Source organism: Oncorhynchus mykiss, chromosome 13 (assembly GCF_013265735.2).
Source record: "Oncorhynchus mykiss isolate Arlee chromosome 13, USDA_OmykA_1.1, whole genome shotgun sequence".
Classification (NCBI taxonomy): Eukaryota; Metazoa; Chordata; class Actinopteri; order Salmoniformes; family Salmonidae; genus Oncorhynchus; species Oncorhynchus mykiss.
The window spans coordinates 37,619,258-37,691,346 of record NC_048577.1 but is presented as its reverse complement, the minus strand read 5'-3'; the positions used below and the strand labels follow the sequence as shown (position 1 = coordinate 37,691,346).

At 44.7% G+C, this 72,089-nt stretch overlaps 3 protein-coding genes across 4 annotated transcripts; 2 read left to right on the top strand and 1 right to left on the bottom strand.

Moving 5' to 3' along the window:
- The first annotated feature begins 40,196 nt into the window (after positions 1-40,196).
- On the top strand, positions 40,197-44,250 carry LOC110486270 (coiled-coil domain-containing protein 43). 2 transcript variants are annotated; one of them, XM_021557729.2, is made up of 5 exons: positions 40,197-40,425; positions 42,145-42,235; positions 42,373-42,517; positions 42,710-42,756; positions 43,198-44,250. In XM_021557729.2, exons 1-5 carry the CDS (start codon positions 40,252-40,254, stop codon positions 43,383-43,385), a joined length of 645 nt encoding a protein of 214 aa, XP_021413404.1. In that variant the 5' UTR covers positions 40,197-40,251; the 3' UTR covers positions 43,386-44,250. The 2 variants fall into 2 exon arrangements, with proteins under 2 accessions (XP_021413404.1, XP_021413403.1); XM_021557728.2 differs by having other exon boundaries at positions 42,710-42,810.
- A 418-nt stretch (positions 44,251-44,668) lies between these two features.
- Positions 44,669-52,373, bottom strand: LOC110485168 (meiosis-specific coiled-coil domain-containing protein MEIOC). Its single transcript, XM_021556233.2, has 6 exons — positions 52,241-52,373; positions 50,221-50,325; positions 48,217-50,044; positions 47,894-48,028; positions 46,478-46,658; positions 44,669-45,629 (listed from the first exon to the last, which is right to left on the bottom strand). Exons 1-6 carry the CDS (start codon positions 52,315-52,317, stop codon positions 45,457-45,459), a joined length of 2,499 nt encoding a protein of 832 aa, XP_021411908.2. The 5' UTR covers positions 52,318-52,373; the 3' UTR covers positions 44,669-45,456.
- Positions 52,374-59,735: 7,362 nt separating this feature from the next.
- On the top strand, positions 59,736-62,845 carry LOC110485166 (frizzled-2). Its single transcript, XM_036940968.1, has one exon. It carries the CDS (start codon positions 60,001-60,003, stop codon positions 61,648-61,650), a length of 1,650 nt encoding a protein of 549 aa, XP_036796863.1. The 5' UTR covers positions 59,736-60,000; the 3' UTR covers positions 61,651-62,845.
- Positions 62,846-72,089: the final 9,244 nt, after the last annotated feature.

The following is a 72,089-nucleotide window of genomic DNA, read 5'->3' as shown; positions in this document are numbered from 1 at the left end:
ACCCACAGCTCTGTACGTCCTCCCCCAACAGCACGGGTAGCCTCTTTTCATCAGAGAGTTCTTTGGAACCTTGAATAATGGCTTCAAATTTGGGGAAAGGACAGTGTCTATGTTTTTATGGTGGTTATACAGCCTTTCCTCTACAGGGAGCCAGGTTTTCCTGTGTCTACCCTTCTCAATGGCCACCTTTCTCCTCTCTCTCTCTCTCTCTCTCTCTCTCTCTCCCTGCATATTCTCTGGCCTCTCACTACGCTATGCAACAAAGAGCCTTTTCATCACCAATTTCCCTTCCCTTTCTCATTCCTCCATGATTACACTTTAGATTTGGTGGCCTTAAAAACACGTGAGCCCTTTTTGGAATATAGGACATGAAACAACCTCCTACTACAAAAGTAGTAAGACCTAACAAAGACCTATTAAAGTACCACAAAAGGATAGGCCTATTCTTTACATAATTCAACCCTTTCCTAGCCTCCCCCATATTCTAGCCTACATGGGGACACAACGTGCATGAGGAAGAACTAATCTGTTTGTGTATCCTACCATGATAGCATGTCCAGTGACACCATGATACATACTGTTGGCGTGGGATGAAGGCCCATTGTTTTTTTATTAGTCTCTCTGGGGGGGGGGGGGGGGGGGGGGAATTAAATTGTGGCCTTCAGTTAACTTACCCAAGAGCTGCTCTCTGAATACTAAAGCTACTGAGCACAGAACGTTGGCCAACTATTGGTCAGTCAGGCCCTGGCTAATTGGATTACAGCAAGTGCAGAATGTCTAGCAGTTGTGTACAGTACGTATGCTTCAGGATTCAGGTGGCTAGACATTCACAGATACTTTAGTCAAGATATGGTTAGTGAGTTGTGGGTCCATTACTTGATAGACTCCATTCTAACGGGTCAGAGAAAGCTTGAACTGCGGAATTAGAGTTTTATTTGGCTGTTTACTGTGTCAATCTACATCCCCTCTCTCTCACCCTCTCCCTTTCTCTCCCTCCCTTCTTCTCTGGGACATTAGGGATAAGAACAGAATAGGATAGATGGGTCGTTCCACCAATTCGGTGTCTTTTGAGATGCTAACTTGGTCAACAACAACAACAAATGTTTGATTTCACCTCATTTTAACATTCTGTCATAAAGAGCATAGGTTCAACTTCCTCAAATAAAAAATGACTATAGTAAGTGCATGTGGCAAATAAAGTGAAAGAGTTGACCATAACACGGTTGACAATTTCATCTTAAAATCAGCCATAAATCCCCTTGTGACAGTGAGAATGGAAGTGGCAATTGAATGCAAGCTTCGCAAAAAAAAATGATATTGTAAAAAACATTCTAGCTTGTTCAGGTAACAGGGTTGACCTTAAAATAAGGGACAATATATTTTTTTCTCCTTAAAACAAATCACTAATAACATTAAATGAATAATCATATTCAGGGCTTTACAACGATGGTAAAACTTGGAGAAATGTTGAGGTTCAGTGGATTAAAATCTTCCAAGAAGGACATTTCAAAATCTAGAATTTTGGCACTTTAAAGTCTTGATTCATGTTAAAAATCTGATTCCTTAAATCCTCCATGTGGTCTATAAAGGGCACTTCAGTGAATATAACGGGCTTTGAAAAATTAACATTGGTGCACAATTGCTACCTAAAATATCAAAGGGACTCAAAAGCCCCTCATTTTGTGGAACGACCCAGATGAATATTTTTGAATCCTATACAGTTTCTCCCATCTCATGTAATAGAATGCAAAAAACACACAAAAAGGCTGGTTTATTTAAGACTGTCTCAGTGTGAGATATATTTTGGCTTCACGCCTCTATGCAGCAGGCTTCTTCTGTAAATCGGCTTTCTGTGGCCATGACAGTCATTAGCCTTGGCCTTGGCAGTAATCCTCTGGTTTTCTGTCTCTAATAGAAGCAGAGAGGGTTGGCCCGGCACCACTCACTGCACTGTTCCGTAGCCCACCAGGGAGGGGAGGCACAGGCAGGCTGAGCCCGTACAAGGACTGATGCATGTTATTTAGTTCTTTCTTCATTTTTTTTTTCTTATTATTTCTTTTTTTTTATATACATAGTTCTGTTCTTTCTTTTCTTACACACTGCTACTGTCTTGAAACGGTGTCTCTCTAATTCTCCATGGCATTCCATGCATGTTCTGTTTGCATGCCCACCTGTCCGTCTCTCTGTCAGGCAGTCTGCTTGTCTTTTATTTGTTCACTTTCTTTTATCCAGATCACCTCTATTCCCTCATCTCCTGGCTCTCTTTGTACCTCTCCTCTCTCTTGGCGAACTCCCTTAATCGCCTTCAGTTCAGCACCACTGTGAAAAATGTCTGCATCTGTAAATAATTATTTGTCAGACTTTGAATGCCTTCGCCCAGGTTTTGTACAAAAGCTTCCAGTCGGGTACAGGACATAAAGGTGGAGGTGAAGATGAGAGCGAGAGATGCAATCACAAACGAAAGAGCTCTAGCCATAGAGAGAGAAGACAAGAGTTCACCTCTCGCCCTGTGTGCCTCAGACGCCCCACAGTCAAGGCCCATAATTAATCAATCAATTAAAAACCCACATGGAGCCACACTCCCGTAATCAATCAATCCCAGCCTCCACGGAGGCCCTAGTGAAGGCACACCCTCAGATCTATAAGCTTCAACCCCATGTGGACCAGGCAACTCGGAGAGAAAGGGGGCTGAGACTGAGTTGTACCACCACAGAGAGAGAGAGGGAGAGAGGGAGAGAGAGGCAGAGACAGTGAGGCTGACTATCTCACCACAGACTAGAGCAGAGGCCCCACTGGCCTCCATCAGCCCCAGTCAGAGCCTGAATATTCATGTGGAGGATTCGGGTGGCGTGGAGGTACTCAGTTATTCATTATCCCTCTGCAAAAAGAAATACACCGTGATCCCAATGCGATGGAATATTAATAGCTGCCATTAATAAAATATCCCCCCTCCTTGCTTAAAGCCTTGTCGCAAAGTTTTTGGGCAGTCTCATTTTTCCAGGACCGGGTTCTGTGTTAAGGTACAACTGTAGACTAAAGTCCCCAAACCATATGCCACCATCACCATCACCAGATCCATTGGGACTGAGAAGGTACACTCATTGCTCGATTGACCAATGTGTGAAAAGGAGGAGAGGAGAAACAGAAATAGTCCTATACTCAGAGAGGATTAATGTTTAATTCTGAGCTGCCTGAAAGTATTCTGACATTTCATCATTGTTTTAAGAGCTGAATACATGGCACCCTGTCTAGGGTAAAAACTGGCCCTGGATCTATGTTCATTACCCAATAACCCCATCCCTCGCTATTGCAGTAACGAACAATAAAGTCCTTAGCTTAACCATCATATTAACGTGAATCCTTATCAATGCCCTCACTAACACAAGCAACACATTGACTCTAGTTTATCCATAACCAAAGCCATAACCCTAACAGTGACCCCATAGCCTTAACTGTAATCAATATTTTAGTTTCATCCTCATATCATACTGACCTTGACTCCAATCCCAACCCTAAGTTAAACTGTATCTTGAGGCTCTAACCTCCACAGCAATACATGCAGAAGTAGAACAGCGACGGTAGACTGCGCACGGAGGCCTGAGAGACAACAACAAAAAACATGTCCTTCGCATGGCTTCCACCCCATGGAGGGAAAGGTCAGAGAAAACAGAGTGAATAAACAAACAATGAAAAAAGCACTAGCACACCACCATGTCACGGACCAGGAGTCTATTAGATCCCTGACAATACCCAGTGGGTCAGGAGTGGGGAGAGCACTGTGCCTGTGGTGAGTAAGTGAGATGGAGAGGAGCTAAAGAGAAAGGGAGATGGTGAGAGAAATCTTGAGAGAGAGAGAGAGGTCAACTAGCTGTCACCCCTGTCAAACACTTCCTGTCGGAGCCCAGACGCGGCAGGGTGGCGGCAGTAGCGGCGGCTGCTTTCGGGGGCGAGGTGACAGGTGAAGAGTGGCTAGTCTTCCTGGCGTTACAGCCTCTGTCACAACACATCCCAGAGTTCCAGGCAGAGACTACAGGACACCGCTGGGCCAGCTGGGACCTTTGGGACTCTCTGCATCTGCTGCTGTTCAGGGAGAAAAACCACAGCAGTCACAGGCCCAGGAACCACTATTCTGAGGCACAGCCTCAGGGACTACTATTCTGAGGCACAGCCTCAGGGACCTCTATTCTGAGGCACAGCCTCAGGGACCTCTATTCTGAGGCACAGCCTCAGGGACCTCTATTCTGAGGCACAGCCTCAGGGACCTCTATTCTGAGGCACAGCCTCAGGGACCTCTATTCTGAGGCACAGTCTCAGGGACTACAAGGAACACTAGACATGTGGGTGTTTCTTTTTGTGATCCTTTTGGAGCACATTACTTACGTATATATATTCTGCTTGATTACTCATTTTTAAAGATTTTTAAATATAAAACGACAGGTAATTGCACTCCTGTGTATTTGGTGGTGAGTTGAGGTGAGGAGGGTTGTGTGGCTTTAACTTGGTGTCTGTGATGCAGGAGTGAGCAGCATTATTATCAGGAACAGGCCTCACCTGCCTGCAGGCAGCAGCAGTAGCTAGAGTGAGGGGTGCGACCAACTCCATCGCACTGCAGCCAACTCTGGATCAGAGGGAGAGAATGGAGGGAAAAACAGACGCAGATGGGGATTTGAAGTATAGAGAGTTGAGAGAAATGGCTCTGTGTCGGAGGAACATGAAGAAACCGTGGAGGAAAGAGCTCGAGCATGACCGTTGGAGTTCAGGAGGCCAGAGACCGATACAGACCAGCGATCTGTGACGGAGCTGGCTTTCTCAGAGCTGAGGCCGGAGCAGAGCCATGGTAATACACTAAGCAACGCCAACCGACTCATTGAAACAGGATCAGTTTCTCTGGCCCCAAGGGGGGGTCCACTGAAGGAGGAAGCATCGCCACGCCTGCATCCAGTATCCCCACCTCGCTCAGGAGGTAAGAGCATAGAGAGAGATTAGGGATTGAGTCGAGCTTTGGTTGGTTTGTTGTTGTTTAAATGTTTTGCCAACTGAGGTTCCAGGCAGGCAGGGTATAGCTAGCTCTCAGAGGTAGTTCCAGCTCCTCTCATCCTTAACCCCCCCCCCCCCCTGGGGACTGGGAGCGGGGGAAAGCACAAGGATATCTACAAAGAATGGTCTGGAATTCCTGGGCTTATTTCCACTCAGAACATGGGCATGTAGGATATGGCAATGAGGAAGGATGGAAGAGGTTTGAGGGTTGACTTAAGAACTGGTGGTTTGGAAGACAAGAATCTGAATTGGGACCGTTGTACTAAATCAGCACTATAGAAAAAGAATGGTTATCACAACGTGCAGATTCTCTCTCTGACTTTCTGTCTCTCAGTTCCTTCCCATTCCTAGAGGACTTAATGTCCATGGACCATGCTTGCTTGCGACTTCACTTCCATTCTCTAAACTGACTGACAAAGGCTCTGAAAGCCTAAAGATTGAAACTTTTAAAAGGAGAAACCCAATTGAGTAGCACTCTCTCTCTCTGCCTATATCCCTCATTCTGTTTCTACAAAGCGCTTGAGTTGTCACCAGTCTCCCGGGCCTCTTTAATAAAACGCTACAAACTAAAAATGTCTCGCTTTTGTGTCGCCGACTGTGAATGGTTTAAAACCATAGGGATTCTGGTGTAATCCTGTAGACACAAACTTAACCCAATGTTAAGGTATTCTGCCTTATCATCCTGCAGCCAAGTGAGGGAACCTATAGAAGATAAACTAAGTAGCATGAATAAGCAATGGTAACCGAAAGAACCATAGCACATCTTGTCTTTTTCAGCGGGCAAACCTCATACATGTGGGAGTGGGAGACCCATGTTTTTCAGTGAACCCCTATTTATGACACGAATCCTAAAAATAGAGTGAAATTTGGGTTACTTCCACTGAGGAGTCCTCTCAAATATGGATGGATCAGGGGAATTAGTATACTGTCGCATTTTAGGCTTGTTTCAAGTGAACAAGTTGTGCAGGAATTCCAGAGGAAACTCAAGCAACTTCTGACATCAGGGAAGATCTCGGATTCATGTCAACCTTGTCTCCGCAATCTGAACAATTCCAAGAACACATTTTACAGTAATTCCAAATTCTGGCTCCTGACCCCTCACATATTGAGGAATGGTCAAATACCTTTATTGGTTGAACCTCAAAATAAAAACTGAGCAAAATGCCTCTTAGTGGGTCTCAGATATACTGTTTTTTATTTTTATTATTCGTATTTATTTTTTTACTCCCTTTTTCAATCTTGTCTCATCACTGCAACTCGCCAACAGGCTCGGGAGAGGTGAAGGTAGAGTCACGTGTCCTCCGGAAACCTCTAAACCGCGCTCCTTAACACCCGCTCGCTTAACCCGGAAGCCTACTGCACCAATATGTCGGAGGAAACACCGCTCTATTGACGACTGAAGTCAGCCTGCAAATGCCCGGCCCGCCACAAGGAGTCGCTAGAGTGCGATGAGCCAAGTAAAGCCCCCCCCGGCCAATACTCCCCTTACCCGGACAACGCTGAGCCAATTGTGCGCCACCCTATAGGACTCCCGGTCATGGCAAGTTGTGACACAGCTTTGGGTGGAACCTGGGTCTGTAGCCCCCCCCCCCCCCCTCAAGCAGTGTGATGCAGTGCCTTAGACCGCTGCACCACTCGGGAGGCCTCCTCTTGTTGTTTTATTTTAAACGTATCTTTTAGCAGACAGCTGCCTGAGACAAGATGCTTCTTCCACTGGAGACCCTGCTCCTTTCGCTCACTCGCCGGCTTGTTGCCATGGAAAAGTCCATATATGGGGGCAGATTACAGTTCAATGAGGGAGCAGAGACTTTGGAGGGTCTGGAGGGAGGCAGCAGGTTTCCGAGGCTCCTCCTGTCAAACCGTCAATCTCTTTTGATACACGAACACGGAAAAAGAGAGAGGCGCTAGAGAGAAATAAAAAATAAAATGAGAGTAGGGAGTTACGTAAAGTGGGGGAGATGTGGAAAAGAATGACTCCGTCAAGTGATAAACAGATGTACTATCTCGATGAAGAAAAGCTAAATCAAGCTACTTTTTAAGCTCTCTGACTATGCTGGTGATCCTTCTACATTTTGGAAAACATTAAATACACTGAAGTGTACAAATTCCTCTTCTTCCCGGCCTAAGCAAGTACTTTCTGACTCTGGCATCATAACTGGGAAGAGTGTGATAAGTGATGCTTTTAATCATCATTTTATCTCAGCAGGCTTTTTATTTGAGAGAACTTGTAGTTTAATTGACCCCGGTGAGTCAATCGACTGCTTCCCTCAGCCAGCCTCTAGCTGACTCGACGATTAACCCATCAACTTCTAGTGAAACTTTGTTTTCATTTCAACAATCTACTGTCTGTGATGAGCTAGATATCTTGCTTAAGATTGATGTAAAAGAAAAAAATCCACTGGGGGCGATTCAGAAAGCTGATTGAGGACCGTATTACTGATGAACGTGATGTTCTGGAGCCTCTGGGGCGATTCAGAAAGCTGATTGAGGACCGTATTACTGATGAACGTGATGTTCTGGAGCCTCTGGGGCGATTCAGAAAGCTGATTGAGGACCGTATTACTGATGAACGTGATGTTCTGGAGCCTCTGGGGCGATTCAGAAAGCTGATTGAGGACCGTATTACTGATGAAGGTGTTTGGTTTTTATGACTGTGTTTTTCTTTCTGTTTGCATTTTGTATTTATATTTTAGATGTGTGTATTTTCTGTAATTTATGTCATTCAGGGTTCTGTAAAAATAGCGCTAGGTCTCAGTATGACTCCCTGATAAAATAAAGGTTAAACAAAAATGAAAAGTGTCAGCTTGTAGTAAGGGTGGATGGGAGATGGATGTTTATTTTTTTTTTGTAGAGGTGAATGCCCTAAGTTGAATCTTGCACTTGTACATTACATTAAGTTGAGATATCAAACTAAATAAATTGTGCAGAAAAAAAGTTTGATTAATTCAATGTATTATATCATCAAGACTCTCAGCTTTTCAGGGCAGAAATGAATGAATGACTGACATACATCAGCATTTGCCATAATCACGTGTCTTCCTGTGCTGTGCTCCGATACAGTGTATAGCACCAACAACCCTGTGGGGAGGGCTCTGTGATTAACTGTGCTGGACAGTCACTCTGGGCAGATCAGAACTGGGGCTCTTTCATACCAAACAGCCGTCCATCCAACCATCCAACAAATCAAAATGCAATTTAAAAAAGAAACAGGACAGAAAATATGATGCATCCTGTTCCTCTTTTAAGGTCATCAAATTTAGCACTTCAAATTGAGTAGTTCCCATCCCATCCCCTTCTTCCAAGAAATTGGGAAACACAAAAACACAAATTTCCACTATGAAGGTTGCCGGAAAACCAAACATAGGAAAAGTAGGAGAGATGAAAAATGCAAACAAACAGATGTGGATAAATAAGTAAATACTTACGAGCTTGAAGGTTGTCGACAGATCAGCAGGGGAAATTGTGCTGACACCGCCACCTCGTGTGATGTGAGAAGTTGATCCACTCTCTTCCATTCTCGTTTCATTGGGGGGCCTTGATGTGGCACTGTCAGGAGAGAGGCCCCCTCTCTGAGGTGCCTGACTAAAACGCCTGTCTGAAAACCAATCTCTTTTCATTTCTCTGCCTGATGCTGCTGCTGATGAGGGACTTTATTGCCTGTCTGTGACAAACACATCCAGGGCAGTGTTGAGTCAGTGTGAAGCAAACACAATTGAATGGCAGCCATTTTGTCAAATTGGATCCTATTTCCAAAGAAAACAAATAGATGCAAATAAAGGGCCAAATCCTAACTCGAGATACACAAGCTTAACTTTTCACTTGTGTCTTCCATTGACATCAATTCATGAGAAGTCAGAGTTAAGCATGTGCATCTCAAGTTAGGATCCAGCCCAAAGGCTTTAAAGTTAGGACAGAGAGTGGGTGTAAAAGGAAGGATTATTAGATTAGTATTTTTTCAAACCTATATCAGGCATTTACAGTGGCACTGTGACAGCCTAGCCTAGAACCCATCGGGATAGATCACAAGTACAGCATCTGATTTCATCCTTCTCTCATTGTTAAGTAGTAAAAAATGAATTGGTGACTTGCTGTTTCTACCACATAGCAGTCAGAACAGAGGCATTACCCATCAGAGGAAGAGGTCGAAGGGGACAGGCTGTAGAAAAAACATGGCTGACGGATGATGACATCAGAAGAGTGAGGGTGTTTATGAGCAGCATGGAGAGATGAATCCTTTCAGGACGCTGACTGCAGAGAAACAGGCAGGGTTACTGTGGAGACATTTTGGATCCTGCCCTCCCAGCCCCTCTCCCTCTACCAGGACAGCAGTCGCCGTGATTGTCATCATCCCAAGCCCTCTCTGATTACAGCACGTCTGCCTTCCCGCCCATCCGCTATCTGTCTTCTATCAAACCCTGAACAGTAACAGAGCTGTCTGACACATGCCCTCGCCACTCAGAGGAGCCAGACAGAGAAGGATTGTTTTAGGGAGGGGCAGGAGATGTCACCATCAGAGAGGGTGGAGAGAAAGAGGGTGTTAATTCATCAGAGAGGCTGGAGAGATAGAGGGTATAAATTCATCAGAGAGACTGGCGATATAGAGGGTGTTAATTCATCAGAGGCTGGAGAGATAGAGGGTGTTAATTCATCAGAGAGGCTGGATATATAGATGGTGTTAATTCATCAGAGAGGCTGGAGATATAGAGGGTATAAATTCATCAGAGAGACTGGCGATATAGAGGGTGTTAATTCATCAGAGGCTGGAGAGATAGAGGGTGTTAATTCATCAGAGAGGCTGGATATATAGATGGTGTTAATTCATCAGAGGCTGGAGATATAGAGGGTGTTAATTCATCAGAGGAGCTGGAGAGATAGAGGGTGATAATTCATCAGAGGCTGGAGATATAGAGGGTGTTAATTCATCAGAGATGCTTGAGATATAGAGGGTGTTAATTCAGCAGAGAGACTGCAGAGAAAGAGGGTGTTAATTCAGCAGAGAGACGGAAGATATAGAGAGTGTTAATTCATCAGAAGCTGGAGAGATAGATGGTGTTAATTCATCAGAGAGGCTGGAGAGATAGAGGGTGTTCATTCATTAGAGGCTGGAGAGATAGAAGGTGTTAATTCATCAGAGGCTGGAGAGATAGAGGGTGTTAATTCATCAGAGAGGCTGGAGAGATAGATGGTGTTAATTCATCAGAGGCTGGAGATATAGAAGGTGTTAATTCATCAGAGGCTGGAGAGATAGATGGTGTTAATTCATCAGAGGAGCTGGAGAGATAGATGGTGTTAATTCATCAGAGAGGCTGGAGAGATCGATGGTGTTAATTCATCAGAGGCTGGTGAGGTAGAAGGTGTTAATTCATCAGAGGCTGGAGAGATAGATGGTGTTAATTCATCAGAAGCTGGAGAGATAGATGGTGTTAATTCATCAGAGAGGCTGGAGAGATAGAGGGTGTTAATTCATTAGAGGCTGGAGAGATAGAGGGTGTTAATTCATTAGAGGCTGGAGAGATAGATGGTGTTAATTCATCAGAGAGGCTGGAGAGATAGATGGTGTTAATTCATCAGAGAGGCTGGAGAGATAGAGGGTGTTAATTCATTAGAGGCTGGAGAGATAGATGGTGTTAATTCATCAGAGAGGCTGGAGAGATAGATTGTGTTAATTCATCTGAAGGCTGTGCCTTGATTTGTCACCATCACCGACAGTATACCCTGACCTGTCCTCCAAAACTGAGGTACACTGGTATATGTTTTGAAGCAGAATAGCCCATAAATACAACAAAAATCTTCTATATGTCCTCTCACTATCTGCCTGCCCCTCTCTCTCTCTCTCTCTCTCTACTGTCTAGTATAAGTTTGAGAGCTCCCAAGTGGGGACAGGGAGGGTTAGAGGCAAGATGGAGAGAGTGTGTGATGAAAGAGCGAGGAAGAAAAGAGATGATATGAAAAATAAAATATCACATTCAACTTTCAGGGGACTCCGAAGCAGTGGCCAGCAGGCCCAATGTTCTATCTGAGAACATAACGGAGTGCAACACTGGCCTCCACGGAGTAGCAGACTCAGAGGGCAAGTTCAACAGCATGGCTAAATCCCATAAGACACTCCCGCAAAACTCCTCTCTCTTCTCTTCTCCCTGGCCAGTCCAGCCAACAGGCGAGGCTGAGCTATTGACAGAAATAAAGTGTGCATTAGAAACCAGCCACTATCTCTTCCTGGCTTTCACCGTGGTTCTTCATCTTTTTGTGAAGAAAAGGTCAGTCGGTAGCTCCCTCTTCTAAAGACTAAAGGCTGGTAGAGAATGGTATGGTGACTGACGAGAAAGGGTGAGAGAGAAGCCATTTCAGAGATGCACTGCATTCTGTGTCGAATATAACCTTAACTGGCATCGACCAATGGGAAATCAATGGGCTGACTGATGCTGTGAGTGCCATCCAAAATGCACCTATATTGTCTCTCACACAGGCCAACTAACCCGCACAGCCGTACACACAAACAAACAATACAACTGGGTGCGTTTAGTTTTATTGCTAGATTGCCACTGTTTGTTTCTCCAACTAACCCACGGGACCTGTTACTGGGAGTTGAAATGATGCTATCAAGTCTGAAGGTGAAATGTGAATGGGAAGTTCAAGAAGTTACATCTTTTGACTTCAAATGAAATCCCAAGTTCAAGAACATTGGGAAACGGCGGCACTCCGAAAAGTTTTTTAAAAAATACAAAAAGACATCCTTGCTTCATCGGAGCATCAAGAGACGTGCCAAAACCATAGTGGTTTCATATGCAGGTGCCTAGGTGAAAATTACAATTGCCCCCACCTGTGTGAGGGTGGTACATAGTGGTAATAAAACCATTAGTGAACCAACGATTGCTCAAATACATACACAGATCCACAGAATAAACTCAATAAATAACATTTAGGCATCATGAAATGCTGGCTCGCTGCATTACTTCCTATTGCACAGTAAAGCCTACAAAATAGATACCTTGCAAGCACCCTCAATCTTTCATTCATTTAATCAGCCAGTTGACCACATCCTTGATATAGCCATGTCAATGGACGAGAAAGTGGAAGAAAAGAACATGACAATAGGTTAACAGCTCACATGGATATGAATACTGCACCACATTTATAAACAGCTCAACAACGTCCCACTGTGTCACTGTGACGTCAAGGATTGGCTGAGTTTGGGTCAGCCGATAACGTCACAAATGACCTGACAGGGGCTCGTAGAGTGATGTGACTCATGTCCCTCCAACCCCCTTTCTGATGTTAACACAATCCACCCCTACGCCTCTCTAACACCCCTCCATCCCCAGGGCAGACCACACTGTCAACAGGGTCCTCCTCCACACAGGAACCGAGAGAGGGAAAAATAGTCCCTTAAAATATTACCATTATAGATACAGACATGAGGGATAGACTGAAGAGGGGGGGGGGGGGGGGGGGGGGGTTGGAGAGAAGAGGAGGAGCACAACCAGAAAGAGACAGGATGAGAGAGACCCCTTAATAAAGAATCATTTCTCAGATCTCCAACATGCTCTAAATGCCGGACGAATTCCACTGTGAATGAAGTTAGGCCTTAATTTAGACCCAAATTAAACCCAGAAACACTGTATGTTATAGAATTGAGCCCACCGGGGTTATCAGAGAGAGGAGTGGGAGCCCCTGTGGAACACTCTGTAATAACCTGGTGGAAAATAAAAACCTGTGCCTTTTTCCATGCACCAAATTCTCTCCCCCCCCCCCCCCCCCTCCCACTTCAGAGTGCAGGTGGATCAGTGGAAGAACATAGCAATCGGCTATTACACGACGGAGGCAGGCAGGCAGGCAGGCCAGGGAGGCAGGCCAGAGAGTGAGAGGGGAGCAGGGGGTAAATCAAGATGCATCCCTGGGCTGATAGAGGCAGAATGGAACAGATAGAGTACATGGAGGAAGGTCTGCATCCATTATGGCTCAGAGCCACAGAGAGAGAGAGACAACAAGGAGCGCCAGGTCAGCCTGGTGGTTGGTGTTCTGCATCTTCCTCATACACCGTACGGCCGATTGAGGCCATCTGATCTGACAGAAACTAGCACCTATAGTATTTCCTTGAGAGAGGAAACAGGGACACACACTTCAGTCACACTGACATACACGGACTACACACAACAATGCTTTTAAAATAACATGTATATGTACATTTGCATTATACACACACACGCACACACACACACAGACAACAATTCAACAAGGCATCAGGAAAAGCCTGACATCATAGTTAGAGAATGTTCTGACGTGGCAGTGGCACTTCTCTCTTGTTGCTGGGAGGTAGCACTTCTCTGCTCTTGTTTTTAACCAGAGCAAAAACTGATAGCACAGCAACTGTGTGGTAAGGGCCCAGTGCAGCAGTAAAGTCACAGGACCAGTAAAGTCACAGGACCAGTAATGTCACGGGACCAGTAAAGTCACAGGGCCAGTAAAGTCACAGGACCAGTAATGTCACGGGACCAGTAAAGTCACAGGACCAGTAAAGTCCCAGGACCAGTAAAGTCCCAGGACCAGTAAAGTCACAGGACCAGAAAAAGCAACAAAACCAGTAATGTCAGAGGACCAGTAATGTCAAGGGACCAGTAAAGCCAGAGGACCAGTAATGACAGGGGACCAGTAATGTCAGGGGACCAGTAAAGTCACTGGACCAGTACTGTCAGGGGACCAGTAATGTTAGAGGACCAGTAATGTCAGGGGACCAGGAATGTCAGGGGACCACTAATGTTAGAGGACCAGTAAAGTCAGGGACCAGTAATGTCAGGGGACCAGTAATGTCAGGGGACCAGTAATGTCAGAGGACCAGTAATTTCAGAGGACCAGTAAAGTCACAGAACCAGTAAAGTCAGGGGACCAGTAATGTCAGGGGAACAGTAATGTCAGAGGACCAGTAATGTCCGAGGACCAGTAATGTCAGAAGACCAGTAATGTCAGAAGACCAGTATTGTCAGGGGACCAGTAATGTCAGGGGACCAGTAAAGTCACAGGACTAGTAATGTCAGGGGACCAGTAAAGTCAGAGGACCATTAATGTCAGGGGACCAATAAAATCACAGGACCAGTAAAGTCAGTGGACCAGTAAAGTCACCGGACCAGTAAAGTCAGTGGACCAGTAAAGTCACAGGTCCTGTACTGTCAGGGGACCAGTAATGTCAGAGGACCAGTAAAGTCAGAGGACCAGTAATGTAAGGGGACCAGTAAAGTCAGAGGACCAGTCATGTCAGAGGACCAGTAAAGTCAGAGGACCAGTAATGTCAGAGGACCAGTAAAGTCAGAGGACCAGTAATGTCAGAGGATCAGTAAAGTCAGGGGACCAGTAAAGTCAGGGGACCAGTAATGTCACAGGACCAGTAAAGTCAGAGGACCAGTAATGTCAGAGGACCAGTAAAATCACACGACCAGTAAAGTCAGAGGACCAGTAAAGTCACAGGACCAGCAAAGTCAGGGGACCAGTAATGTCAGGGGACCAGGATTGTCAGAGGACCAGTAATGTTAGCGGACCAGGAAAGTCAGGGGACCAGTAATGTCAGGGGACCAGTAATGTCAGGGGACCAGTAATGTCAGAGGACCAGTAATTTCAGAGGACCAGTAATTTCAGAGGACCAGTAAAGTAACAGAACCAGTAAAGTCAGGGGACAAGGAATGTCAGGGGAACAGTAATGTCAGAGGACCAGTAATGTCCGAGGACCAGTAATGTCAGAGGACCAGTAATGTCAGAAGACCAGTATTGTCAGGGGACCAGTAATGTCAGAAGACCAGTAAAGTAAAAGGACCAGTAATGTCAGGGGACCAGTAATGTTAGAGGACCAGTAAAGTCACAGAACCAGTAAAGTCAGGGGACCAGTAAAGTCAGAGGACCAGTAATGTCAGAAGACCAGTGTTGTCAGGGGACCAGTAATGTCAGAAGACCAGTAAAGTCACAGAACCAGTAAAGTCAGGGGACCAGTAAAGTCAGAGGACCAGTAATGTCAGGGGACCAGTAATGTCAGAGGACCAGTAAAGTCACAGGACCAGTAATGTCAGGGGACCAGTAAAGTCAGAAGACCATTAATGTCAGGGGACCAGTAAAATCACAGGACCAGTAAAGTCAGTGGACCAGTAAAGTCACCGGACCAGTAAAGTCAGAGGACCATTAATGTCAGGGGACCAGTAAAGTCACAGGACCAGTAAAGTCACAGGACCAGTAAAGTCACAGGACCAGTAAAGTCAGAGGACCAGTAATGTCAGAGGACCAGTAAAGTCAGAGGACCAGTAATGTAAGGGGACCAGTAAAGTCAGAGGACCAGTCATGTCAGAGGACCAGTAAAGTCAGAGGACCAGTAATGTCAGAGGACCAGTAAAGTCAGAGGACCAGTAATGTCAGAGGATCAGTAAAGTCAGGGGACCAGTAAAGTCAGGGGACCAGTAATGTCACAGGACCAGTAAAGTCAGAGGACCAGTAATGTCAGAGGACCAGTAAAATCACACGACCAGTAAAGTCAGAGGACCAGTAAAGTCACAGGACCAGAAAAAGCAACAGAACCAGTAATGTCAGGAGACCAGTAATGTCAAGGGACCAGTAAAGCCAGAGGACCAGTAATGACAGGGGACCAGTAATGTCAGGGGACCAGTAAAGGCACAGGACCAGTAATGTCAGGGGACCAGTAAAATCACAGGACCAGAAAAGCCAGAGGACCAGTAATGTCAGGGGACCAGTATAGTCAGGGGACAAGTAAAGCCACAGGACCAGCAAAGCCACATGACCAGTAATGTCAGAGGACCAGTAAAGTCACAAGACCAGTAAAGCCACAGGACCAGTAATGTCAGGGGACCAGTAAAGTCACAAGACCAGTAATGTCAGAGGACCAGTAAAGTCACAGGACCAGTAAGGTCAGGGGACCAGTAAAGTCGTAGGACCAGTAATGTCAGAGGACCAGTAATGTTAGAGGACCAGTAAAGTCACAGGACCAGTAAAGTCACAGAACCAGTAAAGTCAGATGACCAGTAAAGTCACCGGACCAGTAAAGTCACTGGACCAGTAATGTCAGAGGACCAGTAATGTCAGGGGACCAGTAATGTTAGAGGAAGAGTAATGTCAGGGGACCAGTAATGTCAGGGGACCAGTAATGTCAGGGGACCAGGAATGTCATAGGACCAGTAATGTTAGAGGACCAGTAAAGTCACTGGACCAGTAATGTCAGGGGACCAGTAATGTTAGAGGACCAGTAATGTCAGGGGACCAGGAATGTCAGAGGACCAGTAATGTTAGAGGACCAGTAAAGTCAGGGGACCAGTGATGTCAGGGGACCAGGAATGTCAGAGGACCAGTAATGTTAGGGGATCAGTAAAGTCACTGGACCAGTACTGTCAGGGGACCAGTAATGTTAGAGGACCAGTAATGTCAGGGGACCAGGAATGTCAGAGGACCACTAATGTTAGAGGACCAGTAAAGTCAGGGGACCAGTAATGTCAGGGGACCAGTAATGTCAGGGGACCAGTAATGTCAGAGGACCAGTAATGTCAGAGGAACAGTATTGTCAGGGGACCAGTAATGTCCGAGGACCAGTAATGTCAGAGGACCAGTAATGTCAGAAGACCAGTATTGTCAGGGGACCAGTAATGTCAGGGGACCAGTAATGTAGAGGACCAGTAAAGTCACAGGACCAGTAATGTCAGGGGACCAGTAAAGTCAGAGGATCAGTAAAGTCAGGGGACCAGTAAAGTCTGAGGACCAGTAATGTCAGAGGACCAGTAAAGTCACAGGACCAGTAATGTCAGGGGACCAGTAAAGTCAGATGACCATTAATGTCAGGGGACCAGTAAAATCACAGGACCAGTAAAGTCAGTGGACCAGTAAAGTCACCGGACCAGTAAAGTCAGTGGACCAGTAAAGTCACAGGTCTAGTACTGTCAGGGGACCAGTAAAGTCAGGGGACCAGTAAAGTCACAGGTCCAGTAATGTCAGGGGACCAGTAAAGTCACAGGTCCAGTAATGTCAGGGGACCAGTAAAGTCACAGGTCCAGTAAAGTCAGGGGACCAGTAAAGTCATTGGACCAGTAAAGTCACAGGTCTAGTACTGTCAGGGGACCAGTAAAGTCAGAGGACCAGTAAAGTCACAGGACCAGCAAAGTCAGTGGACCAGTAATGTCAAGGGACAAGGATTGTCAGAGGACCAGTAATGTTAGCGGACCAGTAAAGTCAGGGGACCAGTTATGTCAGGGGACCAGTAATGTCAGGGGACCAGTAATGTCAGAGGACCAGTAATTTCAGAGGACCAGTAAAGTCACAGGACCAGTAATGTCAGGGGACCAGTAAAGTCAGAGGATCAGTAAAGTCAGGGGACCAAGAATGTCAGGGGAACAGTAATGTCAGAGGACCAGTAATGTCCGAGGACCAGTAATGTCAGAGGACCAGTAATGTCAGTGGACCAGTATTGTCAGGGGACCAGTAATGTCAGAAGACCAGTAAAGTCACAGGACCAGTAATGTCAGGGGACCAGTAATGTTAGAGGACCAGTAAAGTCACAGGACCAGTAATGTCAGGGGACCAGTAAAGTCAGAGGATCAGTAAAGTCAGGGGACCAGTAAAGTCTGAGGACCAGTAATGTCAGAGGACCAGTAAAGTCACAGGACCAGTAATGTCAGGGGACCAGTAAAGTCAGAGGACCATTAATGTCAGGGGACCAGTAAAATCACAGGGCCAGTAAAGTCATTGGACCAGTAAAGTCACCGGACCAGTAAAGTCAGTGGACCAGTAAAGTCACAGGTCTAGTACTGTCAGAGGACCAGTGATGTGAGGGGACCAGTAAAGTCACAGGTCCAGTAATGTCAGGGGACCAGTAAAGTCACAGGACCAGTAAAGTCACAGGACCAGTAAAGTCAGAGGACCAGTAATGTCAGAGGACCAGTAAAGTCAGAGGACCAGTAATGTCAGGGGACCAGTAAAGTCAGAGGACCAGTCATGTCAGAGGACCAGTAAAGTCAGAGGACCAGTAATGTCAGAGGACCAGTAATGTCCGAGGACCAGTAATGTCAGAGGACCAGTAATGTCAGTGGACCAGTATTGTCAGGGGACCAGTAATGTCAGAAGACCAGTAAAGTCACAGGACCAGTAATGTCAGGGGACCAGTAATGTTAGAGGACCAGTAAAGTCACAGGACCAGTAATGTCAGGGGACCAGTAAAGTCAGAGGATCAGTAAAGTCAGGGGACCAGTAAAGTCTGAGGACCAGTAATGTCAGAGGACCAGTAAAGTCACAGGACCAGTAATGTCAGGGGACCAGTAAAGTCAGAGGACCATTAATGTCAGGGGACCAGTAAAATCACAGGGCCAGTAAAGTCAGTGGACCAGTAAAGTCACCGGACCAGTAAAGTCAGTGGACCAGTAAAGTCACAGGTTTAGTACTGTCAGAGGACCAGTGATGTCAGGGGACCAGTAAAGTCACAGGTCCAGTAATGTCAGGGGACCAGTAAAGTCACAGGACCAGTAAAGTCACAGGACCAGTAAAGTCACAGGACCAGTAATGTCAGAGGACCAGTAAAGTCAGAGGACCAGTAATGTCAGGGGACCAGTAAAGTCAGAGGACCAGTAAAGTCAGAGGACCAGTAATGTCAGAGGATCAGTAAAGTCAGGGGACCAGTAAAGTCAGGGGACCAGTAATGTCACAGGACCAGTAATGTCACAGGACCAGTAAAGTCAGAGGACCAGTAATGTCAAAGGACCAGTAAAGTCAGAGGACCAGTAATGTCAGAGGACCAGTAATGTCAGGGGACCAGTAAAGTCAGAGGACCATTAATGTCAGGGGACCAGTAAAATCACAGGACCAGTAAAGTCAGTGGACCAGTAAAGTCACCGGACCAGTAAAGTCAGTGGACCAGTAAAGTCACAGGTCTAGTACTGTCAGAGGACCAGTGATGTCAGGGGACCAGTAAAGTCACAGGTCCAGTAATGTCAGGGGACCTGTAAAGTCACAGGATCAGTAAAGTCACAGGACCAGTAAAGTCACAGGACCAGTAATGTCAGAGGACCAGTAAAGTCAGAGGACCAGTAATGTCAGGGGACCAGTAAAGTCAGAGGACCAGTCATGTCAGAGGACCAGTAAAGTCAGAGTACCAGTAATGTCAGAGGACCAGTAAAGTCAGAGGACCAGTAATGTCAGAGGATCAGTAAAGTCAGGGGACCAGTAAAGTCAGGGGACCAGTAATGTCACAGGACCAGTAAAGTCAGAGGACCAGGAATGTCAGTGGACCAGTAAAATCACACGACCAGTAAAGTCAGAGGACCAGTAAAGTCACAGGACCAGAAAAAGCAACAGAACCAGTAATGTCAGGGGACCAGTAATGTCAAGGGACCAGTAAAGCCAGAGAACCAGTAATGACAGGGGACCAGTAATGTCAGAGGACCAGTAAAGTCAGAGGACCAGTAATGTCAGAGGACCAGTAAAGTCAGGGGACCAGTAAAGTCAGGGGACCAGTAATGTCACAGGACCAGTAATGTCACAGGACCAGTAAAGTCAGAGGACCAGTAATGTCACAGGACCAGTAAAGTCAGAGGACCAGTAATGTCAGAGGACCAGTAATGTCAGGGGACCAGTAAAGTCAGAGGACCATTAATGTCAGGGGACCAGTAAAATAACAGGACCAGTAAAGTCAGTGGACCAGTAAAGTCACCGGACCAGTAAAGTCAGTGGACCAGTAAAGTCACAGGTCTAGTACTGTCAGAGGACCAGTGATGTCAGGGGACCAGTAAAGTCACAGGTCCAGTAATGTCAGGGGACCAGTAAAGTCACAGGACCAGTAAAGTCACAGGATCAGTAAAGTCACAGGACCAGTAATGTCAGAGGACCAGTAAAGTCAGAGGACCAGTAATGTCAGGGGACCAGTAAAGTCAGAGGACCAGTCATGTCAGAGGACCAGTAAAGTCAGAGGACCAGTAATGTCAGAGGACCAGTAAAGTCGGAGGACCAGTAATGTCAGAGGATCAGTAAAGTCAGGGGACCAGTAAAGTCAGGGGACCAGTAATGTCACAGGACCAGTAATGTCACAGGACCAGTAAAGTCAGAGGACCAGTAATGTCACAGGACCAGTAAAGTCAGAGGACCAGTAATGTCACAGGACCAGTAAAGTCAGAGGACCAGTAATGTCACAGGACCAGTAAAGTCAGAGGACCAGTAATGTCACAGGACCAGTAAAGTCAGAGGACCAGTAAAGTCAGAGGACCAGTAAAGTCAAAGGACCAGTAATGTCAGGGGATCAGTAATGTCAGGGCCAGTAAAGTGAGAGGACCAGTAAAGTCAGAGGACCAGTGAAGTCAGAGGACCAGTAAAGTCAGAGGACCAGTAAAATCACAGGACCAGTAAAGTCAGAGGACCAGTAAAGTCAGAGGACCAGTAAAGTCAGAGGACCAGTAAATTCACAGGACCAGTAAAGTCACAGGACCAGTAAAGTCACAGGACCAGTAAAGTCAGAGGACCAGTAAAGTCACAAGACCAGTAAAGTCACAGGACCAGTAAAGTCACAGGACCAATAAAGTCAGAGGACCAGTAATGTCAGAGGACCAGTAAAGTCACAGGACCAGTAAAGTCACAGGACCAGTAAAGTCAGGGGACCAGTAAAGTCACAGGACCAGAAAAGTCACAGGACCAGTAATGTCACAGGACCAGTAAAGTCACAGGACCAGTAATGTCAGGGGACCAGTAAAGTCACAGGACCAGAAAAGTCACAGGACCAGTAATGTCAGGGGACCAGTAAAGTCAGAGGACCAGTAATGTTAGAGGACCAGTAAAGTCAGGGGACCAGTAAAGTCAGGGGACCAGTAATGTCACAGGACCAGTAAAGTCACAGGGCCAGTAAAGTCAGAGGACCAGTAAAGTCACAGGACCAGAAAAGTCACAGGACCAGTAATGTCAGGGGACCAGTAAAGTCAGAGGACCAGTAATGTTAGAGGACCAGTAAAGTCAGGGGACCAGTAATGTCAGGGGACCAGTAATGTCAGGGGACCAGTAATGTCAGAGGACCAGTAATGTTAGAGGACCAGTAAAGTCAGGGGACCAGTAATGTCAGGGGACCAGTAATGTTAGAGGACCAGTAAAGTCAGGGGACCAGTAATGTCAGGGGACCAGTAAAGTCAGGGGACCAGTAAAGTCACAGGACCAGTAAAGTCACAGGACCAGTAAAGTCACAGGACCAGTAAAGTCACAGGACCATTAAAGTCAGAGGACCAGTAAAGTCAGAGGACCAGTAAAGTCAGAGGACCAGTAAATTCACAGGACCAGTAAAGTCACAGGACCAGTAAAGTCACAGGACCAGTAAAGTCAGAGGACCAGTAAAGTCACAAGACCAGTAAAGTCACAGGACCAGTAAAGTCACAGGACCAATAAAGTCAGAGGACCAGTAATGTCAGAGGACCAGTAAAGTCACAGGACCAGTAAAGTCACAGGACCAGTAAAGTCAGGGGACCAGTAAAGTCACAGGACCAGAAAAGTCACAGGACCAGTAATGTCACAGGACCAGTAAAGTCACAGGACCAGTAATGTCAGGGGACCAGTAAAGTCACAGGACCAGAAAAGTCACAGGACCAGTAATGTCACAGGACCAGTAAAGTCACAGGACCAGTAAAGTCAGGGGACCAGTAAAGTCACAGGACCAGAAAAGTCACAGGACCAGTAATGTCACAGGACCAGTAAAGTCACAGGACCAGTAAAGTCACAGGATCAATAAAGTCAGAGGACCAGTAATGTCAGTGGACCAGTAAAGTCACAGGACCAGTAAAGTCACAGGACCAATAAAGTCAGAGGACCTGTAATGTCAGAGGACCAGTAAAGTCACAGGGCCAGTAAAGTCAGAGGACCAGTAAAGTCACAGGACCAGAAAAGTCACAGGACCAGTAATGTCAGGGGACCAGTAAAGTCAGAGGACCAGTAATGTTAGAGGACCAGTAAAGTCAGGGGACCAGTAATGTCAGGGGACCAGTAATGTCAGGGGACCAGTAATGTCAGAGGACCAGTAATGTTAGAGGACCAGTAAAGTCAGGGGACCAGTAATGTCAGGGGACCAGTAATGTTAGAGGACCAGTAAAGTCAGGGGACCAGTAATGTCAGGGGACCAGTAAAGTCAGGGGACCAGTAAAGTCACAGGACCAGTAAAGTCACAGGACCAGTAAAGTCACAGGACCAGTAAAGTCACAGGACCATTAAAGTCAGAGGACCACTCCAATCCACAACTGCAACATTCTTAAATGGAGTGTGCCATTCCCTGAGCAATGGCGACGGCAATGTCGCACTGTCATCTGAGCAGGACCAATTATCACACAGGCATTCTTAATAGCGCTATAGATTCACCTGCAGAGGATCAAGACGCCAACAGATTAAAAAGACAACGATAGGCAGTGGAAGATAAATGGCTTCCGAACGCCAGGCAATCATGCATAAATTACTAGGATGTGCTTACGTACAATAACCAGCCTCTTTTCATTTCTAAATGATCACTCACTCTGGGTGCTGTCGTGTAGGAAGGAGGGTGGAGGGGAGGAAGTGATGTGGGCAAAGAGAGGAGATGAGGAGAGGGTCGCTGCTGTCTACTCAATCACATCAGCGTCAAGGGTATTGCCCTGACGGTGTCCCACCCCGGCCCACTCCCAATTCCCCCAGCAGCCACACAAATCTCCTGACACCAGAGGACCCTGCCTACACAGCACCACCCACTGTAGCCCTCTGGGGACATCTCTCTCTCTCGATCTCTTGCCCTGGTCTGTTTGCGTTGGTGAGTCATGAAAACAAATGATTATTCAGGAATTAGCCGGTCTGTGACGGTAAAAGCCAGCGTTAAGACTTGAAGACATCACAGGTCAAAAGGAACACATGACCTATAAGCATACAGTAAACATAGAGCAGCTTTCAGTTGGTGCTAAAGACCAGAGAGCGATTACAGATCAAATACCTCAAATACATGATACATGATTCTCTTCATTGTAATAAAGACTATTGTTTTAACAATTTGATTCTCTTCATTGTGATGAGGACTATTGTTTTAACAATTTGATTCTCTTCGTTGTAATAAAGACTATTGTTTTAACAATTTGATTCACTTCATTGTAATAAAGACTATTGTTTTAACAATTTGATTCTCTTCATTGTGATAAGGACTATTGTTTTAACAATTTGATTCTCTTCATTGTGATAAGGACTATTGTTTTAACAATTTCTCCGACACAAATTATGATTATGAACACTAAATCCAAACCCTAACCATTCATTACCTAAGTACCCTTAACACCTACATTCTCTGTGCCCTCTGCAGTGACCCCAGGGTGAGTGTGTGTGGTGGTGGTGTGCCTGTGATGTTCAACCTTGTTCCCTCACTGTGCTGGTCAGTAATTATTCTGACTAGTTATTCTGGAGGGGCCATGCTGTTTGTCCACACGGCTCAGTTCTCAGGGTCATAGGTGCCATAGTGTGAAACATGCAGAGTTTAGCTTACTTCCTCTTCTGCTACTACAGGGTTATGAATGGATATTGTATTGAATTGGCAACCCTGTCTCTACTCTGCTGTAAGAATTGACAAGACCTGTAAAAGTCTGAGTGAACCTTTCTTTGACCTCGGGGACTGGTATCCCCATTCAAATAATAATAACAATTTGCTCTCAACACACCCAATCTTCCACCATCTTCCTCCTCCTGGAACAGACACACATCCTCTGAAAACATCCATTTGTTATTACGTAAGATAAATGAGTGGATCTCTATGCTTCTCCCCCCGTCTATACCCTTCTGCACCCTCACCCCATCTTCCTCCTATGACCTCTGCCCTCTGACCTGTGCTACTCTCAGTGCTACTCTCAGTGCTACTCTCTGCCATCTGACCTGTGCTACTCTCAGTGCTACTCTCTGCCATCTGTGACAGCCCGATTGGGCAGTAGACCTGGCAGGGGCTCATCAGCCCACCCATGACCTGTACCATTGGGCCTCCCAAGGGGGCCATTTATGGCGGCTGGCTGGCATGACATGCCAAGCTGTTGAAGAATGCCAAGGCTTGGGCCAAGTATGAAAATTAGTCTCTCCCCACAGCTCCTGCTCTCCGCTTCATCAGCATCCAATATGTTCCTCACAGGCTACTGCGATGTCTCGTTCCCCTGATACCCCTCAAAGAAACGCATGCGGGGCTAGTGTTATAGTAGTGCTATGCTATAGCCGCATCAGGGGTTTAGGACACAACATAAAACAGACATGCCTCAGTTCCCCCTCTCACCCAATGGTACATTCACTACGGCGTCACAAACAATTAGAATCAGAAACACACACTCCCATACTCAAATAGGTACACACACACAGACACACACGTACGGAGCACACACACACGCAACACACACACACACCTCACTGCTGAATTAATCTGAACTTAAGGAACTCCTAGGACACTCCTCTGAGACTCATTAGAGAGCAGAGAATCAGGAGAAATACAGGTGAATGGGCACAAAAAAAACACACTGGTTAATATTTACCATGGCACTTCGTCACCATCATTCACGGTGGGGCGAGGATTAAAATGATACTCTTTTCTTAAGTGCTGAGAGAGGAGAAAGAGAGAGAGAGAGAGAGAGAGAGAGAGAGAGAGATGGGGAGGGGGAAGGGGAGGAGGCGATAAAGTGGTCCAATAGTGAAATGCATCCTTTAAAAGCTGCTGTGATCTCCTCCCCTTTATCCAGAAGGTACATAAACGTCCTCTCACTGTCAACTACATTTATTTTCAGCAAACTTAACATGTGTAAATATTTGTATGAACATAAGATTCAACAACTGAGACATAAACTGAACAAGTTCCACAGACGTGACTAACAGAAATGGAATAATGTGTCCCTGAACAAAGGGGGGGCAAAATCAAAAGTAACAGTCAGTATCTGGTGTGGCCACTAGCTGCATTAAGTACTGCAGTGCATCTCCTCCTCATGGACTGCACCATATTTGACAGTTATTGCTGTGAGATGATACCCCACTCTTCCACCTAGGCACCTGCAAGTTCCCGGACATTTCTGGGGGGAATGGTCCTAGCTCTCACCCTCCGATCCAACAGGTCCAAGACGTGCTCAATGGGATTGGGATCCGGGCTCTTCGCTGGCCATGGCAGAACACTGACATTCCTGTCTTGCAGGAAATCACACACAGAACGAGCAGTATGGCTGGTGGCATTGTCATGCTAGAGGGTCATGTCGGGATGAGCCTGCAGGAAGGGTACCACATGAGGGAGGATGATGTCTTCCTTCTAACGGACAGCGCTGAGATTGCCTGCAATGACAACAAGCTCAGTCCGATGATTTTGTGACACACTGCTCCAGACCATGACAGACCCTCCACCTCCAAATCGATCCCTCTCCAGAGCACAGGCCTCGGTGTAACGCTCATTCCTTCGATGATAAACGTGAATCCGAATATCACCCCTGGTGAGACAAAACCGTGACTCATCAGTGAAGAGCACTTTTGCCAGTCCTGTCTGATCCAGCGACGGTGGGTTTATGCCCATAGGCAACGTTGTTGTCGGTGATGTCTGGTGAGGACCTGCCTTACAACAGGCCTACAAGCCCTCAGTCCAACCTCTCTCAGCCTATTGAGGACAGTCTGAGCACTGATGGAGTGATTGTGCATTCCTGGTGTAACTCGGGAAGTTGTTATTGCCATCCTGTACCTGTCCCGCAGGTGTGATGTTCGGATGTACCGATCCTGTGCAGGTGTTGTTACACGTGATTCGCCACTGTGAGGACGATCAGCTGTCCATCCTGTCTCCCTGTAGCGCTGTCTTAGGTGTCTCACAGTATGGACATTGCAATTTATTGCCCTGGCCACATCTGCAGTCCTCATGCCTCCTTGCAGCATGCCTAAGGCACTTTCACGCAGATGAGCAGGGACCCTGTGCATCTTTCTTTTGGTGTTTTTCAGAGTGAGTAGAAAGGCCTCTTTAGTGTCCTAAGTTTTCATAACTGTGACTTTAATTGCCTACCTACCAACCTACTTTAATAAGCTGTTAGTGTCTTAATGACCGTTCCACAGGTGCATGTTCATTAATTGTTTATGGTTCATTGAACAAGCATGGGAAACAGTGTTAAAACCCTTTACAATGAAGATCTGTAAAGTTATTTTAATTTTTATGAGTTATCTTTGAAAGACAGGGTCCTGAAAAAGGGACTTTTCTTTTTTTCCTGAGTTTACACTTGTGGTTGTTTGTGTGCTATAACTGAAGACAAGGTCAAGAGAGATTGAGACGCTATGGAACAGTGTGTATGTTTGAGAGAGAAGGAGACATGACAACGTGGCTGGCATGACAACAGACTGGCACTGTCTCAGTCTCATCTTTGCCAGAGAGGCCCAGAGTCGGCCCAGAGTCGGCCCATGCCGCTCTCCACATGTCCACATAGCACACACACACACACACACACACACACACACACACACACACACACAAACACACACACACACACACACACACACACACACACACACACACACACACACACACACACACACATTTAAGCTCTCTCTCTCTCTCTCTCTCAATCACCAGTCTCCCTCCACCCATATTTTGAGTGCAGGGAAACAGAGTATGGAGAGATAGTTGGTTGTGCAGATGGGGTTTGTCTAGTGCATGCTGCGTAGGGCCCATGTCTTGGGGGTTGGAAAGGGCAGGCCTCGTCACTAAATAGCAGGTGGCACAGAGAGAGAGAGAAAGAGAGGAGGACAGTCACTATGCCAGAACAGCCTCAGCCTTAGGGACAGGGCAGAAAGAGCAGGGAGCTCACACACAAAAACACTCCTCTTCCTCTCAACTCAAAATACACACTTACATAGAGAGAGAGAGAGAGAGAGAGAGAGAGAGAGAGAGAGAGAGGCAGAGGGAGGGAGAGAGGAGACGGAGAGAGGGAGAGAGAGAGAGAGAGAGAGAGAGAGAGAGAGGAGACGGAGAGACGGAGAGAGAGAGAGAGAGAGAGAGAGAGAGAGAGAGAGAGAGAGAGAGAGAGAGAGAGGGGGGGAGAGAGAGAGAGAGAGGCAGAGGAAGGGAGAGAGGAGACGGAGAGAGGGAGAGAGAGAGGGAGAGAGATCATCTGGTCCTGCCACAGTCAACAAGCCTGAGCGAAAAGGAGAGCCCAAGGTCTGTCTTACTGTAGTTTAGCAGCATACGAAGGCCCAGCCAAGTCCAAGCAATAGTTAATTCATCAGGTCTGCATTCCAACTGTATCATACACAACCTCCTTCTGATGCACTGTATGGCAATGGATGACCTTGGTCCAGTCTCCAACTACACCCAGCATGGCCAAAATACCTTGCCTAAAGTCCAAGCTTGGCATAGTGTTATCAGCGGCATGGCTAACGCAAGCTAGCCTAAAGCTCGCCACAGCATGGCTAATCCAGCAGACCTGCACACCAAGCGTCTCATGGAGAAGCGGCTAAAGCCTAACCTGAGAGTCTTAAGCCTGTCCCCAGGGTAGACAATGCACCATGCTCTCCACGCACACCACCACACAGGCCTAGAATGTGCTATGCAGATGAAAGTAAAGGAAGTCAAAGGGATCTAGGGACCCATGCAGAGGACACACTGCAGTACTGTAGGCTATTTGGGAAAAAAAGAGCAATCAATTTGCACTCCTACTGTATGGATATAAATGCTCTTTTCACTCCCATCATTTTTCTTTTTCATTTTTGTCTAAGATCTCTTGGCTGGCCACACAATGCGGACACAGAGTGGAGCTCGATGTGGTAGAGGGGGATGGTGTGTGAAGGGTGGAGAGGGAATAGGAGGGGTAGAAAGAGGAGGCCCTGGTACCCTTGTTGAGAGAATGTCCAGAGGAGCTGAATCGATAGATGTGTATGGAGAACGTACGGCCTTGTTTCACACAGACAAATGACAAGGAAGTGAGAGGAGAGAAGGGGGCAACAATTCACTTTTTTATTTTTTTATTTAACCTTTATTTAACTAGGCAAGTCAGTTAATTCGTAATTCGTATTTACAATGACGGCCAAACCCGGACGATACTGGGCCAATTGTACGCTACCCTATGGGACACCCAATCACGGCCAGATATGATGCAGTCTGGATTGCAGTGACGCCTCTTGCACTGAAATGCAGTGGCTTTAGACCGCTGCGCCATTCGGGAGCCCTTGTTCCACACTCTGTCCACGCCCCCCCCCCCCCCCCCCTCTCAGTCAGCCGCGCTGCAGGCACTAAAGGGCAGGGGGGATTCCGCTTCGAAAGGGTGAGCTTGTTAATACAACATCGGAGGAGGCAGCGTCGAAAGGGACTGGTCAGTTTAGCCTTGCTTTTCACACACGCACAAAACAAAGGCCTACACACACACACACACACCCACACACACACACACACACACACACACACACACACACACACACACACACAACTCTCACACACACACACTCACACACACACACACACACACACACACACACACACACACACACACACACACACACACACACACACACACACACCTCACAAAGACACACACACACAAACACACACACACACACACCTCTCATACATACACCATCACTCTCTCCGTTAACCCCAGGTCTCCACTTGGTTTCAGCAACGTCGATACAACTCTAGAAGTTAACGTCGTAGGCAACGTCACTTACTCTCCTGCCGTTGTCCTTCTCCCCCCGCCCTCCCTCCTACCCTCCACCCCACCCTCCCTCCTGCCCTCCACCCCTCCATCCCATACAAAGAGCCTTTCACTGCTACTAGCTTGCGAGATGGCGAGATGGAGTGGGCTGGAGGATGTTGGGAGGACTTGGGAAGGGGAGAAGAAAAGAAAACAAAAGCGATTGATATAAACGATCTGCCGGCCGCGAGAGCCCCCTGGGCAGGGGCAGAAGGAGGTCCGCTCGATACCAATTGATCGTGGGAGGCCCAGGCATTCGTCTTAATTCTGACTAATTAGGACGCAGCTGACTGAGTGGGGGGGGGGGGGGGGGGGGGGGTAGAGGGGAGAGGTGTTAACGCTGGTGGGTGGTGTGTGTTAGTGGGTGGTGGGTGGAAGGGGTTGGAGGGACCTCCCAGATAACAAAAACATGCCCCCGTCTTTACAGAGTGTGGAACAAGTGGCGGATTAAGGAAATCAGTTTAGGAAGCAACAACCGTCGACTCATTAGTGTCGCTGCCAAGATAATTCCCCTGCATGCTTTTGCTGCTGCTACTCGCAGTGCTCCCCGACAGGCAGGAGGATAGGAGGGAGTAAATCTCTCTTTCTCTTTCGCTCTCGCATCCTTTTCTATTTTCTCTTTCCGTTCCATTGGTGTGAGAGCTGCTGATTATCTCCCACCAATAGAAGAGACCCAGGCCTTGAGGAGACAAACCGGGAGGCGGAGCGGAGGAACGTAGAGACGCTGCTTATTTCCTAGTCTCCCCTATTTCCACAGATATATATCATGGGATTTAATTGGCTGGGAAGAAAGGTTTGAACACTGGAACGATTGGAAAAAGCATGATTAATACGAGCGCTGTGGGGTAATGCCATGTGAAAAATTAACGGATGGAAGACTCCAATGTAGGGATGAGAGGAACAAAGCTGTGGACACTTGAGGCAAATTGCCTCCATGTGCAATAGCAGCCAAGAAAGGAGAGAGAGAGAAAGAAAGAGTGCGAGAGAGAGAGAGAAGGGCGGGGGGAGAGAGAGAGAGAGAGAGAGAGAGAGAGAGAGAGAGAGAAAGAAAGAGAGCTAGAGAGAGAGAGAGAGAGAGAAGGGCGGGGGGGAGAGAGAGAGAGAGAGAGAAAGAAAGAGAGCTAGAGAGAGAGAGAGAGAGAGAGAGAGAGAGAGAGAATGGCGGGGAGCAAGAGAGAAGGGCGGGGAGAGAAAGACAGAGAAAGAGAGAGAGAATGGGGGAGAGAGGAGAGCGAGGGAGAGAGAGAGAGGTAGAGGAGGAGAGAGAAGAGACAGAGTGAAAGAGAGAGAGTGAGAAAGAGAGAGGGGGGAGAGATAAAGGTGGGAGTGGGGTTTAGTGCTAAAGCCCTTTTAAAGGACCGCTCTATTATGGAGCAGACAGCGGGGTAGCAGGCTGCAGAGAGGCCGGATCAGATCTCTATCTCTCTCTGTGGGTGATACAGCGCGTGTCAGGGGTAGTGTTATGGAGACAGAGGGGCATCAGAGGGACTAGCCTAGCCGTCAGCAGATCATTATCTCAACACACACACAGGCATGCACTCTAAAGCAAATTCACAGGCCACATACAGACTTACACACCTATGCCCAAGCGAGTGCACAGGCGATGGAAACACTACGGTATATTAGCCATTTAAACAAAAGAAGGGAAATATCAGTGCTAAAGTGACAGACAGGAAGCGTATCTATATCTGACAAGACAGAGCTATTGTGAAGGGAACAAAAAAGCCAGACAGACTGTAGTGGCCTGTGACTCTGTCACTCACTCATGAGGCCAGGAGGTGAGAGATACACAGGCATATCAGCCACACACCCGCACACTGTGACTCTCCTCCACCACCAGCCTCACAAGGCTGTGTTCCATTAGAAATGCATGTATTAAGAACCAAACCTGTTCTGTCTGGAGAACTTACTCACCCCAGCCAGCCTAGCCGACTATAAATAAATACATCATCGTCTCCTGCCGCCCTCCCGCCATGTCGATGGGCTCCACTCAAATCAAATTAACCAATCGAAGTGGACATGTCCCCTGAACTTTGTGTTCCTCAACTCGAGTGTGAAGTTCTAATAACTGCTGGGCCTGGGCTGTCTGCCATCGATAGATACCAGTCCATATGACAGTACGTCCTGAGGGGGTAATTAACCACAAGGAGGTGGGAGGAGAGAAAACACAAGATGTTTTGCCTGATAACATTTGTCACCAGTTGGTATCGGAACTAATAAGCAGTAATTGAGACAACCGTGACCTCCGTCGTTAATGCCAAACGTTTGAAGTTAGACGACAAAACTAGGCTGTAAAACTACAAATGTAAAGGCAACAGCGGTCTAGGAGAAAGGTCTGGTAGGCAGACACACATTCACTAACCCACAGAGAGTACATAAAGCAAGGCGATCTTCAAGTAAATATCAGGCCTTGCACAAAGCAAGTATTGGCTTTAAAAACGGAACACTGTAGGGGCTAAAAAAGGTTTTCACACGGTGAGGTCAGGGTTGATGAATGTAATCGTCTTTGATAAATGCTCCACTATTAAAACTCAGAGAGAGAGATTAACTTCCCCTCACCGGAGAGCAAACCCTCCTCTCAACGGCTAAGTGCAGAGGTTGACGAGGAAGTAGTGAGACTGTACAGACAGGTCAGCTCAGATGAAACGTCACAGACAGCACAGGTGGTGTGAGACTGCGCAGCGCTGTGTGTGTGTGACGGCCACCAGTAGTGCAGGGTTGACTGAGCCCGGGAGCAGACGTGACCGACGGGCCAGACTCAGACAGACAATGCACTGCAGCATGCACTAACACTCACCCAGTGGAACTGTAGACAGAAGCTACATCAATCCCACCTGCTTCTCTTCCAACTCCCTCTTTAACCTTGGGCTCTCCTGTTCTGTCTAGCTGGGAGAGGTTAGAGGGTGAAGGTCGAAGGGTCGTCTGGTCCCTGTATAGCCCTGGATGAAGATAGCAGCTTGTTACGAATGAAAATGGAACCATCATAGCGCATATCTTCTGTATTTGTCTAGCTTCTTCGGGAGGCGTTTCCTACTCGACCGTCTTCTCATCCACGAGGAAACATATTCAGACTCCGATTATGGAAATCTTAAGACCTTAAGGCAGATGTAGGGCCCCCCGTGGCAGAGCACAGCCGTGATGTGCAACACATCAGGGTAAACATTTGCACGTGTGTGCAAGCAACTGCGGAGCCGGTGAGATGTCACCGTGACCCTGTTGCCTCTGAGTCTGTTAGCTGCTGTCTTCTTGAGAAGAAAGCACGACGTAAGCAAAATGCATTTAGCAATCCACTGTGCAAAGACAATCACCGTTGTAATGAGTCGGCTTGTGTGTGTTCACGGACAAACGTGTTCGTGGTAAATCAGAGAGACATTACAGAATGTCAACAGTTTTTGTTGCGTCCGTAGACTGAACTGATGAGTGTGGCGATGTGTAGTTTTCTCCAGTCATACTCAGATGAGGGACTTGTCTGTCTATCCCTATAGGTGTTTTGTGTCCAGTGGACGACTGACGTTTTGGTCAACCTGACATTTTGTCTCTTTTGTCATTTTTGTGCAATGTGGAACTTTGGATGCATTCATCAAAGCTTCTTATACCTAAATATTGGCACTATCAGGGGCTGCACTGTAAATAAAACCGTACATGTTGCACCATATTTTGATCTCTGGCTACTGCGGGTGCTCAAACCCTCCTAACCATTAAAGTATAACAATGAGTGTGGAAAATGGTCACCATTCACCCTTTCTGGACCACACAATGTGGGTGACATTTGCAGAAATCACTTCACCAAAACCCCCTAACCATTATATAAGCACAACCTTTCCCTTCCCACTCTCCTAGCCTGCCCTTTCAACCTACCCTCTGCCCCATTCCAAGCCAGGTCTTCAATTTAATTCCACATCTGTGGCCCGCTTGAAATATTACCCCCAGAAATGAGATCCGTGACTCTGAATACAGAGTGAGGAGCACCAGGGGAGAGACAGGGGGTACATGGCCTGATCCAGTGGCAGGGCTAAATATTTGCCCTCTTCCTCTTGGTCATCTAGGTCTAGAAATGTCCACCCAGCTTCCTCCCCCTCGACCCCCAATAGGGGTGCGGTAGGCAGGAGTTCACTTGGCACGGCCAGCGAGGCAGGCTGCCAAAGCCACGATGGACAAAAAGTTTCCTCTAACTCTGGGAGGTCATGAAAGTTCACCAACCCGTTCGGGGAGCGCCACATGCACAAAACGGGAGGGAAACGCTGTCAACTGGTCTTTGTGCGTCCCAATGACATGGAGAAAGTAGACCTCAGAACTCTAAGAGAGGTCGCCCCGGACGGCGTTCAGTTAGTGTTGCATATTCATGATCACTCTCTCTGCTCTCTCTCATGTGGTGGGTTTTTAATTGCTATAATTCAGAGTAAAGAGCTAGCTGGAGGGAACCATAGACAGACAAACAGAGAGACAGACAGACACACGTGTCCCTCCAGGGGTGATGGGGGAGGACTGCCAACAACATCAGACTCAACCTCACAACAACTATTAACAACTGCCCTCATCATCACATATTGTCCTACAGCTAAACGTTCCTGTGAACGTATCTGCTCTAGGCTACCATTTGATCTACCAAAGAGCTACTGAGCCACGGAGCAACAGGACAGGAGTGACTCAGCATCCAGCACTGCCTTTCTGTGGCCAATCCAATCAAACCTGCACAATGGCACACCTGTCCTGCAGATAAATGACGCTATTCCGCCAAAATCCTGTCTATACCATATCAAAGCACATTTTAGGATCATCACAATAACACGACTAATGTATATCATCTCAAACCAAATCCACAGGCCTATGCCACAAAGAAAGGAGTAACTTAGCCCATTGGTATGTTATTTACTAATGTTGTAAATTGGCTGTTGTTTTTACAGATTTTTTTATTGCTTTGGTGAAATTTTCACAAGTATATGGTTCATTTCCATAACTTTTATCACAAAACTCAAAACAGGCAGTTTTTTTTTTCATCAAAAAGGCAGTTGTTTCAAACTCAAGGCACAAGTACAACACACAAAATCCTACAGTCACTTTTTCACCAATCTTAATTGGTGTTTCATCTAGAAATACAGTTGAAGTCGAAAGTTTACATACACTTAGGTTGGAGACGTTAAAACTCGTTTTTCAACCACTCCACAAATTTCTTGTTAACAAACTATAGTTTTGGCAAGTCACTTAGGACATCTACTTTGTGCATTTCACAACTCCAGTGGGTCAGAAGTTTACAAACACTAAGTTGACTGTGCCTTTAAACAGCTTGGAAAATTCATGGCTTTAGAAGCTTCTGATAGGCTAATTGACGTAATTTGAGTCAATTGGAGGTGTACCTGTGGATGTATTTCAAGGCCTAAGTTCAAACTCAGTGCCTCTTTGCTTGACATCATGGGAAAATCAAAAGAAAATAGCCAAGACCTCAGAAATAAAATCGTAGACCTCCACAAGTCTGGTTCATCATTGGGAGCTATTTCCAAACGCCTGAAGGTACCACGTTCATCTGTACAAACAATAGTATGCAAGTATAAACACTATGGGACCACACAGCCATCATACCGCTCAGGAAGGAGACGTGTTCTGTCTCCTAGAGATGAATGTACAGTACTTTGGTGTGAAAAGTGCAAATCAATCCCAGAACAACAGCAAATGACCTTGTGAAGATGTTAGAGGAAACAGGTACAAAAGTATCTATATCCACAGTAAAACGAGTCCTATATCAACATAACCTGAAAGGCCGCTCAGCAAGGAAGAAGCCACTGCTCCAAAACCGCCATAAAAAAGCCAGACAGACTACTGTTTGCAAATGCACATGGGGACAAAGATCGTACTTTTTTGAGAAATGTCTTCTGGTCTGATGAAACAAAAATAGAACTGTTTGGCCATAATGACCATCGTTATGTTTGGAGGAAAAAGGGGGATGCTTGCAAGCCGAAGAACACCATCCCAACCGTGAAGCACTGGGGTAGCAGCATAATGTTGTGGGGTACTTTGCTGCAGGAAGGACTGGTGCACTTCACAAAATAGATGGCATCATGAGGTAGGAAAATGATGGGAATATATTGAAGCAACATATCAAGACATCAGTCAGGAAGTTAAAGCTTGGTTCGCAAATTGGTCTTCCAGATGGACAATGACCCAAGTATTGGCATAATGGTATAAGGACAACAAAGTCAAGGTATTGGAGTGGCCATCACAAAGTCCTGACCTCAATCCTATTTAAAATTTGTGGGCAGAACTGAAAAAGCGTTTGCGAGCAAGGAGGCCTACAAACCTGACTCAGTTACACCAGCTCTGTCAGGAGGAATGGGCCAACATTCACCCAACTTATTGTGGGAAGCTTGTGGAATGCTACCTGAAACATTTGACCCAAGTTAAACAATTTCAAGGCAGTGCTACCAAATACTAATTGAGTGTATGTAAACTTCTGACCCACTGGGAATGTGATGAAAGAAATAAAAGCTGAAATAAATAATTATCTCTACCATTATTCTGACATTTCACATTCTTAAAATAAAGTGGTGATCCTAACTGACCTGAGACAGGGAATTTTTACTAGGATTAAATGTCAGGAATTGTGAAAAACAATTGGCTAAGGTGTATGTAAACTTCCGACTTCAACTGTACATGTTTCACAATGCTATACATGTTCATATAAAGTAAGTACCTTTCACAATGCAACGCCTTCCATTACTTTTGATATGATTATCTTCTTTTTTGTTAAAATACGTTTGCTACTATGTGGCTCTTCATACTTTACCTGGATCCAGGTTCAAAATAGCCGATTTGGACACTGATAAGCGCCTAAATTGGAAAGCAGTGACTGTACAGTAACATGCTATATGTGACGTCAGAGCTCTGGCTCTGCGCTTCATAGTGCTATTTTTCCCTTCTGTTTTTAAAGGAACTCAACTTACTCCTGAACGTTGTAATGGTAGAATGTACAAGGTGCAATTTCGAAATTGGGTCGCGCATCATCCGTTTTCCTCTTGTCATGTCAGTCATTGCATAGCTTAAAGAGCTATCTTTAACTTGTCATAAATGTCCATATTAACTAGTCCATGTCCACTAATGATTTTTAGCTATGTTTTAGAGCCCATAGATTTTGTTGTAATGTTCGGGTCAATGCAAAATATTAGACATGGCAAAATGTATAGAATTGCAAGAAAAATTGCTTTAAAACTGTAAAATGTTATCTGCACCCCATGACAAAATTATTTGAATTGCAGGAAATAAGGGGGGGGGGGGGACTGCTCTTAATTGATGATCACTTAAATGTTTGGTAAACCTATAGATTTGACATGAGTACTGGTTTGTCTGCTACAGATTTAGAGAACAACAACAGATAATGAAAATGTATGTCTCTAAAGTAGAAACATAAATAGTATAATATATACTCGAATGTACTACCATGATGATGACTAATGATTTTACATCACAGTAAATTTGGAAAAAAATCTGAATTGATTTATTCAATCAAAGTGAATTGGTCGCGTACACATTTTAGCATGTTACACCAGGTGCAGCAAAATGCTTGTGTTTCTAGCTCACACTTAACCCTAATTGCTCCAGAGGTGATGTACAATGGTGACCCTGGCTGTGACCCCACTCCCTGCGGGTATCTCAGGGGGAGTTGGGATATGCAAAAAACACATTTCCATTAGAGACTATGTGTAACAGGACAAATATAAGCTCCCCTCAAATTATTATTATATAGCAAATGCTTTAATCCAAAGTGGCAACAGTCAATGTATTTTGGTATGTGACCCCAGCGGGAATTGAACCCACAACTCTAGTGTCACTAATGCCATGCTCTTATGAACTGAGCCACATACAGGACCACCACAATACAGAAGTACAACACAATACAGTAATATACAATACACGATTACAATACAGGTGGAAGATGTACGATTGCTATCCTCATAAACGTGCCACCCTCCTTCAGGGCATCGGTGAGGCGTGCAATAACATCAATCCAGACCTATGTCAGGCTTGGATTCGCCATACCAAAATGTTTTTCCCCAGGTGCATAAACAATGAGGATAATTACTGCAATTTCGATGAGAACCTATGGCCAAGTGCTCAAGACAGTCTTCATGCAAACTAGTGCCTGCTAAACACGATGTTTCTGTCATTTATTGAATTTGTTATATTGTGAAATATGTCTTTAATGATCACACCTTTGATCACACGTGGGATAGAAACGATGGAAATTTGATGTTCAGTCAATTTTAAGTGCAAGTGCATTGCCTAATGTGAAAACAGCGTAATGTACTGTAATTTACAGTACTGTGGCATACCTCATTCAAATAACAATTTTCAAAAATTCCTATTGGATTAACTGGTTGTTAAGATAACTAAATTGTGTTTTGATGAAGTACTCATTATATTTCACAGTAAACTTCTATTTTGGATCAAATGGCTGTGTGGTGAAAGAAGTCTCCAAACAAAATGAACGCGCAATGAAAGGTTTTGAATGTAAGACTGGTTGCGTATCAAGTGTTACCAGATTGGTGTATTGTTCTAATAGTTTATACAATTCAACACATACTTAAGAAAATAGTACCAAAATGATAAATACTGTAGTAGGGGCTGGATTGTGCTGTCACATTGACACTGGAGCAGAGAAGATGTTGACAGGGAGGACATTGCAAATAGTGACAATAGGGCTTTTTTAGGCCGGTGGCATTGGGGGGTGGGGGAGGGGGTGAGGATAGGAGAGTGTGTGCTCGCATGAGTGCGTATGTGTGCGTGTGCTTGCCTCCGTGTGCATGCATGTCGGTGTTCGTGCGTGAGTGGGGTCTCTGTGGAGGGAGGTTGCCTGTGGAGCCAAGCATGTGGATGCCCACCCACTCAGCCGCTCGCGGCCCTCGTCACTTCGCATCAATCCACAACCCCTCGATAAAAATAGGACAGCCGTCCTTAAGCTACGTGGAACTGTGGAGAGCGGCATGGGCTGACTCTGGGCCTCTCTGGCTCAGATGAGACTGAGACAGTGCCAGTCTGTTGTCATGCCAGCCACGTTGTCATGTCTCCTTCTCTCTCAAACATACACACGGTTCCATAGCGTCTCAATCTCTCTTGACCTTGTCTTCAGTTATAGCACACAAACAACCACAAGTGTAAACTCAGCAAAAAAAGAAACGTCCCTTTTTCAGGACCCTGTCAAAGATAATTCCTAAAAATCCAAATAACTTGACAGATCTTCATTGTAAAGGGTTTAAACACTGTTTCCCATGCTTGTTCAATGAACCATAAACAATTAATGAACACGCACCTGTGGAACGGTCGTTTTTAGACGGTAGGCAATTAAGGTCACAGTTATGAAAACTTAGGACACTAAAGAGGCCTTTCTACTCACTCTGAAAAACACCACAGAAAGATGCCCAGGGTCCCTGCTCATCTGCGTGAACATGCCTTAGGCATGCTGCAAGGAGGCATGAGGACTGCAGATGTGGACAGGGCAATAAATTGCAATGTCCGTACTGTGAGACACCTAAGACAGAGCTACAGGGAGACAAGACGGACAGCTGATCGTCCTCGCAGTGGCAGACCACGTGTAACAACACCTGCACAGGATCGGTACATCTGAACATCACACCTGCGGGACAGGTACAGGATGGCAACAACAACTGCCCGGGTTACACCAGGAACGCACAATCCCTCCATCAGTGCTCAGACTGTCCGCAATAGGCTGAGAGAGGCTGGACTGAGGGCTTGTAGGCCTGTTGTAAGGCAGGTCCTCACCAGACATTACCAACGTTGCCTATGGGCACAAACCCACCGTCGCTGGACCAGACCGGACTGGCAAAAAGGGCTCTTCACTGACGAGTCGTGGTTTTGTGGATTCACGTTTATCGTCGAAGAAATGAGCATTACACCGAGGCCTGTACTCTGGAGAGGGATCGATATGGAGGTGGAGGGTCCATCATGGTCTGGGGCGGTGTGTCACAGCATCATTGGACTGAGCTTGTTGTCATTGCAGGCAATCTCAACGCTATGCGTTATAAGGAAGACATCATCCTCCCTCATGTGGTACTCTTCCTGCAGGCTCATCCTGACATGACCCTCCAGCATGACAATGCCACCAGCCATACTGCTGGTTCTGTATGTGATTTCCTGCAAAACAGGAATGTCAGTGTTCTGCCATGGCCAGCGAAGAGTCCGGATCTCAATCCTATTGAGCATGTCTGGGACCTGTTGGATCGGAGGGTGAGGGCTAGGGCCATTCCCCCCAGAAATGTCCGGGAACTTGGAGGTGCCTAGGTGGAAGAGTGAGGTAACACCTCACAGCAAGAACTGGCAAATCTGGTGCAATCCATGAGGAGGAGCTGCACTGCAGTACTCAATGTAGCTGGTGGCCACACCAGATACTGACTGTTACTTTTGATTTTGACCCCCCCCAGGTGCAGCGAAATGCTTGTGTTTCTAGCTCACACTTAACCCTAATTGCTCCAAAGGTGATGTACAATGGTGACCCTGGCTGTGACCCCACTCGCTGCGGGTATCTCAGGTGATGTTGGGATATGCAAAAAACACATTTCCATTGCAGACTGTGTGTAACAGGACAAATATAAGCTCCCTTCAAATTATATATATAGCAAATGCTTTAATCCAAAGTGGCAACAGTCAATGTATTTTGGTATGTGACCCCAGTGGGAATTGACCCCACAATGCTAGTGTCACTAATGCCATGCTGTTATGAACTGAGCCACATACAGGACAGTACTCAATGCAGCTGGTGGCCACACCAGATACTACTGACTGTTACTTTTGAATTTGATCCCCTAGGAAACCCTCCTTAATGTACAGTATTTACAGCTGGGAGGCGTTACTTGTCCCAGTATCAACAGAGAACAGTACTAGTTCTCTGAACAGTACTAGTTAACTGGGAGCAGAAACTAGTGATCAGGAAACGTTGTCCAGTCAGGGATACATTTAAATGCACAACAATCTTTCAGCATATCCAGGTGATGGTCAATCATGTGAGATGGTCAAGCATGTGAGATAAGAGATAATTTTTTTGAAAATATAAACTTTTTTTAGGCTGTAAAACTGGAGAAAATATATACTTGACTAAAAAGTCAGACTATGTCCTATACTCCCACCCAGTGGTGAAAAGTAGAGAATCACATGTTTCCACGTCACCTGAGTCAGGACGGGGGGCTCTCGATTCTCATAGAATACCATGAGACAATCTCATAAACATTTTATTATAGGGGTGTGTTAACTACGTCCGATTGATTCACGGATATAATTTAAATGTATCAATTGGTCACATAATCTCACATGAAGATGTTTAAAGAATTCTAACGTCTACGAACGAATGAATAACATTTCAAATTTATTATGTATTTGATTAATTACCCCTCCCTAAATGCAATAATGTAAATTATTAATTATTTACTGGCAATCGCTAAAACAATGTACCAGGCAGCAACCATATTCTGCTAAAGTTTTATCTAGCAGGCGATACACGCGGAGAGTTGTAGGGTGTGGATGTGGAAGACCCCGAACGGCCAAGATGGCGGCGTCCATGGCAGATGCCGGGGAGTTTGAGAAGTGGCTGGATGATCGGCTAGACTCCTTAGAAGTGGACCAGGAGGTGTATGGAGCTTATATTTTAGGAATACTTCAAGAGGAGGAGAGTGACGAAGAGAAGGAGGACGCACTGCTAGGAATTCTATCTGCGTTTTTGGTAAATATAACGGGCAGACATTCCATGCTTGCTCCGCGCTAAGTTAGTCAATAGCTGGCTAACGTGCTCAATGGTTACAAGTGGGTGTTAACTACGCTAACTAATAACTGAGTGACTACAATCGATCTGTTCCCATATAACTAACTGGTAACAACGTTAGAGACATGTGCCAATCTACCATTAGCCATATTTGGAGATGGGGATTAGGCGAATCAAACCTGAAGTTATCCACACCCTTTCTATTATTAGCCGGCTAGCCCGTTGTTGAGACTTCGGTGGAACTCTCCAGACAAACAGATGGTTCATGACATACAGCAGGGTGGCCAAGCCTCGAGAGCTACTAGGTACCGACCCGTTTGCAGGATTTAGTTGTTTTCACTAATCAGCTGGTCGTCAAGTTCAGTTGAATCAAGTTTGTTAGATCAGGGTTGGAAAAAGCCTACATGCTCCAAAAATTGGCAACATCTGAGATAGAACATTTATTCTAACTGATGATTCATTGACACCGGGTCCTTCCCATTTGTTCTCAAATGAGAAGGGGGTCGCTGCAGCTCAATATGGCGTGTGGGAGTGTGGAAAGAAGTAGTGGCCCTCTTTCAGCATTGGGGAACAATGAGTGTCACATCTATGTCTATGGGCACAAGCACTGTTCATGACACAACTGTTCACCCCTCCTTGTTGAGAGAGAATATGGAAGGTTGAATGTTTGAGAAATGTCTCAACATCCACAGTCTCAACGTCAACAGTGAAGAGGCGACTCCGGGTTCCTGGCCTTATAGGCAGAGTTGTAAAGAAAAAGCCATATCTCAGACTGGCTAATAAAAATAAAAGGTTTGAGATGGGCAAAACAATGATGGCAAAAAACATTTGAGAGTGCGCTGACCCTGATGCTAGAGGGGGTACGCAGCTGGAAGTTGAATGTTTGAAGGGGTACAGGACTATAAAACGTTTGGGAACCACTGGGCTAGTTGATCTGGACATTTCTGACAAGTTATAAATAGTTCTCTAATGTATGTAATGACTGACATGTTGAGGAAAACTGATGATGCACTACCCAATTTCAAAATTGCACCTTGTACAATCTACTATTACAACTTTCAAGAGTATGTTGTACGCCAGACTGCTGACCCCTCGCGCCCCCCATAGTTTGGGAACCACTGGGTTAGACCACTTGTTCCAATTCGGCCCGGTAGCCCATTCAATCTAGCCCGGTGGGAGGTTGGAGTAAAAAAATATTTATTTACTTTGGGTTAAACACTCCTGGCCACTCTTGAATGTCTAAAACTAGAAATGATGTATAAATTACAATGGACATTTTCAAATAAATGCTATTTTTTGTATAGGCTGCTATTCTACTTGAAATAAAATCAGTGGAGGGAATGCTCATGTTAGCTACCACCGTTCACACAACCGTGATACAGCTGCCCAGTCGGAAGCACTTTAGGTCGGCAGGCTGGTCGATACAACACCTGTACACTGGTCACCGGCTCATCGACTCGTCATGCAGCCCAATCAGCAACGCAAAATGGTCTTGAGTGGCAACATCTGCCCAATTAAATGATTCACTTTCCATACACCCACTCCTTTCAACACACCCACTCATCCATACTAAAGTTGCCATATTGGGCTGCATCTAACCATACTTGTCTCAAGGTAGTGATGTTCAAATTCACTAACTAAATGCATCTCCATACTCCATACACTGTCTTCCATGCACAGGAGGATGAGAAACTTGAAGATGTCTGCAAAGAGATCATTAGTCAGTGGGCTGAGAGCTGTGCCCGGTCGGCAACCAAAAACAAGGAGGATGGTATGAACATAAATCAAAAGCTAGAAACTTAAAAGACAGAACATTGTTCTAGCTGTACTTTCAGACATGAGCTAATAGCCGGAGCAGCCGTTGTATGAATTATGTGTTGAATTTCCTCTCTCTCTCTCTGTCTTTAGCTGAGGTACTGGCCATTGCCAATCTGATAGAGAAGCAGGCACAGATTGTGGTGAAACAGAAGGAAGTATCTCAGGAGTCCAGGAAGAGGAAAGAAGCTAAAGAAGCAGTCCTGGCTCAATATGCCAATATCACCGATGATGAGGAATATCCTTGGCTCAATATATTTCAACTATTGTGTACCCCTACAGTTATGCTTTGCCCCTTGTTAAACCTATACAGCTCTAAAGGTCTTAAGTGTTTATTTCTGTAATGTATAATGCAATCACTCCCAAAATGTTCATTTTTATGTGACTGCAGTGAGGAGCACTATTTTTCAAGTTTCCTTGACATCAACACTGAAGCTGAAGAGGAGGAGCAGGCTTTCCCCCCCAGTGGTGATAAATGTATCCTGTCTACGCCTCTTATTGCTCCTCCGATAACTCCTATTGAGGAAAAATGTACTTACTCTGATATGTGGTTGTCCCACCTAGCTATCTTAAGATGAATGCACTAACTGTCTCACTCTGGATAAGGGTGTCTGCTAAGTGACTAAAATGGAATGCAAATGTATTGTTCACTGCATTAAGTAACATTTAACCAGTACTATATTTTTAAAAGACCACTTATGGCACCGTCACAGCTTCTTAACCCAGGTAATAGTACATTTTTGTCTGTATTTGTAAAGCGCCTCGGAATAAGAGTGCTGATCCCGGATCGGTGTTGCCTGTTAAATCTTGATTAAATGTATAGGGGAAACCTGATCCTAGATCAGCACTCCTACTATGATACGCTTTATGAATAGGGGGGCTGGTTTTGCTGTGAAACTCCTTTACTGGTCTCCTCAGCCCTGTTTAAGAACACCAACGTGGAGGAGGTTCTAAGCAGGAAGAAACAGCAGAGGGACCAGGCTAAGGAAGATTCGCATAAGAAGAAAGAGACGGACAAGATGCAGCGCGAGAAGGATAAACTAGCGAGGCAGGACAGGAAGGACAAGGAGAAGAAACGCACACAGAAAGGGGAACGCAAAAGATGAGAAAAACAAATGACACTTTGGGACATTGTCACATGAAATGCTTTGTTACTGGACAAAAAAAATGAAATCAACATCTATTTTTACCTATCCCTTATTACCACCCATACGATTGTAACATGACGCTGTAACAACTTGTCTGGACATGAATTATTTTAACCAATTACCGTTTTAGTTTTCTATAGATTTCAATCATCAAGCTTTATCTAAAGCTGGGAAGCGGTCCATCTATCTACAATGTGTTCTTTCTCCTCAACTGTGATGAATAAAGTAAATCAGTGACTCTATGAAAAGCCAACTTTAATAGTCTATCTCTACTTGCTATGATCAACCTGCACAAGCGATGTTTCGGTATCATTGCTGTCCCTGCCTCCTTTTCAATATGCCTCTACTAATGGGGAGACTGCCGGAAAATTAATAGTCATTCAATAGATGTAGCATGCAAGCCTTCACTCTAAAACTGTTTGCCCCGTTTAAGTAATAATTTTCCAAGATAAATGTTTTTAAATGGCATTCAAATGTTCTGCAATTACTATAGGGGATATTGTAGTAAAAGGAATGGGAAGTGCCCTATGGGATCTTAACTCACTCAGATTGAGGAACTGCTAGTATGTGCCAATGTGTTGCAAATGCTTTTCCTCTTTGGAGACGGATTCTCTCAAGGCTCACACTCAAATCATTGTCATATTAAATACATTCAGTTTGGCACCCCGGTCTTCATGTACTGTCTATGCACTCTCTTGTATGAGAATCAGAACAATGTGGAGGTTGATACTGTATACCTCGATTATATCATATACAATGTTTGCAGAATGGCAATGGGGTTCATTTTTAACATCTTTTTTGAATAAATAAATGCCATTTTAAAGAGCTTTATTGTTTTTTGAATGAATAAAACAGAAACAATTATCGTGAAACATACAATTTCAAACAGGAACATTAAAAATACAGGGGTTTGAACACGTTTGCCACCTGTCTTACGAGTGTGTATTATGTCATTGATAGTATGTGTTCATCAAACTTCAGTCTGATGTTTTTGAAATGAGCTGTAATGCAGCGTGATTAACATTCAGAGAACTCAATTCAAAATAAGAATAACATAAAGAGTTCATTAACATCAATGCATGAGCAGTCCAAATTCCTAACCTACTGAGAGTAGGTAGGTTACAATACACTGACTAGAGTATGTTGCATTTCAGGTAAACTGAGGAAGCACAAGGCTTCAAGTTGACGATTGATTGGTATGTTAACATGGAATATGACAGAAAATTGGTTCCCATTGCCATATCTACTCAATTTAGGAGGCAATGATCACTTATCCACAGTTATTGGTTGTTAAGAAGCATATTAGAGAACTGAATGTCAAATCACATTCGAATAAATAAGTAAAAAAATCAGGAAAACATTCAAATGAATGCCATGTTTTAATAATTATAAATAGTGTCTTTAAATTATATTTGGGCTTTCCAAGATTCCCATTATTTTCGATGACCCTAATCGCAAAATGTAATTTTTGAAGATAAATTATGCCCAAGAGCAACTGTCAAACAAATTGTATTAACATTTGTGGCCACTAAGGTAAATTAAACTCATTTTCCTTGCAATGATTGCAAGGACCCTAGCTCTAAGGTAGGTGACAATACTGTTGAATGTAATACTGTACAGTTATCACCACCACGCAGATAAAAAATATCTGATCAGACTCTGCTCTCTCTCATGTTCCTAATAGAAGCTTGTTAACAGGGATTTACTGGGGCTGAAGGGATTATGGGGATTCTCAATTCAACAGCATAATAGAATTGTACTGCAATTTAAAATAAATGCACCCCCGGTTATCACATTACATTGTTCTGAACAACCTGCTTTAGGATAAATTTGAAATAAGACTGATAATCTCAGAAAATAATACATTTCCTCTACTTGCTCAAACTGAGGCTACATGCAAGAATTCCTTCTATTCTGTCTAATGTGATCAAAATTTAATCTGGCCTAATGCTCCTCACTGGTCTTGCTCTCAGCAACATCTATAGCATGAACGTGAGTGTCACGTGAACCATAGGGTGGCTCAGTGGCATCAGAACTGGATAAGTGTTCTCCCTGGGCTGGTCTCCTCAGAGGTGCTCTGCTCATCCAGCTTGTCCGTGTTGGACTTGGGTAGGGTCATCTGTAGGGCACACCACAGGGCAGTGCGGGACTTCCTTGTGGTCAAAGACAGATCCCTCAGTGCTGTAGCAAGTAGCAGTATATCTAGCAGGAATACAGGCAAAAAAATAAGACAGCAGTTGTGTAAAGTAATTCAGTAAAAATACTTTAAAGTACTACTTAAGTAGTTTTTTGGGGTATCTGTACATTACTATTTATATTTTTGACAACTTCTACTTTTACTTCACTACATTCCTAAAAAAAGTGTACTTTTTACTCCATACATTTTCCCTGACACCCAAAAGTACTTGTTACATTTTGAATGCTTAGCAGGACAGGAAAATTGTCTAATTCACACTTATCAAGAAAACATCCCTGGTCATCCCTACTGCCTCTGATCTGGAGGACTCACTAAACACATGCTTTGTTCCTAAATGATGTCTGAGTGTTGGAGCATGCCCCTGGCTATCTATTTAAATATAAGGAATTTGAAAGGATTTATACTTTTACTTTTGATACTTAAGTATATTTGAGCAATTACATTTACTTTTGATTCTTAAGTATATTTAAAACCCAATAGTTTTATACTTTTACTCAAGTAGGATTTTACTGGGTGACTTTCACTTTTACTTGAGTCATTTTCTATTAAGGTATCTTTACTTTTACTCAAGTATGACAATTGAGTACTTTTTCAACCACTGGTTTTTAGGCCTCATCATCAGAGCTGACAAATGCTGCTCATCCATAACACGGAAAGGCAAATGTAGAAGATAAGCTCTGTTATTTGCTCTTTCAAGGAAATAAAATATAAAAGGCTCTACAGAATAAAAAAATGGCAGCCATATTTCCAGAACAAATCTAAAACAACATTGGAAGACAAGCACAGACAAATGCTTGGGGATTCAGTTGTTCAGAACTAGCTGTGGCTCATTAATGACTTAGTGTTGAGTTACCTCTGTCCTCTCTGAAATGTGTGCTGGCCTGTCTCTGACAGTTTGAAGTGTTGACAAATTCCTCATTGCGTCTGGCCTGGGTAATGTAAATAGCCTCGAGGTGTCTGTCCAGCGCTGAACAAATATTGGCATGGAGGGGGAAGCTACGCAGAAGCTCCATTTTACCCAGAAGGCTCACCACCTATGATATAAGAGGAAAATCAATTCCATCAATATTTCTTCCAATGTATTTTGAAACACTTGCAGAACTTGATGGGTGTTCATCTAGCCTACAGCAACTGGTATTCATGTATTGGTCTTAATCAACTCTTTTATCAACACTCATGCCAACTTTCATGGAATTAGCCATCATCTAATCCTAAAATTCCAAAGTGGACATTTAACCCCTAGAGTCGATTCACGCACCGTGCGTCAATCTAAGTAACATAATTAAAATAAAAATCCCCATTAAAATCTGTCAGTTTAACCTAGAGATATCTGCATTGGATGAGTCTCTATCCACCACATCTGCCAATGTCGCACTTCCACATCTGCGTTTGGGCTAGAAACTAATGCTGCCCCAAGTGTCATGGGACTCGTCTGTAGGTAACTGGTTGTGTTTTTAAAAAGTTGATGGAAATATGAAGGTAGTTTTGTGCCAACCCAAAAAAGGGGTTGAATATGTGTAAAAAAATATAGATATTTCCTGAGCTTTCTTGTATCTCCTAGATATAGGACAAACACTTCAAAACCTTGTGTTGGAGTGTTGCTGCACAGCTATTTTCAGGTCTCTCCAGAGATGTTCGATCGGGTTCAAGTCTGGGCTCTGGCTGTGCCACTCAAGGACATTCAGAGACTTCTCCCGAAGCCACTCCTGTGTTGTCTTGGCTGTGTGCTTAGGGTCATTGTCCTGCTGGAAGGTGAACCTTCGCCCCAGTCTGAGGTCCTGAGCACTCTGGAGCAAGTTTTCATCAAGGATCTCTCTATTTTGGTACCCTTCCCCAGATCTGTGCCTCGACACAAGGGTCTGAATACTTATGTAAATAAAGTATTCAACTTTTTTTATTTTTTTATACATTTTCAAACATTTCCAAAAACCTGTTTCCTCTTTGTCATTATGGGGTATTGTGTATAGATTGATAAGGGACATTTTTCCCCAATCAATTTTAATAAGCCTGTAACGTAACAAAATGTGGAAAAAGTCAATGGATCTGAATACTTTCCGAATGACCTGTATGAATGTGTTATTCAATGTGTTTCTATAGTAGTAAAGACCAAATTAAATACTTTATCAAATCTTTAACACTATATATTTTGATACATAAAGGGGTACTAACATTCTAAATCAAATAGCTAAATGATCCTTCTTAGAACAATTCCATTTGTCAGCTTAGAATCCCCCCCCAGCTTAGACTTATCAGAATGAATATTTCTCACCGTGGCTTGTTCTCGGATCTGGTCCACGATGAGACGGTCCACTCTGGAAGGGTTAGGTGGGATTTTGGGGAGGGCACTGCTGGTCACCACAGAAATCCGTTTTCCAGGATAACTCATGGTAAGGACGTCCTCTGTCTAAAACACATCATATAAAAAAACACTTAACTCCAACCAGTCGAACTATACATTTTAATCCTAGTTCGGGAGACATTCTTACCAAGTATTGTAATGCGGCATAATCAGATAAATAATAAGGATTTCAAGATGATCACAAGAAACAAAAAACATTCCCACTAAATGAACCACTCATATTTATTGCTCACCTTCTTCCTCTCCTTCTCCAGGACTCTACACTGCTCATAGCACTCCTCCAGGTGGAAGTGGAGCTGGATCATGGGTCCTCCCCGGTTCCTTATTATCCTCGGGGAGCGGAGGCCTCCCATCATCCCTGGGTAGGGGTTCTCTCCGCTGGAGACCATCATGTCATTGAGGTAAGGGTTGAAAGCTGCAAAATCCCCGTCTGGCAGCAGGTCACACAGGTCCATGGGGGGGATGGAACCGCCGTAGGGGAAGGAGGATCTGGAGTTGAAGCTGGCAGAGTTCAGAGACATGTGGCAGGAGTTCTGTCTGGGGTCATTCACAGCCTGACACATGCAAGGCAGAAAGGCTGGGTTCTTTCCTGCGTTGACGGTGTCGTTTCCTCCACCGAATCTCTGAGAGCCATACATGCTGCCGAGTAGGTCGAGGTAAGGGTTCTGCAGGAGCCCCTGCTTTTTGTCCCCGTCTCCTGTCATGTGAGTGCTGGTCTGGGGCCTTGTCTTCCCATCCAAGCGCTGAGTGGAGGAACAGCCATCAGCCACCAGTCCAGCCATGTGCATCCTGCTCTTGTCCAGCTGCATCTCAAAGTCACTGTCGCTGGCTCCCCTCCTCAGCCCGCCCATGCCCATCCCGACCTGGTTCTGTCCTTCCCTGCTGCTGTGGAGGTTGGGCCCATCCCCCTGACTGTAGTCCTGGATGCACGGTGGTGGTCCTCTCTGCATCTGGTGGGAGTGCTGAGGTACAAACTCAGGCACAGAGTGGGACAGCATCTTGGACGGCCCAGAGGATAAACAGTTTCCCCTTGGCTGCTGATGCTGCTGCTTGAGTTTGTTCTGCAACTGGTTCTGCTGGCTATAATGGTTAGAGTACTGGTTCAGACTCAGGCCCGTAGAGAGGGGGTTGCTTCCTTTCTGGACAGCCATCTTGTTTTGGTGAGAAATTGTAGGATTAAAAGACGCCGAGAATGATTTTGGTTGTTGGAAATACTCAACGTGTTGTGGACCAAATCCAGATAAGTCTTTGGAATCAAAGTCACTCTGTAGCGGCTGTTTGCTCTTCAATCCTCCATCAGTCTCCCTCTGCATGGCTCCATACTCCCCTCCTAGTTCCTTCATAAACTGCATGGCTTGAGTGCTTTGCCCAGGCATCCTGGTGTTGGAGAAGTTCCTCTGTTCGGCCATGATGTTGTCATACTGCATCTGCACACTCTGCCGTTTCTGGGGCTCCCTACCACATGCGTTGTCCTGCTCACCCACCATCAGGGCCTGGATGTTGCTGGCCAGCTTGTTGACCTCTTGCATGGTGTACTGCTTGGTCCTTCTGGGCTTGGCGCTGATCTGGCCTGGGAACTCTCCATAGTAGTGGTCAAAGCACTGGCTGTTTATCTTGCTCTGGGGGCAGAAGGAGGGTGCAAAGGCATCCATGTGGTCAGAAAGAGCGTTCCCAGACCCACAGAACCCTCCAACCTTCTCAGCTGTGTTGTACTCGTGTTTACTCGGCCTTGTGTTTGAACGGTAGGCGTTCCCCACGTTGGGCAGTGGTAGCCCCGGCGGCTTCGGCAGGTCTTGGGTCTGTAGAGAGTATCTAGTGTCCATATCTCCATTGCAGGAAGAGAGGAGCCACTGCTGGTCACTGGTATCAAAGCCGTTGAAACGCTGGTAGAACTCTTCGGAACCTTGGTTCATTGGCTGCCCTTGTGCTTTACTGAAAGACTCAGGGTAAACATGGTTCGGCAGAAAGTTGGACTGCACTTTGGACTCTGACTGGAAGTACTGCTGGCAATCGTCGCTCATTGACTTGGGAGACCAGACAGATTTCAGTTGGGATAATGTCCTAAAAGGAGAGTTGAGAAGTTAAATACAGTTTTTTAAACACAATTGAAAGTCTCAAAGTCATTACTGGCAAACGTTGCGGTTTCCATTTCCAATTCCCATGAATTTGCCTCCCAATACAATGAAATGAGCTCATATCACTGAAGACAAACAATACCCTCCTAATGAATAACTTACTCTTCAGTATAGTAACTGTCCATTTGATCAGCCTCCTCCAAGATATTTGACACCAGCCCATAGAGATCAGCTTCACTTCCACAGTCATTTCCATCTGGGAGATTCCTCGGAGATTTAAAACATAAGCATTTCAAAAGACGTGAAAGCGAAGACCATTTACATGTCAAATGGAGTGGGACATACAGTATAAAGTCCAGTGGTTATTAGAAGTTCAACTGAATTTCAAATGGACGGTGTGTTCATGAACACCTTGTGTCTTCAAATCACCTCTACGATTTCAGTACAATTAATTAGAATAAACAAAAATGCAACGTGCAACAATTTCAAAGATTTTACTGAGCTACAGTTCATATAAGGAAATCAGTCCACTTAAATACATTCCTTAGGCCCTAATCTATGGATTTCACATGACTGGGAATACAGATATGCATCTGTTGGTCACAGATACTGTACCATAAAAAAAGTAGGGTAGTGGATCAGAAAACCAGGCTGTATCTGGTGTGACCACCATTTGCCTCATGCAGTGCGACACATCTTCTTCACATAGAGTTGATCAGGCTGTTGATTGTGACCTGGGGAATGTTGTGACCTGTGGAATGTTACTCTTCAATGGATCCAGAGAATCCCAAACATGCTCAATGGGTGACATGTCTGGTGAGTATGCAGGCCATGGAAGAACTGGGACATTTTCAACTTCCTGGAATTGTGTACAGATCCTTGCAATATGGGGCCGTGCATTATCACGCTGAAACCTGAGGTGATGGCGTCGAATGAATGGCACAAAAAAGGATTTTGTCACGGTATCTCTTTGCATTCAAATTGCCATTGATAAAATACAATTGTGTTTGTTGTCTGTAGCTTATGCCTGCCCATACTATAACCCAGTGTTGTAAAGTCCTTAAGTAAAAATACTTTAAAGTACTACTTAAGTCATTTTTTGGGGTATCTGTACTTTAATGTTAATATTTTTGACTACTTTTACTTTTACTTCAATACATTTCTAAAGAAATTGTTGTACTTTTAACTTTCCCTGACACCCAAAAGTACTTACATTTTGAATGCTTAGCAGGACAGAACATGGTCAAATTCACACACTTATCAAGAGGACATCCCTGGTCATCTCTACTACCTCTGATCTGGCGGACTCACTAAACACAAATACTTTGTTTGTAAATGATGTCAGAGTGTTGGAGTGCGCTCCTGGCTATCTGTAAATAAATAAAAAACATGACAATTGTGCCTACTGGTTTGCTTAATATAAGTAATTAGAAAAGATTCATACTTCTACTTTTGATACTTAAATACATTTACTTTTGATACTTAAGTATACTTACAACCAAATACTTTTAGACTTTTACTCAAGTAGTATTTTACTGGGTGACTTTCAATTTTACTTGAGTCATTTTCTATTAAGGTATCTTTACTTTTACTGAAGTATGACAATTGGGTACTTTTTCCACCACTGCCATAACCCCATCGCCACCATGGGGCACTCTGTTCACAACATTGACATCAGCAAACCGCTCGCCCACACAACGCCATACCCGTGGTCTGCGGTTGTGAGGCCAGTTGGAGTTACTGCCAAATTCTCTAAAACGACAGAGTATGGTACAGAAATTAACATTAAATTATCTGGCAACAGCTCGGGTGGACATTCCTGCAGTCAGCACACTAATTGCATGCTCCCTCAAAACTTGAGACACCTGTGCCATTGTGTTTCTCCTGGCAAAGGAGAAATGCTCACTAAAAGGGATATAAACAAATTTGAGGCCGAAATTTGAGAGACATAAGCTTTTTGTGCATATGGACAATTTCTAGGGTCTTTTATTTCAGCTGATGAAACATGGAACCAACACTTTACATGTTGCGTTTATATTTTTGTTCAGTATAAATTAAGACTTGGTCTTCCTTTTCCCAATACATTCTTCAGACTGTCAATGATAAATACTGGTATGACAAAACACAGTATGGACCAGGTCAGTATACAATTCTGAGAGTTAGAAATAGTTAGTTTAGTTACCTGCTTTTAACATTGTTCTGGGTGCAATTAATGAGTTGGTATGGATCATCCTGTGCAGACCAGGGTGTGTAGGACATGGTAGGTTCTTCTGACAGTGAGAAATTGGGTAATGGGATGTAAGGCTGCAATAGCCTTTCGATGTCCGCAGTTCCACAGGTCTGCGAGACAATAAAAAAGGAAATTCATGAACCCTAGTGAAAAGAGAGATAGCATTCTGATTCCGTTTTGCCTACAATAGACAATTCATACCTAAGACTTACAAAACACTAGCTACTTATTATAAACCATTAATAAACACACCACTTTAATTATTTATCATCTATAGCGTACATTGTAATGAACTGCTAACAAGAAAAGTAAAAAAACACTTCTTTTGAATGTCTCACCTGATGCTTATTTGAGGAAAAGAATGAGTCTGAACCTGATGATGCACTCTGGAATCGATCAAACGCCATTCTCACTCCTCTTGAACTTGCACTTATTCTATTCTTCACTGCATTATTAAACTAAACATCACAAAGATATTCATACAAACATTCAACAGAACAATACAGTTTCATTGACTAGCTATCTTGATTATTAGATATACAACTAGCAGGGTAATAACATATATTTTTGCACATGGCTACCTCGGCCCAAGTCAAATTATTATTATTATTATTATTAATTAAATGTACGTTAACTAGCAACAGTAGCGAACGTTAACTAGCTAAGTTAGTTACAAAGATAGAAAGAAGGATGCTCAGCGGGTGTCTAGCTAGCTAAGCTAGCTAAACCCGAAACACCCAAAACAAACAACTTTTATGAGTTCAATCGACAACCTATTCTGAATGACACAGTAATAACAGACAGTTTCACTTTTGTCCTAAATTAGCGTTTGTGTCCCTTGTCTCCCTCAGTCACACAGTTTATGTCTAACTTAACTAAATGTAGCTAGTCAACTGGGCTAGCTAAGCTAGCTTCCCTCCATAAATTCACTTGTAAACAACGTTTCATGTAGGAAATTTCCCCAGGTGAAATGTTCACGATTTAAAAATCTAACTTTTCAACAACAAAAAATATGTATTAAATCAAACGGACTTTAAACAATGACAGGGGAAATCACTAGTACACTGCGGCTAGCTACAGAAGTATTGATCTCGAGCTTGCCAGTTTCTCTTCTCGCTTTTGTAAAGTAGCGTCACGAGCAAGACCTTCAGCGGACATCTCACTCAAGACCTTCAGCGGACATCTCACTCAAGACATTCAGCGGACATCTCACTCAAGACCTTCAGCGGACATCTCACTCAAGACCTTCAGCGGACATCTCACTCAAGACCTTCAGCGGACACCTCACTCAAGATTCTTCACAACAACCCCCCGCGAATAACATGCTCTTATTTTATCAATGAGCTTTTTCACCCAATGGGTTCCAATAGGGATTGTACACATAAAGGGCATAGCAACCAATAATTTTCATAAAATTAAAATATGGGGGAATCCTATTTTACTATCAATGAGGGACTATATCATGAGGCTTTTTCATGCATAGTGAAGGATTTTTGTTAAACATGTATTGATTGCTCTTCTTGAATCATTTTCGTGGAACTTTTTTAAAAATAAGTAAACGTGTTACATCATAGTAAAGTATACAATCCTGTGTTACATTAAATACTAATAACTAAGTCATAGCAAAAATAGTGCTTAGTCATGTCCAGCGCCTCAATTTATTCAACCAAATATGAATAAACTTCCCTTGTACAAGTCGTTGGAGACTGGATGAAATACCACAGAGTCCCATCACAGCAGCAAGATTTGTGACCTGTTGCCAGGAACAAACACCATTGTAAATACAACCCATATTTATGCTTATTTATGTTCCCTTTTGTACTTTAACCATTTCTACATCGTTACAACATAATATGACATCTGTAATGTCTTTATTCTTTTGGAACTTCTGTGAGTGGAATGTTTACTGTTCATATTTATTGTTTATTTCACTTTTGTATATTATCTACCTCACTTGCTTTGGCATGTTTCCCATGCCATTAAAGCCTCTTGAATTGAATTGACTGGACATCTTTGGTTACAATTGTTGCAAATGCATTGTCCTACAATACCCACAAGATGTCGCTATGTCTATAGTTTTTTTTGCATTGGCCAGATAGATAGATAGATAGATAGATAGATAGATAGATAGATAGATAGATAGATAGATAGATAGATAGATAGATAGATAGATAGATAGATAGATAGATAGATAGATAGATAGATAGATAGATAGATAGATAGATAGATAGATAGATAGATATGCCACAAGAAAAGGGTAACCAGTGAAGAACAAACACCATTGTAAATACAACCCATATTTGTGCTTATTTATTTTCCCTTGTGTTCTTTAACCATTTGTACATTGTTACATATATGTATATATATGTATAATGTATAATATGACATTTGTAATGTCTTTATTGTTTTGAAATTTCTGTATGTGTAATGTTTACTGTTAATTTTCATTGTTTATTTCACTTTTGTATATATGTATATATGTATATATGTATATTATCTACCTCACTTGCTTTGGCAATGTTAACACATGTTTCCCATGCCAATAAAGCCCCTTGAATTGAATAGATAGATAGATAGATAGATAGATAGAGAGAGAGAGAGATAGAGAGAGAGAGCGAGAGAGAGAGAGAGAGAGACCACCTAAAAGGAAGTGATTCCCAAACCTTCCACAACAAAGCCATCACCTACAGAGAGATGAACCTGGAGAAGAGTCCCCTAAGCAAGCTGGTCCTGGGGCTCTGTTCACAAACACAAACACACCCTACAGAGCCCCAGGACAGCAGCACAATTAGACCCAACCAAATCATGAGAAAACAAAAAGATAATTACTTGACACATTGGAAAGAATTAACAAAAAAACAGAGCAAACTAGAATGCTATTTGGCCCTACACATAGAGTACACAGCGGCAGAATACCTGACCACTGTGACTGACCCAAAATTAAGGAAAGCTTTGACTATGTACAGACTCAGTGAGCATAGCCTTGCTATTGAGAAAGGCCGCCGTAGGCAGACATGGCTCTCAAGAGAAGACAGGCTATGTGCTCACTGCCCACAAAATGAGGTGGAAACTGAGCTGCACTTCCTAACCTCCTGCCCAATGTATGACCATATTAGAGAGACATATTTCCCTCAGATTACACAGATCCACAAAGAATTCGAAAACAAATCAAATTTTGAAAAACTCCCATATCTACTGGGTGAAATTCCACAGTGTGCCATCACAGCAGCAAGATTTGTGACCTGTTGCCACGAGAAAAGGGCAACCAGTGAAGAACACACACCATTGTAAATACAACCCATGCTTATTTATTTTATCTTGTGTCCTTTACCATTTGTACATTGTTAAAACACTGCATATATATAATATGACATTTGTAATGTCTTTATTGTTTTGAAACTTCTGTATGTGTAATGTTTACTGTTAATTTTTATTGTTTATTTCACTTTATATATTCACTTCATATATTATCTACCTCACTTGCTTTGGAAATGTTAACTCATGTTTCCCATGACAATAAAGCTCTTGAATTGAATTGAATTGAATTGAGAGAGAGAGCGAGAGAGAGAGAGAGAGAGAGAGAGAGAGAGAGAGAGAGAGAGAGAGAGATAGATACATAGATAGAGAGAGAGAGAGAGAGAGAGAGAGAGAGAGAGAGAGAGAGAGAGAGAGAGAGAGAGAGAGAGAGAGAGATAGATAGATAGATAGATAGATAGATAGATAGATAGATAGATAGATAGATAGATAGATAGATAGACCGACAGACCGACAGACCGACAGACAGACATTGCTTCAATTCAGCCACAAGAGCATTAGTGAGGTCAGGCACTGATGTTGGGCGATTAGGCCTGGCTCGCTATCGGCATTCCAATTCATCCCAAAGGTGTTCGATGCGGTTGAGGTCAGGGATATGTGCAGGCCAGTCAAGTTCTTCCACACTGATCTTGACAAACAATTTCTGTGTGGACCTCGTTTTGTGCACAGGGGCATTGTCATGCTGAAACAGGAAAGGGCCTTCCCCAAACTGTTGCCTCAAAGTTGGAAGCACAGAATCTCGAGAATGACAATGTATGCTGTAGCGTTAAGATTCCCCTGCCTGAACCATGAAAAACAACCCCGGACCATTATTCCTCCTCCACCAAACTTTACTGTTGACACTGTGCATTGTGGAAGGTAGTGTTCTCCTGGCATCCGCCAAATCCAGATTCATCCGTCGAACTGCCAGATGGTTAACCGTGCTTCATCACTCCAGAGAACACAGGTTGTAGCAACCTCATGATGGGTACAGGAAAATTTGAGTATCATGTAGCAACCTCATGATGGGTACAGGGAAATTAGAGTATCATGTAGCAACCTCATGATGGGTACAGGGAAATTAGAGTATCATGTAGCAACCTCATGATGGGTACAGGGAAATTAGAGTATCATGTAGCAACCTAAATCTATCGATGTTACATTGAACTGGGTGAATGGAATATGAATGGCAGTTAACCAATATGCTGTAATAGAAATAAGGCCATGTCCATTAAAAAAAAAACGCCCTCCCTCCTCTTAAACGTCACCAACCGCCACTGCCCTTCATAGAATGGTGAGGATGGCCCAGCACATCACTGGGGGTGAGCTCAGAGCCATCCAGGACATACAGTGCCTTGCGAAAGTATTCGGCCCCCTTGAACTTTGCGACCTTTTGCCACATTTCAGGCTTCAAACATAAAGATATAAAACTGTATTTTTTTGTGAAGAATCAACAATAAGTGGGACACAATCATGAAGTGGAACGACATTTATTGGATATTTCAAACTTTTTTAACAAATCAAAAACTGAAAAATTGGGCGTGCAAAATTATTCAGACCCTTTACTTTCAGTGCAGCAAACTCTCTCCAGAAGTTCAGTGAGGATCTCTGAATGATCCAATGTTGACCTAAATGACTAATGATGATAAATACACTCCACCTGTGTATAATCAAGTCTCCGTATAAATGCACCTGCACTGTGATAGTCTCAGAGGTCCGTTAAAAGCGCAGAGAGCATCATGAAGAACAAGGAACACACCAGGCAGGTCCGAGATACTGTTGTGAAGAAGTTTAAAGCCGGATTTGGATACAAAAAGATTTCCCAAGCTTTAAACATCCCAAGGAGCACTGTGCAAGCGATAATATTGAAATGGAAGGAGTATCAGACCACTGCAAATCTACCAAGACCTGGCCGTCCCTCTAAACTTTCAGCTCATACAAGGAGAAGACTGATCAGAGATGCAGCCAAGAGGCCCATGATCACTCTGGATGAACTGCAGAGATCTACAGCTGAGGTGGGAGACTCTGTCCATAGGACAACAATCAGTCGTATATTGCACAAATCTGGCCTTTATGGAAGAGTGGCAAGAAGAAAGCCATTTCTTAAAGATATCCATAAAAAGTGTCGTTTAAAGTTTGCCACAAGCCACCTGGGAGACACACCAAACATGTGGAAGAAGGTCAGATGAAACCAAAATTTAACTTTTTGGCAACAATGCAAAACGTTATGTTTGGCGTAAAAGCAACACAGCTCATCACCCTGAACACACCATCCCCACTGTCAAACATGGTGGTGGCAGCATCATGGTTTGGGCCTGCTTTTCTTCAGCAGGGACAGGTAAGATGGTTAAAATTGATGGGAAGATGGATGGAGCCAAATACAGGACCATTCTGGAAGAAAACCTGATGGAGTCTGCAAAAGACCTGAGACTGGGACGGAGATTTGTCTTCCAACAAGACAATGATCCAAAACATAAAGCAAAATCTACAATGGAATGGTTCAAAAATAAACATATCCAGGTGTTAGAATGGCCAAGTCAAAGTCCAGACCTGAATCCAATCGAGAATCTGTGGAAAGAACTGAAAACTGCTGTTCACAAATGCTCTCCATCCAACCTCACTGAGCTCGAGCTGTTTTGCAAGGAGGAATGGGAAAAAATGTCAGTCTCGCGATGTGCAAAACTGATAGAGACATACCCCAATCGACTTACAGCTGTAATCGCAGCAAAAGGTGGCGCTACAAAGTATTAATTTAAGGGGGCTGAATAATTTTGCACGCCCAATTTTTCAGTTTTTGATTTGTTAAAAAAGTTTGAAATATCCAATAAATGTCGTTCCACTTCATGATTGTGTCCCACTTGTTGTTGATTCTTCACAAAAAAATACAGTTTAATATCTTTATGTTTGAAGCCTGAAATGTGGCAAAAGGTCGCAAAGTTCAAGGGGGCCGAATACTTTCGCAAGGCACTGTACATGCTAGGGGGTGTCTGAGAAAGACCCAGCCAACCGAGACATGAACTCTTCTCTATGCTTCCGTCCAGCAGGCAGTACAGGTGCATCAAAGCTCAAACCAACTAACTCCCACTGACGAAAAAAGATTGCAGTTATACACTGTTGTATAACTGTAGTTAGAATGCAGAATAACTGCAGTATGCTGCAAATACTGCGTCCAATATAACGCAATTGTTTTTACTGCAGGCATTTTGCAGTGTAACTGCAGTTACAGTGCAATCACTGCGTCCAGAATACCACAGTCGACTGCAGTTACTGCACTTTTACTGCAATTTCAAAACCACTCTCTTTTTTTGGTAAGGGCCTAAGCAGCTTCTATCCCCTGGCCATACATGGCTAACTATTACTTCTCTCCCTCTCCCACAGACTATCCACACTGACTCTAGGCCCATCCACAGGTCTCTACCCACTCTGACACACACACCTTCACTGTCACTTTTACACACACACACACACACACACACACACACACACACACACACACACACACACACCCTCACAGCCGCACTGCTGCTAAATTATTATTAATTTGATGTATTACTTCCATTATGCTGCAGTTCATTGTTCATTGATTATTGATTGCATCCCCATTAATATCGTCCAATTGGTCACTATTAATCCTGATTACGTGTTGATATTACCATTAGTATATTACCATAGTATTTAAATATTCCTGCTACCAGTCACTTTTCAGCTCAGTTTACACTGCTATGTTGTTTATTGTTGTTAACATTATTACTATTTATCCAGCTACCAATCACTTTTGCCTCATCTATGCCTGCCTGCGTGTACATATCTACTACCTCAGCTCCTCGAGTATCCCTGCTCACTGTAAATTTGGTACTGACACTGTTTTCCTTTTTCTTCCTTTCTTATCTCTTATTTTTCATGACAAATAACATTTGAAACCTAATTCATATATAGATAGATACATACATAGATATCTGCACATCTTGGCGTTGTGAGCGAGGCTACACTACAGTATGGTTCATTCAGGGGATGCATACTGTACTGAAGTTACTCAAACTCTCCCAAGTTGATACTGCTCTGCAATTCCATTGGCCAGCAAAACACTGGGAAGGGGTGGGAATCTGTTTCTAGAGCCCCCTTATCCCCATCCCTCCTCCTCCCGACTTTACTTTCAAACCAACCACAGAAAGTTGCAGTGGGGGACTTGAAACTGTCTGATTGGGCCATGCAAGTTGCACAAAGGAAAAGTCAAGCAGCCTCTTGTAGGCGAACAAACAGCAACAGTTATTCGCTCACCGGGACTACTGCAGAAATTGTATCAATTATTCCGTTATTTATAGCCAAAATACCGATGTTTACAGAATATAAAAAGTATCTGTAAATGGCATGACTTTATCAGGTTAAATTGAGGATATTTTTTTATTGATCAGCTCACAATGAAAATGGATTTTCAAACGAGTTGTGTGACTTTTTTCGCACTGATCATGCCGTCAATGATGGTATCAGCGCAAGGGGATAATGGCATTGCTTTCCCGGACCACGGATTTTGCCAGCCTATTTCAATCCCACTATGCACGGACATCGCCTACAATCAAACTATCATGCCCAATCTGGTGGGACATTACAATCAAGAGGACGCAGGACTGGAGGTGCACCAGTTTTACCCCTTGGTAAAGGTACAGTGCTCGCCGGAACTTAAATTCTTCCTATGTTCAATGTATGCGCCTGTTTGTACAGTTTTGGAAAAGGCCATTCCACCCTGTCGCTCAATTTGCGAGAGGGCAAAGCACGGCTGCGAGGCGCTCATGAATAAATTCGGGTTCCAGTGGCCAGAACGCCTCCGGTGCGAGAATTTCCCCGTGCTTGGAGACGGGCACATTTGCGTGGGTCAGAATGAATCTACTGCCACTGCCCCGCCCGTACACATGCCAGTCCCTGGAACCCCTGGCGTCCATGTCTACTCCACATCAGACAGGCCTTTCCGCTGTCCATCTGTGCTCAAAGTCCCCACTTATCTGAATTATTCGTTTCTGGGGGAGCTGGATTGCGGAGCACCGTGTGAACACTCCAGGAGCAGTGGAGGCTACATGTTCTTCAATGACAAAGAGATTTATTTTGCACGCATATGGATCCTCATCTGGTCGTCTCTGTGCTGTGCCTCCACCCTATTCACCGTCACCACCTACCTAGTGGACATGCAGCGCTTCAAGTACCCGGAGAGGCCCATCATCTTCCTCTCTGGGTGCTACACCATGGTCTCCATAGCCTATATCGCTGGCTACTTCCTGGGGGACAAGGTGGTGTGCAATGACAGCTTCACCCCAGACGGATATAAGACCATAGTCCAGGGGACCAAGAAGGAGGGCTGCACCATCCTCTTCATGATGCTGTATTTCTTCAGCATGGCCAGCTCCATCTGGTGGGTCATCCTCTCCCTCACCTGGTTCCTGGCAGCTGGGATGAAGTGGGGGCACGAGGCTATTGAGGCCAACTCCCAGTACTTCCACCTGGCAGCCTGGGCTGTGCCCGCCGTGAAGACCATCAGCATCCTGGCCATGGGGCAGATCGAGGGGGACGTGCTCAGTGGGGTGTGCTTTGTGGGCCTCAACAGCCTGAACCCCATACGGGGCTTTGTCCTGGCCCCCCTCTTCATCTACCTCTTCATCGGTACCTCCTTCCTCCTGGCCGGCTTCGTGTCCCTGTTCCGCATCCGCACCATCATGAAGCACGACGGCACCAAGACGGAGAAGCTGGAGCGCCTGATGGTGCGCATCGGGGTGTTCAGCGTGCTCTACACCGTCCCCGCCACCATCGTCATCGCCTGCTTCTTCTACGAGCAGGCCTTCCGCCACCACTGGGAGAGAAGCTGGGTCAGCCGTAACTGTAAAGGCTTAGCCATCCCCTGCCCCATGCAGTACACCCCCCGCATGGCCCCTGACTTCACCGTCTACATGATCAAGTACCTGATGACGCTCATAGTGGGCATCACCTCTGGGTTCTGGATCTGGTCTGGCAAGACACTCCACTCCTGGCGCAAGTTCTATACCAGACTTTCAAATGGTAGGCATGGAGAGACCACTGTCTAGGGAGGGAGGCCAAAACATGGGACTTGTTTTTGGACATTCATTTGGATGTTTTATAGTGTGTTTTTCTCCCTCCTATTTGTTTACTCACTGTCAGAGACACAGTGGTACTTTTATACATTGATCATCAGATACTGTCAGTATTTTTATGGAACGTTGACACAATTTGTAAGAAGTCAAATATTGCATGACAAAATCAAGCTTTTTGGGGGGGGGGGGGGGGGGGGGGGGGTCTTGACCAAAGAACAAACTGTTGCTCACCTGAAGAAAGGCCAAAACCTCAGAATGAACAAACAACAAAGGTGTTCAGTGGATGCCATGTGCTGAAGTGCTCTCTCTCCTCCCCCACTCTGTTCCTACTCCTTTTTTTAAAAGTTACCAGCCATAAAAACTCTCCAGTGTGATTGAGAATCCAGCTGGGAATACAGTGAGCGGGGGAAGGAAGGAGGCCTGAAAGGACAGGCGGCCATTTTAAGAACGTGTGAGATGTAATTAACTGCAACTGTAAATAGGAATTGTAAAATATAAAATTATATATTTGTATTTAAAGAAAGGACATGTTTTGTTTTGTCTTCCGACAGCCGTAGTGCCTGGTTAACTCTAGCACCCCTTCTGAAAGGAGCCATAGACACACTGTCTCTTAGTGCTGTTTTCACTGGCAGAATGACACATACACATTTGAAGTTTCTCCTGTCAAACCCAGATCTGTAATCATTTTCCTTCTGATCTATCAGATCAGGGAAGCTGGGTTGTAGTAAAGGCAGTCTTTGGCTGTGCACATTTTCCCTAGCTTAGCCCTTCTCCTTCCTCTCGTCTCCCCCCACCAATTAAATCCCTTGGAGCTGAGCTGAGCAGCAAGAGAAGCTGGGTGGTAGGGGTGAAGACAAGCCTGCAAGGACACTGGTCATGTCTCCAGGGGGGGGGGAAGCTAGCCCTAATTGTCAGTACTATACTCCATTATCAAAAAGTCACACCAAAAAGATCCACTTCTGGAGACAGTGTTGCTCAAACTGTTCAAATAATTATCTAGGAAAACAAAAAAATATTTTGACAAAACAGAATCAAAGAAGAATGTGGTATTTTAATGTTGTGGCGTGAAAAGTGGTGTGAATCTGTCAACCACAAATGTATCTCACATGAATTGCTGGGAGGGAAGGGGATGGGAAGGTGACGACAAAATAAAAGACACATGATTTGATTTTTTTTTTGTATTGTTGTGTGTGTGTGTGTGTGTGTGTCCTGTGTTGTCTTGACTAGCAGGATTATTTTCTTGATCTTGTCCATTTCGTTTGTCTTTTGAATTGAAAAGGGATTTCGTTACCACGACATTACGTCTCAGGATGTGCTAATATCATAGTTATAGTATGGAAATGTTAACACTACAAATATGGTCACTGTCTGAAAGTGAGGGTTTGTCGATGAGGGTTGGAAAAGGGGGTCCCTGTTACCATATTGTTCTGTACTACAGCACAAACTATCCGGTGTCATTTCGAGAGCCACCGTTATTTCTTATAACTGAGTGGTAACATGTTAATGCACAAAGATGTCAGTGAAGTTACAAAATGGTGGTCTCTGCCCAACTTCACCAGGTTCATCATCAATTCCCAGTTCCCTAATTAAATGACCATAAAAAAGGGATTTCTACATCATGTTATAAAGTTATTGTTCAACACAAATGTGATGGGGTTGAAACCTGTATGTCTTGTGGCCTGGCTGTGGTTGGAGGGGGCTTAGCTGTAGCTCGGTGTACGTACCAGGTTCAAACTAACAATGCCCCCTTTGGAAACAATCCAAATGCTGGGCATTATAAACATCACTGTGCCTCTTTTGAAGAGGGGGATCACATTTGGGCTCTAATGTATGTCCTGAGGCCACGCAGTTTTACGGGCCGGACCCAATACAATGGCCTCCTTCACTCCAAAGTCGTTCAGCTACGATGATGAGGTGCTGTAAGAAGCCCTACTTTTAACGTGCCCTCGTGTGCACAACGCGTGGCTGTATGTATGCGAGCCTTGTCTGTCGGTAGACTTGCCCGTCTGTCCGCATCTCTCTCTCTCAGCTATCTCTCTCTTGCTCTCTCATGATGTGTGGCTAAAATAGGCCTCTACTCAAGAGAAGTCTCCATCACGCTGCCCTCGCCAATGTGTTGACAGTTGAGTCATACCTCAACATCTGTTAGCTCTCAGACTGTGTGGCGACTGCCACGAGGATGCATTACCCTGACGCGGCTCGCCAAGGTACAGGGGGTGAGGTAACGCTGGATACCTGGAATGACATACCCTTAGATGGAATATTAGCTACTATGCCAATAAGAACTTGAGTATGCTACTTTGTGTGTGTATATTTCTTTGTGAACATGGCATTCGTCTCTGCATGCGAGTGAAACGAAGGGAAATAATGGTGCTTGGCTTCACAGAGTACTTTATCGTTCAAGAACCTTTTTAAAGTAAACACAATATTGATCTGGAATCCCCCGAGTGATGCATGGCTGAAACTGAACCTCATCTGTGGTGATGTAATGAAATAAATGTAGTGCAGGCTGGAGAAAGGGGATACTCCCTGGATCCCCAACACCTCCAGCACGGAGGCTATGAGGAATACTTCCAAAGCATACTGTAAGCATACAGTGCCTTCAGGAAGTATTCACACCCCTCGACTTTTTCCACATTGTATGGTGTTACAGCCTGAATTTTAAAAATCTAATTGAAATTTTGGGTCACACAATTTTGGGTTACACACAATACCCCATAATGTCAAAGTGAAAATATGTTTTTAGAAATGTTTACAAATGTTTAAAAAATGTAAAGCTGTAATGTCTTCAGTCAATAAGTATTCAACCCTTTTGTTATGGCAAGACTAAATAAGTTCAGGAGTAAAAATATGCTTAACAAGTCACATAATAAGTTGCATGGACTCACTGTGTGCAATAATAGTGTTTAACATGATTTTTAAATGACTACCCCATTTCTGTACCCCACACAAACAATAATCTGTAAGGTCCCTCAGTCGAGCAGTGAATTTCAAGCACGGATTCAACCACAAAGACCAGGGATGGTGTGGCAAAGAAATTAACTTTTTGTTCTGAAAACAAAGCTTTATGTTTGGGGAAAATCGAACATATCACTGAGTACCACTCTTCATATTTTCAAGCATGGTGGTGGCTGCATCATGTTATGGGTATGCTTGTCATCAAAAAGGACTGTGGAGTTTTTTTAATGATAAAAATAAATGTAATAGAGCTAAGAACAGGCAAAATCCTAGAGGGTAACTTCACCTTTCAGCAGGACAATTACCTAAAACAAGGCCAAATATACACGGAGTTGCTTACCAAGACGACATTGAATGTTCCGGAGTGGCCTTGTTACAATTTTGACTTAAATCATCTTGAAAATCTATGACAATACGTGAAAATAGCTGTCTAGCAATGATCAACAACCAACTTGACAGAGCTTGAAGAATTTCTTAAAGAATAATGGGCAAATATTGTACAATCCAGGTGTGCAAAGCCCTTAGAGACTTACCCAGAAAGACTCACAGCTGTATTCGCTGCCAAAGGTGATTCTAACATGTATTGACTCAGGGGGTGGAATACTTATCTAAATCAATACATAGTGTTTTATTTTCATTAATTAATTAATTAAATATATTTTTCATTCCACTTTGACATTATAGAGTATTTTGTTAAGATTAGTTGACAACTAAATCCATTTGATTCCCACTTTGTAACAACAAAAAGTGGAAAAGGTCACGCGGTGTGAATACTCTGAATAGCTCCTGCATGTAAGAAAGGGATAGAATTGGATTACCAATTTCTCACCTAATCTACAACAAGAAATCTACAGAGGTAGACTTGACGATATGCAGGGCTTGAACAGTTTGTACTCGCTGAAGTCTGTCTTGTAAGAGAAAGAAGGGGCAGTGTATGGCATGGTACAGTCTAAGTACCAGGGTTGTAACAACTGACAAGTACAGTATGTGTGATTTAGGACAGCAAAAGAGACCATGCCTTGTTGGGGGGAAAAATAGATAAATCTACCTGTCCCACTTATGTTCTGCTCCTCCACACCTCTTTGTGCCTCAGCCCTAGCTCCTCCTGTCTTTCTCCTCCCTGCCCCCCTTCACTCAGATGAATGGGGGGAATGCAGTGAGTCAGTGGAGCAGTGCAGAGGCCTTGGCCCAGTGACAGTCTCCTGTGAGCTGCCTCACTTCAAAAGGGCCGCTGAAACCCGACTAGCTCCTTGTAAACAGGGCTGCCTGGCCTGAAGGCACCGCTTCCTGCGCTTAACTCAACTTAATGGCTGGCTTGTTTGGCTTTTCGCTGAAGCAGAGAGAGAGAGAGACGAATGAGGAGAGAGAGAAAAGAGAAGGGGGGAGGTGGGCGAGGTGGGGTGGTGGCAGGTAGAGTCTAAGATTGTTACAAGGGGTGGGCGGAGAGGGGGATTGGAAGGTATTTTGAAAAATTCACTTGAATAGGGGTGTTTTTCTTCTTTCTCTCGAGGTAAAAAAAGAAGGGAATATATTGTAAATCTGTGGAGAAAAAATATATATATTTTCGGAACCTGAAAATGAAACAGATGCCCAGATTCCCTTTTCAGAATGTTTGAGTTTTGCCAGCAAAGCCCTGTTCACTTGATATTCTCAGTCAGGAAAGGGAGACTGCAGACCTTTACATGGTTTATACCTGATAGCTATTGCACATTTGTCCTTTTGTCCTATATGTAGAGGTATGATGACTATCACCCTGTACACAGGTCTCACATTTATTACATAGAGACACATCTATCAAGCTAAATGTATTACAGGAGGGGGAAAGTTATTACCTATATAGACCAGATATTGACCAAGTCTCTTCTAGGTGGTCTCAGCTAAGCTTGTCTATGCTGTGGATTAGCTCTCTCTCTTTGTTGGTCTGAGATCTGCCATGCTGCCATATGCTCTCCTCGAGGGCAAGAAGGGACAAGCAGCGGATTGGGCAGAAAGAGAGAAAGAATGCTCTTCCAGAGAATGTTAATAATGGGATCTCACATCCCCCTGATTGAAAGAAGCCCTCAAGATTCTGTTAACAAAGATGGATCATGTTGTTGGTCTGAAAAAAAAGAAGAGACAAATAAGGGGAGTGAAAAAAGTTGCTCTCTGTGAAAAGTTAGCATGAAAAAAAGAAAATATATATTTTTTTAAAGACCTAGACTTAGGTCTGTTACTCATCAAGTCTTGCTCTGATCTCAGAGAGGAGTATCATGCTCTGAGCGCTTATGCTCAGTTAGTTATAGTCAGACATTAGCCCTGCTAAATGAGGGCAGTTTAGATTTTCCAGCGCTCCCTCCATATCTCTGGATCTCGTTTCCCCCTTGAAATCAAAACAGGAAGTCCAATATGTTCCCTCTCCTCCTATTCCCTGCATGGATTGCTTCCTGAGGCCACCGTATAGATCTGGGGGAGGGAGAAATCAGAGAGTTGTCAGGAGAAAGGGAGGTTAAAATGTGCATTCTCAGTTTCTATGTTACAGAGGCACTCCTCTTCAATATAGTGGTAACCTGCTCGGTCACAGTGCTTCTCTTCAACATTATGAGTGTTTTTAATGTCCTGTCCTGGTTTTATCAGTAGGCTGTGAGAGTCTTTGTGGACATAGTTGTAGATTTATTTGTTGAAAAGTTCATAGATACCTTGGCTGGACACTATCAGGGGAAAAGATACACAGAAAATGAAGGGAATGGATATCTGGAAAGCCTACTCTCAACTCCTCAACTTTGGATGATCTTACCAACTGGCCACTCAGTCCATGTCCTGTTCTGGGGCTCAGAGGATTTGTAAGTTAACTACAGCAGTAGGGAACGGAACAGAAGCAGACAATAACTGTGGTGGCAGAGCCTCTGTTACAGCCGGCCTCACTTCCTCCACCCCCTCCTTGGCTCACTCTCACACACACCATTTGTCTGGGGTTTTATGACCCACAGAGTACACACAGGCCATTCAGAGGTGGCTTCAGTGAGATAGAAGGGTGGGGCCCAGGCTAGGCAGGCACACACACACACACACACACACACACACACACACACACACACACAGTGTGAATACAGAGTATTTTAAAGGGGCTAACTATTTCTCTGTGCGTGCTTGGAGTAAACTACTCAGGTCCCATGCCCTGTCGTAGAAAACCTGAGGGTGTGTGGTAAAGAGATTCTGGGTGAGTGTGGTAGAGAGAGAGAGGGAGTCTGGGGGTGTGGGGTAGAGAGAGAGAGGGAGCCTGGGGGTGTGTGGTAGAGAGAGAGAGGGAGTCTGGGGGTGTGTGGTAGAGAGAGAGAGGGAGTCTGGGGGTGTTTGGTAGAGAGAGAGAGAGTCTGGGTGTGTGTGGTAGAGAGGGCCAAGAGAGAGGGAGTCTGGGGGTGCGTGGTAAAGCGAGAGGGGGAGTCTGGGGGTGTGTGGTAGAGAGAGCGAGAGAGTCTGGGTGTGTGTGGTAGAGAGGGTCAAGAGAGAGGGAGTCTGGGGGTGTGTGGTAGAGAGAGAGAGAGTCTGGGGGTGTGTGGTAGAGAGAGCGAGAGAGTCTGGGTGTGTGTGGTAGAGAGGGTCAAGAGAGAGGGAGTCTGGGGGTGTGTGGTAGAGAGAGAGAGAGTCTGGGTGTGTGTGGTAGAGAGGGTCGAGAGAGAGGGAGCGCCCCTGAGCTGCTCCAGCTGTTGCCCAGAGTGGTTCTGACAGCTGCGTTACGGATATTTTGGGAGCCTGGAGTTCGCCTGGGATAATAATGGGCTTGATTTGGAGGAGAGAGGGGGGTTGATACATAGCCAGACACCACACTGTGTACACAACCATACCACTCCTCGGGCCATGGCACGAGTATAGGTTAACAATCTGGTGATGAGAATACAAACAGAGCAATGGGGGAATTCTTCTAGTCAATGTCATCATCTTCTATTGTGTTCGTGCAAATGACTTCTATAATAAGAAACTCCAGCAACTTTTGTGCTCCAGGCAGTACATGAAACAGACGAATACAACTCTAATCCAACCTGTATACGACCCAGCCAGTTCTGTTTGACTTGGTTTCCAGCTATTGTTGTCCTGACTCCCGTGGCACAGAGCCCTTGCTAAGACAAACACAAACACCGGTGGTCAGTTAGGTTGAAGGATTGGGGTGAAAGCACTTACTGTCCCACCTCAGTGCACAGGAAGCCCCCTGTCTGACATAGCTGTGTTCACTCGTTAGAGCTCGCTGCCTGGCCTTCTGAATCCGCCCCTGTCTGTATAGTAGCTGTGTGGTACAGCACAGAGAGCTGCTAAGGCAACTCAACTGACCTACAGACCTGAAGCTGAGAGAGGGCGGGGTTCACGGTCTAGAATATACTGTATCTCCACGCCTGATGTTAAGATTAAGTGGTTAGTTAGCGTGTAGGTTCAGGCTTAGGGTTCTACAATATAGGAAACTAGCGGCACTAGCCTTAGGGTTCCAAAACATATGAAATGGAGCAAAGAGAAGACATGTTTTTTTAGAATATATCCAAATAATTAAATTTGAAAACATAGAAATGTGACATTGTAGTTAAATATCACAATTATAACGCTCATGTCATCTAATCACAATGCTTCCTTGGCATCTCAACTTAGTTTACCTAAGTTGTATACATCTGAAATGAAAGATACAGTATGTTCTATCCGTTCTATTTCTACAGTTCCTCTCCTCTGTGGTTCTGCAGGCTCTGGAACCCTTCAGGCTCCAGGTGATGACTCATTTCTTCGGCTCCTTTATGGCGAGCGTCGATCCCCTTTTTAATGGGAGCCTTCTTAACTGCTCTTTCAGAGGAATTTACAACCCTGGCCCTCACCGCTCGCTCACTCACTTGGCCCACGAGAGGGGAGGCAGGAGAAGGAGGGGAGCACACTGGCGCATTGTCCTGACACAGCCAGGAGTGGAAATGTACCACCAGAAGCAAGGTGGTGGGACTGGCGGCAGGGCATGTGTTCCTGTGCATGTGATTGCGTGCCTGTATGTGTAAGTGAGTGAATGAGTGAGTGGATAAAGGAGAAGGGCTGGAGCTCTGTAGGTTCTCTCTGTAATTTCTCCCTCCCTGTGCAGCGTAATCACTTCCATCTGAGCCCTGCCCAAAGAGAGAGAGAGAGAGAGAAATGGTGGAGGCGCCTCGTCAAGGAGGTGCGAGTTAAACACACACACACCCATATCATATGCACACACTCATAAATAACCCATATTCTAGCAGACACACAACACCCACTAATATACACATTCATTCTACATATTATCATTCCAAAAACACTCAGCATAAGAGTTACTAACAGTAGAAGAGTCACTTTCTACAAAGCTTTTCGGAAAAGCAACAACCCCCTAACGTCATGTCCAGTCTCGCACCACTCATCAGATCCTTCTGGGACATTACTACATTTGCTCCTACTAGCCCTCAAAACCAGTCATATCAGAAAAAGACATTTTATCTCGTTGAAAACTTTAGCCCACACTATCAGTACAAATTGATTGAGCAACTCTTAGCATTGTGTGGTTATGGTAAGGGCATAAGACCGCATTTTCTAATTTCCTTCCTTCAATCCTGAGGTTTCTTCCTCTTTTGGTTGGGGGCGGTTCCATCTGTCCTGCTGCACATGTTGAGCTGTATGTTGGAAGGCCTTGGGGAGAGACAGACAGACTCTCCAGACCAGACGTTCATGGTCAAACGTGCAGCGTAACTAATAATAATCTCACAAAAAAAACAACCCAGGCCCTTCTGCACAGCAAACCCTCTGCCAAGCGGACCTCTCAGATAGATCTCCGCTGTACCGCTGACCACTAAAGTAGGCCAATCCTAGTGCCAATCCTAGTGCCGAATGAGGTCTTCTTATCAGTTCTGTGTCGTCCTTCACCATCCTTCAGACCAGAGGCTGAATGAGAAGATGAAAAATAAAAGGTGAAAGGAGAGATGCAGTGTGATCTTATCAGACAGACAGACAGACAGACAGACAGACAGACAGACAGACAGACAGAGAGAACATTCCTGAAGCGACTGCAGGGTACATACGGGCAGTGAATAGAGGCCCCGAAGGCTTGCATTTAGTGGTGTCTGCTGCCTGCCAGTGCTGCTGGTTTGAACATTTCCTCTGAATCACCAGAAAAAGTATCCTAAATTACACCATGCCCCCCTTGGCACACATTACAGTATTAAACAGTCCGAGGAGAAGAGGAGAGGAGGTTGCTGGCCTGGGTGTTGGCTGAATTAGGGATTGACAACACAATCCTCAATAACAGAAGACTTGCTGGGAGCCCATCCAATTTGGGGATGTTGAGTACTACTACTGACCTAGTTACTGACATTACAGGGGCCGGGGGCCGGGCCAGGTAGAGCAGCAGGCAGGCCCCACAGCAGACAGACAGCAGTCTCCTGTCTCCATCGAAGCCAGCCAGAGGCCCTGTCAGCCTGTTTCACTGTAGGCCAGGGAGACCAGCCTTCAGCCCGCCGCCATCGGTCAAGCGTCTGGCTGACGTGTTACATTTTTCCCGGTGCCTCGGATACACTTGGATCCACTAACAGGCCGGGTGGGGTGCAGTAAGAGTGCTCGTAAAGCACTGGGCATAAAATTAAGGCTTGTTGTTCAGATGGGGGGGGGGGGGGGGGGGGCTGTAGCCTCCCAGCTGTCTGAAGAAACTCTAATTAGCACCACCACACCCTTATCGCTTGGAGGTGACGGGAGCAAAAGTTCCTAGTGAACCACCCAGGAACAACCGCCTAAATAACATGGGAGAATGACTGTGTGACAGGTGACCGCCTCACCTCCTGGACCAAATGGCCTGGTGAAACATGGCAGACACAGAATGCAGACATTCAAAACGACAACAAAAACAAATCAACTCAACAATGTGTGAATTCAAGCTGCACTGTTATTCCTACACCCTTGCCTCCACCACCATAAAAAATCTGAACATTCCAGAAAAAACAACAACAACAAAACAACCAATCACTGACAACAATTCAATATTTGGAAAGACAATAGGCTGCACAGGATCTAAACTGCATTATGATGAGAGTCACAGCATTCTCCCCCGATTTACAATAGAATAGTATGGGCATTGTCTTGACCGAAGCCGTTCCCTCCCTCCTTAATCTAAATTCTTATACACCTCTCTCTTCTTGACATCCCGAAAGAGCTTAATTCCCACGATGCATCCCACTAACTGATAAAAAATGATAATAACACAGTAAGTACAAGGATGCAACATGTGACCTAAGTAGGACACCTGATATGTTGTTTTACCTCTATGAGACCCAGTATGATGCAGGCGGCACCCAGCCACACCAGGTTCCTCTTCAGGGACTCTTTGAACACCTGCACAAAGCCCTGGAGGGACCACACACACACACACACACACACACACACACACACACACACACACACACACACACACACACACACACACACACACACACACACAGTGTTGTGAAACC

Coding starts and splice junctions, on each gene's coding strand:
- LOC110486270 (XM_021557728.2), top strand. CDS start 40,252: ATGGCGGCGTCCATGGCAGATGCCGGGGAGTTTGAGAAGTGGCTGGAT. Junction 40,426..42,144: donor GAATTCTATCTGCGTTTTTG/GTAAATATAACG, acceptor TTCCATGCACAG/GAGGATGAGAAACTTGAAGA. Junction 42,236..42,372: donor AACCAAAAACAAGGAGGATG/GTATGAACATAA, acceptor CTCTGTCTTTAG/CTGAGGTACTGGCCATTGCC.
- LOC110485168 (XM_021556233.2), bottom strand. CDS start 52,317: ATGTCCTACACACCCTGGTCTGCACAGGATGATCCATACCAACTCATT. Junction 48,029..48,216: donor TGGAGAAGGAGAGGAAGAAG/GTGAGCAATAAA, acceptor GATGTGTTTTAG/ACAGAGGACGTCCTTACCAT. Junction 45,630..46,477: donor ACATTTCAGAGAGGACAGAG/GTAACTCAACAC, acceptor TATTCCTGCTAG/ATATACTGCTACTTGCTACA.
- LOC110485166 (XM_036940968.1), top strand. CDS start 60,001: ATGAAAATGGATTTTCAAACGAGTTGTGTGACTTTTTTCGCACTGATC.